Here is a 72089-nt window from a genome sequence, read left to right as displayed (position 1 = left end):
TTGAGTTCAGACCTTTCACTATGCTTTTGAAACCACCCCAATTATAATTTAGAAGCGCATTGATGACAAAATGGTTTGTCTAATATGCTAAATATAATTAGCATAATGGTACATTTTCATGATATCTTCATGGATCTCTGCCTTGTCGTGGCGGAGGGGCTTGCGAAACTCGATGAAGTCGTGCGCTCTGCTGTGTAGGGCCTCCCAACATAGACAGGTCACGGCAGAGAGTTCTGACAAAATGTGATTCACTGAGAAGGTAATGGCAACCTACTCCGGTATTTCCTGCCAAGAAAACCCTATGGCCAGTCACATTAGCATTAACGAAAGGGCGCCGGAAGAGGAGCCCCCCAGGTTGGTAGGTGTCCCACATGTTACTGGGGATGAACAAAGGGCGATTCCTATTAGCTACAGGACGAATGAAGCGGCTGGGCTAAAGCCAAAAGGACGCTCAGTTGTGGAGGTGTCGGGAAACGACCGGGAAGTCCGATGTTGCAAGGAGATATATTACATAGCAACATGGAATGTAGGATCTATGAGGCAAGGTAAATTGAATGTCGTGAATCGAGAAATGGACAGATTGAACATCTTGGGTATCAGCTAGCTCAAGTGGACCGGAATGGGAGAATTTAATTCCGGCGACGATTATGTTGGGCACGAATTCAAGAGAGGAAATGGGGTCGCTCTCATAGTAAACAGAAGAATAGGCAAAGCAGTGCTAGGGTACAACCCCAAAAACTACCGAATGATTTCACTTTGAATCCAAGGTCACCCTTTCAACATAACAGTTATCCAAGTCTATGCATCAACCACTACTGCTGAAGTAACTGACGTTGAGAGATTTTATGCTGACCTGCAATGCCTTTAGGCCGCACTCCATCATCAGACATCATATTTCTCATACGAGACTGGAATGCTAAGGTGAGGAGTAAAGCAATATCCGGAATTACAGGCAAGTTCGGTCTTGGTGAACCAAATGAAGCTGGGCAGAGGCTTGTAGAGTTTTGTCAAGAAAACAGCCTAGCCATAGCGAATACTCATTTCTAACAGCACTAGAGGCGCCTCTACACACGGATGTCACCGGAGTGTCCGTACAGTAATCAGATTGATTACATTCTTTGCCTCAAGATATGGAGAAGCGCTATACAAGCAGTAAAAAGAAGGCCTGGGACCGATTGTGGCACTGATCTTCAACTTCTTGTTGCCAAATTTAAGCTGATTGAAGAAAATGCAAAAAAAATACATGGCCTTCAGATATTATCTGGATCAAATTCCATCAGAATAGGCTGCCGAAGTGAGGAATCGATTTCATGAGTTCGATGTAGAAGACAGAGAGCATGAATTATTGTGGACTAATGATCGTGATATAATACAAGAAGTTGCTACTAAGGTATTCCAAAGCAAAAGAAAGGCAAGAAAGCAAACTGGTTATCTGAAGAGGCTTTGCAAATAGCTTAGAAAAGGAGGATGGCAAAAGTTATGATGGAAAGAGAAAGATACAAGGTTCTCAATGCGAATTTTCAGAAAATAGCAAGGAGAGAAAAGAATGCCTCCCTGAACATGCAGTGCCAAGCAGTTGAGGACAACAGCCAATTGAGGAACACAAGAGCTCGGTATAAGGAAATCAAAGATATCAAAGGAAGATAGATAGATGGATTTATTGGAAGGAAAAGGCAGAGAGTTTGGCCCGAATAATTCAAATCTGGCCTGCTAATCTGCACTGGGGAAGGGGAAGGAAAGAAGTAAGACGGTCATGATGGGTTACGATACGGGAAAAGGCATATGAAATATATATATACAGACACAGCAGCTTGCTTTACAAGCGCGAATCAAGTCCGCTGGCGCTCAAATAACGGCAAAGAGCACGCACTGCCTGGACGCCCTGCCCCTTGTCCTGCCAAGCGCCCAGCAGCAGTTCCTCCGACAGAGGCCTCTTGTCCAAACGCTTCAAGTAAGCAGCTAGCACATTTCTTTCGTTCGCATACGCTGGGCGCACCAATAATACATGGTCCACAGTCTCTGGGATGCCACAAGTTGAACATTCCGGTGAGTCCGTCTGTCCAATTAAATGTAAGTACTTGCGCTTGAAAGCCACCTTTACACGAAGTATATGTATCAAGCATGCCTGATGACGCTAAATATCACGCGGAACATTAAATTTAAATTTTCGATCGAGCCTTCTTAGACGGATGTGTCGGGTGTCTGGTTGAGCCCAGTAAGCTGCTGTAGCAATATTCATACAGCTCTATAGAAGATACGTCGTATCCGCTCTTGAAAAAGGCAAAGCTGTTTGGAAGCCATTGATGGGCGCGCTTTTCGCTTCAACATCGGCCTGCTCATTCCCATGGAGGCCGCAGTGGGCAGGGATCAATTGAAACAATATCATGTGGCCTTGCAGCTGGGCAGATGTGATGAGCTCCATAATATGTAGTGCCAGGAACTGATAGGCAGTGTGGCGTAAGAAGTTTTCCAAAATTTGTAATGCAGTCTTCGAGTCCGTGAATATACACCATTTTTGAGGTGGTTCCCCACATATGTAGCGAATAGATTCCCGAATGGCTACAAGTTCGGCAGCGGTTGATGTAGAGGTATGTCCCAAAAGGAAATGCAGAGCCGTTTTCTGAGCTGGTATGACCACAGCTGCAGCGGATGCCTGTGCTAACACAGATCCATCCACGGTGTATACGTGAATATAATTGGGATATTCTGACCAGATGTGTGCCAGAGTAAGTTGTTTGAGTCCACTAATTGGCACCATTGATTTCTTTAGTATTCCGGGAACACGAAGGTGCACCAAAGGTTTATCCATCGTCCATGGTGGTTGTGTGGGACAATATGGGAGGGCATATCCTGTCGGTACTTGCGACTGATGGCAGCGGAGTGCACTTGTAAAACTGCAGTCCGGCCTCTCATCCAGAATCTTGCTGAGTGAGTGAAAACGGTGTCTTGTAAGTGCTCGTAAATATACACGAAGTGGTTCTTGTTACAAGTATATGGACATTGGGCGAGCATGTGCCTCTTCAATTGTGCCTTTGTTAGAGGTGCATCTGGGCAGTCCAAGACATATTTTCAGTGCCTGCGCTTCCACGCTCTCTAAAGTCCGCAAGCAGGAAATGCTCATACTAGAGAGTACTGGGAGACTGCACCGGATGTAGCCAACAAACAGAGCCTCGTAAAGCCGTATTAAGGAGCGCTCAGTTGGACCCCATTTGATGCCAGCTATGTAACGAAGTACATGGCAAAAATTATTAATCCTTTTCGTCACCATAGCAATATATTTCGACCAAGATAGTCGGTGGTCAATAATTACTGCCAAGAATCTGGGCCTGGAGACGTATGGTATTACGACTCCATGAAGGGTAATCGGGTAGCGGCTGACACATTTTCCCGTAAACGCGATCACTGCACACTTTTCTGCCGCTAAAAACAAACGTTGACGCCGTAAGTACATCGATTTTGATGACACAGCTCGTTGCAGTCTCGCACGTAGTTGTGGGCGCGTCGAACCAGAAGCCCAGATGCAGATGTCGTCAGCATATGCACTTATGTGGATGTTAGTTGGCAGTTCACTCACCAGGCCAATTAGCGCTACGTTATAAAAAGTTGGGCTGAGAACTCCTCCCTGTGGAAATCCATGACCGACATGAAACCGGGTAGTATCTCCTTCAGGCGTAGTCATGTAAACAGAGCGGCCGCTGAGATAGCTTACAATCCACAAGTACAGCCGGCCACCAACTCCCACGTCGTCAAGTCTATCAAGAATAGCTTCATGGAGGACGTTGTCGTAAGCTCCCTTTATATCTAAAAATGCAGCAGCTACTAGCCGACGGTGACGCTATTTATGTTCTACTGCCGCCACAAGGTCGATGACGCTGTCAATGGAAGAGCGTCCGCGGCGAAATCCAGTCATCACATTCGGATAAAGATCATTACTGTCTAGATACCACTCAAGTCTTGCCAGCACCATGCGCTCCATAACGTTTCCAAAACAGCTTGCTAGGGCAACTGGCCGGTATGAGGTAAGTTCGAGAGGAGGCTTTCCAGGCTTCAAAAGAGCAACCAGGCGGCTAATTTTTCAGTCTTCAGGAGCAGCACTAGAAGCCCATATATCATTGAAATAATTAAGTAGTGCAGCTCTACCATCCTTGCCTAGGTTTGATAAGGTTGAATAAGTAATTCCGTCAGGACCAGTTGCAGATGAATGCCGACAAGAAGCAAGAGCGGCGTCTAATTCAGCTATTGTAAAGGGCACGTCGTATTGATCATTCGGCGAAAATGGGGCAAAAACCTCTGAAATGGGTAACTGTGCTTGGTTTGTGCCCACAACCATTTTACAAAAATCTTCAGCTACGTCAACTTCATTGCGGCGTTGATAAAGGGCCAGGGCACGAAAAGGGTGCCTTTCTCGCGGAGGTGTTCGCAAGCTTCTCGCAACATGCCAGATAAGCGACAGGAGCTTACGGGGATCCAGTGATGAGCAGAACTGTCTCCAAACTTTGTCGTCCTAACCTCTCCAGGTGGCGCAAAACTTGTCGTTTAGCTCGGCGAGAAAGTGCGAGATCTTGCGCGGATTTCGTTCTTTTGTACTTCCTTTCAGCCCGCCGACAGATCGCGCAAAGCCGTTCGAATTCCACGTCGATGCTGGACACTGACACCGGCACACAAACATAGCGGGTGTTCTCACTGAGGGAGGAAGTAATGAGTCCCTCTATTTGAGATGGTGACTGGAGGTCCACGCTGGAAGTCTCCACCGCTGCCCTAAAGGTGGGCCAGTCTGTGTAATGCACACGAGGTGAAGTGGCAGGTGCAAACCACTTGATGCATATGTACGTTGGTATGTGATCACTCCCATGTGTTTCCACATCACTACACCAAGAAACGGAGGAATGGTGGCTTCTGGAAACAAAAGCCACATCCTTGCATCTGCTGTAGGCTGTTCCGCGTAGAAACGTCGGTGAGCCGTCGTTTATATTGACGAGACCTTGCGTATGCATAAAGTCTGCCAGGTCTCTTCCTCTATTGCTCATTATGGCACAACTCCACTGAGGGTGGTGAGCATTAAACTCCACCACAATAATACGAGGAGCTGCATAACACTGGATTGTTAAAAATAGATATGATTTGTCCAAGCCATCCCTCGGTGGAATATGAGCGCCAATTACAGAACATACTCGTCCTTTCAGGGTTAACGTCAAACAAATGTAGTGATTCGTGTTGTGGGGCTGCAGAGCATGGCGGAAGTGCGCAATGTCTTGGCATACACATACCAGCACTTTGCCTGTTTCGTCTGCTTCTCTAGACCATAGCAGAACATATCCAGAAAGGCGAAAAGCAGCCGGGATGTTGGGCTCACAGATCACAATCACAGGGGAGCGGTACTTTTGTACCCGCTGTAAGAAGTCACGCAGCCGACCACGCAGGCCTCGGGCATTCCATTGCATCACTACACTGCGGCGCAAGTGCATCGTCACAGAGGTGGGGTTAGTTTGTTGCGCCATTGTGAATTATTGCAATGCCGCCAAGAGCGGCTCAAATGCGTCCAAAAACTGAACAGCAAACTTTGCTGTTTGCGTGTTGATGCTGGAGAGCATCACCCGCATTGAACGAACCAGCTGTTTCAGCATTTCTTTCACCTGATGGCTGTCGGGGTTGACGGAATTTTCAGTACGTGTGGCAACCAAACTGGGATGAGGCCTGGCGTTGGCCTTTGATGGTCGAGCAGGCCACTCAACAGCAGGACAATCAACTCAATATCAAAGAAAGCTTCTGTGCTAAGCTGGGCATGATAAAGGACAAACGATGCAGGGACCTCAGTGAAGCTTCAGAGATAAACTAAAGGTGGCAGGAATACACAGAACTGTACAAGAGGGACCCGAATGTGCAAACCCAACATAAGATGGTTGTGATGACTGATCTCGAGCCGGGCATCCTGAAGAGTGAAGTTTTGGCCAGCCTTGCTAAGAAAAAAGCTAGCGGAATTGATGGCATTCTAGCTGAGTGGCTTCAAAACCTCAACCATGACGCTGTTAACGTTCTGTATACATTATGTCAGCAAATTGGGACAACCCTGCAGTGGCCACAGGATTGGAAGATGTCAGTTTACACCCACAGTCCAAAGAAAGGCAGTGTCAAAGATTGTACCAACTACCGCACGATCGCTCTTATTTCACATGCTAGCAATGCTGAATATCCTCCAAGGTAGGCTGCAGCAGTATGTGGATCGGGAGCTACCGGACGTGCAAGCTGGGTTTCGCAAGGGCAGAGGAACTAGAGCCCAGATTGCCAACCTTCGCTGGATCATGGAAAAAGCAAGAGAGTTCCAGAGACCCACAGCAGTTGTGGAAAGCTCTCCAAGAGATGGGAGTTCCAACTCACCTCATCTGTCTCCTCAAGAACCTGTATGAAGGGCAAGAGGCCACAGTCAGAACTGGGCATCGTCTTACTAATTTTTTTCCGATTGAGAAAGGAGTGAGACAAGGCTGCATACTGTCGCCCTGCCTATTTAACCTATACGCTCAGTGCATCATGAGCAAAGCCAGTCTGAACGAGTCTTCAGCTGGAGTGAGGATTGCGGGAAAACGTATCAACTACATTAGATATGCGGATGATACCACTTTAATAGCAGGAAGTGAAGTGGAACTCAAGAGACTTCTGATGCACGTAAAAGAAGAGAGTGAGAAGTTTGGGCTTAAACTGAACATTGAAAAGACAATGTTCATGGCGTCTTGCCCTATCAAGTCCTGGAGCATCAAGGGTCAAGAAGTGGAATCTGTGACACATTTTCTCTTCTTGGGCTCCAAGGTTGTCCCGGAAGGAGTCTGCAGCCATGAAATTAGGAGACGCCTGCTTCTGGAAAAGAGATCCATGGCTAGCCTTGACCGCATAATAAAGGGCAGATACCATAGACCGCCAACCAAGATCCGTATAACTCGTGCTATGGCCTTTGTAGTTGTGATGTATGGATGCGAGAGTTGGACTGTGAAGAAGGCTGACCACCGAAGAATTGACGCGTTTGAATTGTGGTGCTGGCGGAGACTCTTGAGAGTTCCTTGGACTGCCAGAAGATCAAATCAGGCAATATTGTCGACCATAAACCCTGACTGCTCGTTGTAGGGTCAAATTCTAAAGTTAAAGCTCAGCTACTTTTGTTATCTGATGAAAAGAGAGGAGTCGCTGGAGAAAGAGTTGATGTTGGGAAAGGTTGAGGGTCACCGAAGACGGGGTAGGCAGCGAAAGCGATGGTTAGATAGCATCCTCGAGGCGCTGTAGATATTATGAAGACAGTGAGCGACCGGAAAGCGTGGCGTGATATGGTCCATAGGGTCACGAAGAGTTGGACACCACTGAATGGCTAAACTGAAATTGAAACATTTTCATGAGCGCATACTGGTTAAAAAATAGAGTAATTTTTTTACTTCAGCAATACTAAGAAAGCAATATCGTTAAAATGATTATGGCACAAGAGTAAACCTAATTCTATTAGTTTGCAAATATGCTGCTTATTAAAAGCGATGAAAAGGGCTTGGAGGCAAAGTTTTGAAGAAATAAAATCCTTGACCGAATAGCAGTACAAAATAATCTAGAGTAGATGACGGCCATCTTGTCAATGCCAGGTTCAGTGATGGGAAGCACACTTAGTAAGGTACCCTAATGAAGAGACGCCCCACATCTACAGAGAAGGCGAAACCGGGGTTGAGGCAGCAGTTAGTAAACATGTGATGTCTTAGAATTCTTCCCTACAAGTGGTAGCGAATGTCTTTATGAGATCTTCATAGGAATTAACTTACAAACATTTGCCATGAGCTATTTTCTCTGGCTACAGTCCAAAACAGTGAGCTGGGTGCTCTTTCCACTAAAAACGCTTTAAACGCTTTGCCTTCACATTTTCTCGTCTGTTGCACCTTTTTAAACGATAATTTTAAGGAGTATTCGTGAGAGAAAATCCGATTCCTTAATCAGGACGAAGTGCAGACGCGCACCGACGGTTTCATAATTTCTTTTTTTGTCATTCGGCAAGCATAGCCCTCTGCTTTGTGGTGCCATTAACTGTTAGCACAATTGCACTCAGTTTCATAACTGAATAAAAGGCCTTTACGCTAAAAGCCCAGATTAGAGTCTTTTCAAAATGGCTTCATTGCGTCTATTTAACATTCATTTCCCAAATTACCGATTCCATGTCTAAAATAAAACACGGTGCGCTTATTTCAAACTAAATTTGCCGGTTTCGTAGTCATATTTGTCTCAATGGCAGATGGCGTCTGCAAGCTCTAACATAATGGACATGATATAGAATTAGCACAGCAGCTATATGCAACACTATGGATACGAATACTGCCACCTCGTTTAGGTGGCTTGCATAAGCCACATTGATGATATAATCAACGAATATGCAAAAATTTTGCTTAAATTGTAACTAAGGTTGATACATTAGAAGAAAATAATGAAGAAATTGAATAAATAAAGCTATAATATACAGCGAAGATATTCTCGTCTTGTTGTTTTCCTTCGTCCCTGTCGTTTTTTCGCGCTGTTCTACACAATGGATTACCAACGTGCCCAAGCTTCTGTTTTAATGTACAGAGGATAGATCTTGCCTGCAGCGGCGCTGCCCACTGCAGCGCCGCAACAATTTTAATTGCGGTGTGGATTGCGTCATTTTCCAAAAAAGGCCTAAAATTGAAAGTAGCTGCACTCCACTGGAAGAAAAAACGTATGCTCCCTTAAGTTGATATTAGGAAAAACTTCCTTTAGGGCTCTCTGAATTGGCCAAGAATTTTAGTCAATTCGGGCGGTGTGGAAAGGATTGTTAGCCATATATAGAGGACTAAGCGATGCGGTGCCATCTGTTCACACCTATCTTTTTTTATCAATTTATAATATCAGCTCTTACCTAAACCAAGATTTCTGCCCTCATCACTGCCGCAGATTGATCAGATGTAACAAATAATACCAGTGTTTTATAGACAATAGAATGTCTCGTTAATAATTGAGGCTCTCAGTAACTTGGAGTTTTGATATTCAGATAGTATACGTATATACGAAGGTAGGTGAGACTGGCTTGCATTGGGACTATTAAACGCGCATGCATAAAACGATCTTTGATATGATTGTCCACATTAAAGGCTTATAAAAACAAGGTCATTAAACCTGTGTTTAGAAACTGCGCATGAAACATCATGAATGGATGAAATGTAAGACTGCATTATTAAACAGTAGTCGGGAGTTTGGCGTCGGGCCGGACGTTTTCCTATTTTTATAGTGCGGGAAAAACAAGGGCTAACACCAGTTGTCCATAAAGCCGTTTCACTTGCCCTCCAGAAAAATAGGAGCAGCAAGGAGTTGAAAAGAGCGTAACATCAGAACCTGTCCTCTAGGTGCAGAAAAAATATTTAAAGTTCTAGATATTTCGAGCAGGTTTGGGTACCTCTAATTTTTTGTGACTCGGTAAAGCTTCCTACTATTTATTCTCTTATTTTCTGCAAGAAGACCACAGAATGTCGACGAAGGAAGAGCGTTTGAACCTTACACGCAGTGCTAATCAAACATACTGAATGATGTAGAATTGTCGTGCGCAAAAAACAGTTAATCAAATTGGTAAATCTGAACACGATTTTTTATGGAGGGCAATCAAAAGTTTGAGGACGACGAATACGTGGGTTCGAATGAGCAACGCAAGTGCTGCAAGTAATGTCTGCTGAATTCTGAGCGTGCGAAGACTAAAACAAAGATCAAGCTTTACGCTAACATCTGAAAGTAGACCAAATAAACGAAGTGGTGAGACCTGCAATAGCAATACGTCAATATCCTTCTATAGTTGTAAATAGACGTTTTGTTTTGACAAAACGTAAGATATACTTTCAATGCGTCATTGGAACGTGTCTCGTTTTAGGTGTCTCTTTAGGTTCTGCCTTGGGAGAAATAATTAGGGAGCACGGCGATTGTCAACGTCTGTAGGCTTTCCTCAGTTTTTTGGCCAGGATCCTTGCGCTGCACTTTGCACTTACGTGTCGAGAACTGTTCAACTCCACTTTTGTCATCTAGTTTGCTTCGATTTCGCTAATATTTTTTTTAACTAATTGAAAACGAAACTGCCTTTGAAATACAACAAACTTCAAACTTCAAACTTCCAACATTTCTTCTGCATGTAATAGGACTCAATTTTTTGGCGTGCAAAACATATTTAATTGTGCATAAATATATATTATAGGAGATACTTTACTTATAATCTATGACGGACATTTCATCACATCTATGCACCAGCCTCTCGCTCACTGCTAATGTAAAGATGTTACATCCACCTTTTTGATGCTCATCTTCCTGTTCTCTGCCTCTAATGCGATGTCAATAAACAAGTCTGAGGCAATATAAGTGGGGTCGATTAATTATGAATTTTTTTTTACTAAGAGGAGAAACACGCCCACGCAAGGCATAACCCTTCCCGCTGGCATTTGAAGAATGTGAATATCCTACACATAAGAACCACTATTGGATGCTTCTAAACGAGCTGAACACAGTGACACGCTCAACAGGGCACGTAAGTATGGCAGCAGTCGAAACAATAATATTAAGTGTAATACGAGACCCCGACCGCTTGCTGTGTCAACAATGATACTTTTCTTTTTTCCCCCTTCTGTTATCCCGGGCGGTTCTGTTCAAAGGCAACTTCTGAAATACTAAAAAGGCTTCAGATACTTACTTCCGCTTTGATGACAGTTGGCGCAGGAGGAGGGCATGTTCGAGCTTCACTTTCATCTTTTCGTTGTTCGATGACGCCAGCATGAGCAATGCCTTCAATAGAAAGCCCAGAACGTCTACAGATTAGACGCCACACTTTTATTCTTTTTAGCGTTGACTCTTCTCACACAAATGTTTGCGCAGCTAAATTACAACCAAGCTCTAAATATTGTATTGTGAGCTAGTAAAGTTTAAATAATAATGAGAATCCCCTAAGGTGTTGAAGGTGTTTATAAAGGGAGTAGTTATTGATTAACAAATAAAAGAAAGGGGCCACACAGCCACAAAAAAGCTAAAGAGACTTTTTGAAAAACTTGGCGGTTAAAACGTTTTCCCAATAAGGAGTTCAAACCCAGCACCACAGCGCAACCTAGTCAGTCGCTCTACCAACTTAACTACCAGCACGGCTGGCAAACAGATGGTAGGACGAAAGCGAATATTTCTCGCTTTATGTTTCAAATTGCCGCCCCCTCTATCATTCTTCGTCACACCAGTTTAGTGCTTTATACGCTTGTTCACCTCGCAGTACTAATTTATCTTATCTATCCGCTCCAACTGACCAGGCTCTTGAAAAACTGTGGGAATTTCTTAAGAAATTTAAGAATGCATTGAATTTCCTCAATGCTTAGTTTACGGTAAATTAGAGGTATAGCATCTCCAGAAGGTAGACAGATAGCTGAGGTCCTTACCGAGCCTCACCTATCTATACCATACATCGCATTCATTGTCTGCTGTTCGTCGAAACTAGCGTTTAAAATGCTTTAAGCGCATGTGCATTCAACCTGTTGCAAAAGAATTTGTTATTTGCACACATCAACGACTTTTGCAAAGACATGACTTCAATTTTTGCTAAGATTTATACCATGGCAGGTGAATTGCCGTCTGTAGAGTACCCTAGAGATCATTGATCATTGTTTTTTCCCGTCCTGTGATACAAAGGAGATATTGAAGGAAACTCATAAGACATTGCAATAACACCATAGAATTCGTTTTTTACCTTTTGAGAAAAACTGGTCTGGGGCTTCTGATGTATGCATGTCGATGGTAATGTCGACGTTGTGAAAGAGCATTATGATGCTGAAATTCCGCCTTGCCGAATCACCGGAATCAACGAAGTCTCTATTTCGAGAGCAGTTCGCTTTAATGCGGTTATTATATGCTTTTCAGGAAGAGGTGTGTAGCTGACTTACGTATTTCAATACACAAGTATCTTTTGCAATCTTGACATTTGCAATGATAGAGAATTGCTGGAGTGTGGTAGGCGCTTAGTGTAGACTACTGATTGAAGGCATTCTCTATTGGTATTCTCCATATTGAAGCTTTTTCCATGCAATAATAAACTTCAGTGATGGCATAGTGCTCTCGCGCCTGTGCCAAGACGTTCGACTCACATATTTGACAAAGACGTTCGCGGTCGGATGATAATGGCTCATGCGCAGTACCTAGCTTGCGCAGGGGAATGGCCTGGGATGATGCAGGCGACGATGTTTGCGGTACAGCTGAACAGCGCCAGAAATCAAGGTGAAAAGTTCTGAGCTAGATGGTCTTGAGATTAGGAGCTGGAGATACAGAGCTTATCCTCTTTATCTTAGAACAAGATGTGACTATAAGTATTAAAATAATGCAGAGCGTTTTGAATATCAAACGAACATTAAAAGGATCTTGGCTTAATCCGGTCTGTTCACCTAACTTCTAGAAAAGCCCCGTCCTTCCAACATATTTTAAATTTATGGAGGTGTAAGTTTGAAAAATTTAAGAGCTCTGGTGATTAACCGACTTCGTCCGTGTGTCCTTAAGAATAATAGAGACCACGGTTGACGGATTGTTTAGATTGTACTACCAGCACTAAGTATCGCCCTTTGGTTTGGTTCGGTTCGGTTTGTTGGGTTTAACGTCCCATAGCGACTCAGGCTATGAGAGACGCCGTAGCGGAGGACGCCGGAAATTTCGGCCCTCAGGGGTTCTTTAACGTGCATTGGGATCGCAAAGCACACGGACGCCTTGCTTTTGCCTGCAGGGAAAAGCGGCCGCAGGGGCAGGGATTTTATCCCGCACCCTTATATCACTGCATATCACCCGCAGTAATATAAGGGTGATATTACTACATATCACTGCATACCACCAGTATATAACTGCATATCACCCGCACTGCATATCACCCGCACTGCGGGTGATATGCAGTGATATACTGGTGGCTTCACGGAGAGACTCAACAAAACCATCGCCGACATGATCGCAATGTACATAGACTCGCAGCACAAAAACTGGGATGAGATCCTCCGCTACATCACATATGCCTACAACATGGCCACCCAAGATACCACGTGTTTTAGACCATTTCGCCTAGTCTACGGACGTGACGCTCAACGATGTTGGATGCCATGCTTCCGAGCTGCACAGATCATCACCCACTCACGCCAGACACCAAGCATTTTGCTCAGTATGCTGAGGAAGCGCGTCAAATTGCCCGTATTCACATTCAGCAACCGCAGGGCACGAATGCAGGCCGCTACAACCTCCTCACGTCGCATACCATCCTGGAGAAAAAGTGTGGGTGTGGACCGCGCTGCGTCGGCCCGGCTTGTGTGACAAACTGATTTCTCGTTACTTCGGACCTTACGAGGTTCTGCGCCGTATCACGGAAGTGACATACGAAGTCGTTCCAGCGGGTACTGTGCAGCCCTCCCGTCAGTAAATACGCTCCGAGGTCGTACACGTTGTCCGCATGAAGCCCTATATCACGCTATAGTACGCTATGCGCTTGTTCCGTTGTCGCGTAGGACACCTTAACCCGCCTCCGTTATCTATTCTGTCCATGTGCTGATCTTTGTTTTCGCTTACAATGCCAATCGCTCACGCTCCGTCTCTGATATTTTTTTTTTAAGAGGGGGAGCAATGCCACCTGGTGTCCCTATGTTCTTGCTGCGCCTGGAAGAAGAGGACACTGAAGTCGGCTCGCGCGCTGTGTCCGGAACGCTGCCTGCTCCAACAGCTTAGCCCGGTCGTTCACATGTTGCCCTGTTATCCGCGATATGTATATAACACATATCGCCTCATTATGATGCAATTAATTAATTTAGTTCTTAATTAAGTAATGATGGTAATTTAGTTCTTACCTACTTTGACGCTTATGAGAATATGATGTCCAAATTTTGAATTTCTAGCATCCTTTGAAAACTCAAAACACAGAAGAAATAGGACGCTGTTTTTCACGATAGAAGCAATACAGAAATGGCGCCCGAGCTAAGCGATAAAAGCAGTTAAAAAGTAAACATACGCCAAGCATTTGTGCAGGTGGGTAAGAAGAAAGCGAAAAACCTGAAGATCACAAATGTAATATCCACGATGTTTTATGATCCTTGCAATAAGTTTTCAAATGTTGTTACACGAGCTGAAATCGAAGGGGCAAGGATATTGCATTGCTAGCCGCATTAAGCAATAAAGCGTCTTTTTTTTTTGCTCGTGCACTGAAACTCTGTGCCACACTGCGATGACATAATAATTGATGTCGCAAGATATAGACGCAATCATTCGCGGATGTAAATGTGCCACAGATTTGGGAATATTCGTGTCAAAACAGTGACACAGGTATTCTTTCTGCAATGTCTCAGGCGCAGCCGTACTATTTATCTTTAAAATACCATCTATTTCATAGTCATGTTACGGGCTAACTGGTAAGAGAGAGTACAACTGAAACATATGAGTTATCCCGTCAAGCTAGGCCCATTTGTTTGCTTCTCTGTTGATTAGCGGTGTTCTCAGTATATGCGGCCGTCCAGTACATCACCAGATAGAGGACACTAATTGGCTATATTATTGCGAGATTATAGTTGCTGAAGATAGAAAACGTGTAACGCTGAGTTACTCATAAACATACCCTTTCGGCGGTACACTACTGACGTTGTGTGTAAATCCAAACGTTAATATCTGAAGCATTTTCCCAGGTTCGGATCAAGACCGGTGGCAGCAGCTTTTCTCATAGAGCTTTACATGTGGTGCAACACGATTTCGCTTGCACATAGTACGCGTCTGTAAGTCAGCTTCCCGGAGAACAAAATTCTTGAAGAACAAAATTGAAAGAAGCACGTGGCCACACAAATAATAAATGTCTCCATATTCCTACACGCAACCTAGCATAATTCTGTAACCGATTTGTTTTTGTTTTTGTTTGTAATTCTGACCTTGTATCTTATCCAGCTAGACTGGATATGTGGCGCGCCTAATGAAGAAAGTAGTACTTTATACCTCCAACGCGGAGGCAGTAGAGAATTATTTATCTTGTTAAGATGAAAAGGCATAAAAATAGATCCATATAACCATATGACTATCAAAAGGCATTACAGTGATCAGTGGCTTATTATTTTATTGTTTATGTCTGGCTGAGTGGAGCCTGGTTTCAGGGTGCTGGCGTTTTGCATGGCGGACGTTGTGATGAACGAAAGGACAAGAAAGATAGAAAGTTTGGCTTGTTTTCACCGAATTTTTATTTTAGGCGCTAGGATTCTATGACAGCATGAAATGTAATTTTTTTCTCTTTGAGTGCTAAAATTGTATTGAGGTTACAATGTATTTTAGGCCTGATTCCCGGCATTGCGGAGAGCCTACATTAGTTTGTAGCTCATTGTTTTTCTGGTAGGAGAAAAAAAAAGGTATACCGAGAAAACCCTCAGAAACTGTGCCGTTCTTTTTTGTAAGAGCTATGTAAAATCTAGGCTAAAAATTTTGATCAATGCATCAACGTAGGTACCGCACCGTTTAGAAGCCGTGAGTGTGTACCTCTTATATATTCTGTACACACCACGTACTTGGTTTTTACAGTACAGTAATTTGGGCTAGTATAAAACAGCCATGATATAAATATAAAGGCTAATGCGTGTACAGTATGCAAAAAAGAAGGGTTGTTTAGCAGTTTCACTTAGCCGCGGCAAGAAGCATGCTGCAAAAAATTATTGACTCGAAAAGTTTGAGCAAACGCATTCTAAATCGGTTCTGTAAGACCACAGTGCTGAAAGACAATGAAGGCAACATAAGGCACTAAGGCTTGTGGCCAAACTTCTACAGGTAGCCTATAAGTATTCCGGCGAATATATGTCACATTATTACAGTATAATCTGACTAACAACATAGAGAATGTAGTTTTTTGTCTAGCAAGCCATTACTCTAGGGCTGTTCTCATATCCGTACATAAACTAGCCTTTGTCCAGAGACGCACAACGCTTGCCTGAATGCGAGTGAATGTATTTTCGAATTAAGTTTAATATTCGAACGAGTGAGCGCATATTTGCATTATTTTGCTATTGTGGAATGCAAAACATTGAATAACACATGTAGCCGACAGTTTCAGAAACAAAGCTTTTTTTCTTATTGAAGTGCGCGAGAAACCCTTTGACACTCATATGCTATGCTGGCATCTTGTCTATTTGAAATTTTTCACAACGTGCTGCGGTGTCGCATGATTATACATACTCAGGCCGGCATTCAGGACAAAATTTTTAAGTACTTCAACTTGTGGCACCTGAAAGCCAGACCAAGAGAAGAGCATTTCTTTTAACCATGGGCCGCTCTTAACTGGCTCTGGGGATGGTTGTATGCACCTTCAGCACAAATGAATGAGGCTGAAATGACAGTGATACTGTGGGCGTCTTTGTACCGAGGGCGTTAAGAAAAAAATCACATCCTTCGGGAGACTTGAATACGTCAGACTAGTTCTACTTGTAAGTACTATATAAACGAGCCGTACTGAGAAACGAAAAAATGTTGGGCCGTAACTTTAAAAATAAGGTAGCCTTAAAGCAGAAAGAGGTTTCATAAGCTGGTACGACTAAGAGGCCGGATATCTGCAATGTCAAAGAAGGCGGAATGAAGGTTAAATATTGAAATTTTCACTAGGCATATTAGCTACAATTCTGCGAGAAAAGTAAGTAGTCGCACGCGTCCTATTCCTTTGCTCGCAGTTTCTCGATAGTCTGCTCCCATCAGAATTCGTGCACGCGCATCGACCGGTCCCACTATCGAACACCTGCACACCGGGTGTTTCGAACATCGTACTAACCTATTTTCATACCACCCACTCTAGTTTAAAGCCATAGCGCTAAAGGCACCATTGCGATGCCGGTATGTGTCAGAGAATAATGATTAGAAAGCCCCTGGCAGGTACTAATTTGCCAGTTACATATGGGTGCAAAAACTTGCCATGTTCTGTGCCGCCGCGATTTGAACATTATACGTCCGACCCAGATTTCGCTTTTGAGGTTGGACGATGAACTTAGATTTTAGTTTTCATAAACTGCCTGCATAGGCGCGCTGCTCGTTGCGCACGCAGCCGCACTTGTACGGGTTGGATAAAATAACGCTATATATCCACTTCCGTTGGCATGCGTTAAAAACTGTTAGATTAAGATTGTAATAATTAGTGCAAATGTTGTTATACTTTTAAAAAGTAATTAAATGTTTATTGATATACGAGTTGCAGCGTACTGGTAAGTGAACCGAAATATCGAGGAGAGCAAGAAAACGGGAGGTAGGTAGGTAGCAACTTTAATGATTCAAAAAAGAACCAGGTGAGGGGGGGTAAAGGGAAGTGAGGGAGCAGGACGACGATGGGCCCTCAGGCCGCTCTAGATGGCCGGGCACTTTTGGGCTTCGGCGACCCCTCGGGCCCAGCTCACTGTCACAAGCTGTACCTCCGGCAGCGAGCTGCGCAGAGCAGCCTCCCATCGCTCCTGATGTCTTAGCCCTTGCCACGGGGGCTTGGGTTTGTTCGGGCAGTTCAGGAAGACGTGAGTAAAGTCGGCTCTGGTGCTAGGACACAAGTGGCAGTGAGGAGAGGTTTCGCCACGGTTTATAATAGAGAGAAGGAAAGGGGTCATGACTATGGCCGCCTGAAGTCTGCGCCAGAAAGCCTGGTCGCTTTTGGGAAGAGATTTATGCGGAGGGGGGTACAGAAGGCGGGAATTTCTATAAAATACGGTGAGGTCGTGGTAGTTAAGAAGCCGATCTCTGGCACTGCGAGACGAAGGCACCAGGTCGCTCTCAGCCCGGTTAACGAGTGCTCGGGCTTGGGAGTGAGCGGCCGTGTTGCCTGGGTGTTCGCTGTGCGCAGGGACCCAGAGGAGGGTGATGAGGTGATTCGGTGGAGGGGATTATGCTAGAATGTTTGCGGCCGGGGAGTGGATTTTGCGATGGGCATAATTTATAATTGCCGTTTTGGAGTCTGAGAAGATATACTCAGCGGAGGAGTTTGTGATTGCTAGGGTAATTGCTGCTTCTTCAGCTTGCAGGGAATCCTGCAAATTTGGAATGGACGCACTGACTATTGTGTTATGGAATCCATCCACGACGGCTAATGCGAAAGCTGATCGGTTTGAATATTCGGCCGCGTCTACGTAAACTGCCGGAGCGCCAGGAGGGTAGTGCTTGTGCAAAGTCTTGGCTCTAGCTTTCCGTCTCTCACGATTATGCGCCGGGTGGGTATTCTTGGGAAGAGGCGGAATGTAAAGATTGTTGCTAACAGCGATGGGAGGATTGAGCGTGGCCGAGGTATGACCGGGTAGGTTTATCCCGATTCGGCGCAGAAGAATTTGGCCGGTTTCGGTATGTGAGAGTCTGTGGTACTGACTAATGAGGTGAGCTTCTACCAGCTCTCCCAAGGTGTTGTGAACCCCTAGTTGAAGTAGTTTTTCAGTAGGCGTTCATTTAGAGAGGAGGAGAGCGCTTTTGTAAGCTGTGCGGATAGGTCTGTTGAGTTGCTCGGTCTCCGTGGGTGTGAGGTAGAGGTAAGGGATGGAGTAGGCGATCCTGCATAGGCAAAATGCTTGAATGAGGCGACGTGTGTCTGCTTCCCTCATGCCGCGATGGCGATTAGCGATACGCTTAATTAGTCAGGCTGTATTCAAAATGGCAGCACGAATTATTTTATGGTCTCGGCGTTGGAGCCGTTGTCAGAAATACTGAGACCTAAAATTTTGATTCTATTGATCCTGCGGATAAGGGTGTCGTTTATTGTAACTTGAATATTAGGGGGGTTTCGTTCTTTTAGGTCCATGACTATGAGCTCAGAATTAGCTGCCGAGCAGCTTAGACCAATGCTGCTTGCATGCGTAGCAGCAGTGTCAGCGGCCAGCTGAAATTTGGATTCTATTTCGCCATGGTTGCCGGTATTGACCCAGATGGTGATGTCATCCGCATACAAGGAGTGGTAGAAGGAAGGAATTTTGTCAAGATCCCTCGCTAACTGGATAAGAGTAATGTTAAATAGAAATGGGGACAAAACTGCTCCCTGGGGCGTTCCCTTACTGCCTAGCGTAAAAGGGCAAGTTTTTACTGTGCCTAATTGTAGGCAGACGGATCGGTTGCTGAGAAAGGCAGCAATATAGTCATGCGTGCGAGAGCCCACGTTTAGGTCGCTCAGTGATTGTAAAATAGAGGAGTGGGCAACATTATCAAAGGCCTTCGTCAGGTCCAATGCAAGGATAGCTCTGGTGATGTGAGGGAAAACAGGATTGAGCACATCCTCCTTAAGTTGTAACATGACGTCTTGAGTTGACAGGCCCGCGCGGAAGCCAAGCATGGTGGTGGGGAAGAGCTGGTTTTGCTCCATGTATCGGTTAAGTCGATTTAGGATTACGTGCTCCATGACTTTACCTGTGCAGGAGGTGAGAGAGATTGGTCTCAGATTGGTAAGGTCTAAATGTTTGTTAGGTTTTGGTATGAAAGTTACCTTGGCTGATTTTCATTCCGGGGGCAGCGTGCCCTGGTCCCAGTGTTGATTCATGTACCTAGTGAGAGAGGCTAATGATTTGGGGTCTAAATTTCGTAGCGCTTTGTTAGTTACTCATTAACGCTGTCGCACACATAGTTAAAGCCCGAAACTTAGGTGTCCCTCCTTAATTTTTTCTTAACAAGATAGAATTCGCGCTCTGATGCGCTTTGCTCAATAAGTGACACTGCACTGCCTTCCGCCTTCATCCCCAGCTATTGCTCTGTCTATTTTGATCCTTTCATTCTTTCCTCATATGCCCAGCCTGCAGTTCATATTTCCTCACAATTACTCCACCTACCGTTGAGCAAAGTCACCATGGACCCATTCGCTCCAGAATAGCAAAAGCCATGTCTAAATGGCGTCGACCAGCGTTCAACAATATATTTTTTCGGCGGCAGACGTTGCCATCGCAGTAAAGAAAGGAAGAAGCACTAGTGGCAGGTGCCGCGTCGTCGCGATCAAGGTAAGGCAGGAAGAAAAAGAAGAGTGCGCAGAGTAACAACCCAGCGGGAACTGTCCGAACCAGTGAGTAGTCAAACCGTATTGAAGAGACAAGGCAGTGGACTGCCAAGAAGGCAGAAAAAAACTTCCACCTCGAACTACAGGAAAGAAAAGCAGCTACCCGAAGCCTGCTTTGGCTGTGTCAAATTTTGATGAGGAGCGGGTAAATGACATATACGGTAGTTCTCGCGATGCGGACTCAGTATGCTGTGGCAGCCAATGTTGTCGCTGCCATAAATCCCAACAAACCGCAACCTGCTAGGCGAATGCTTGAATTCAGTGCTTCAGTGCTGAGTGAACACAAGTAGAGGGAGAGATGGAAACAGTTTGATTCTGCATAAATTTGCTCAGAGTACAGTTACACTGTGCGCTTAAAGGCATGATGCAACATATCTTTGACCCGCATGTGGTTGTGCAATTGCGGTTTCCCGCTTGGTTACAAAATTATGCCCACATAATTAGCAATCGTATAACTTGTATCCGAATTTCTCAAATATTCTTATAAGCATGCAGCCCATATATATTACTTTCTACAAGTGCCTGTTATACGCGACCGTTAAACATACATAAAACGCCTGCTGTAATCAAGAGTTAGGAAAATGTATACATTATCTAGGGGTGGCAGTTTTTACTCAGCGTCCAAAATTACTCCGTAAACATCCACTATGGCTCCTCGCTCTATCATTTCACCTTCACTTCCACCTTCCACCCTACCTATATTGTGTGTCAGGTATTCAAAGTGGGCCAGATTTTAGGCCTTTCCTTTTCTGTGAACCAATTATTATCATTTTTATCAAATAGCTTAGTAAGTTTCATTCGTATCCCAACTTACCACATTAAATCTGCTACGCATGTTGGCAAATGTGTATCGTTGTGTGCTGTAGACGAGGCAGCTGCTTCGAGCCAGGTTGGAAGATATGCCCCAAGTTTATTTTGTGACCGCGCATTTATACAGTCAAGCGGGAGAGGGTGTATTGCCTCTCCTCAAGTCCCATCTGCGATACAGATATCGGCTGCGTCACCAGCGCCGCACTAGATACGATACATCCCCTCTTCTTTCAAAGGAACATCAAACAACTGACAAACAAAATAAAAAAGCAGAACTTAGGAACGCCTTAGAGAGTTAACTGCTGAGATTGTTGTATGGCACCCTTAATTACATCGAATAGAACAAAACACAAATACACACAAAAATGAGGATACAAAAGGCACTTCAACTCTTTAATCAGGTAAAAACATCTCACATATATAGCCCTCTCAGCTAATGCGCACTGGTAAAAGGTATAAAATAGAAGGCATCAATCTTATCAAAGCAGGCGTGAAAGAAATGTTTACTCAGCTTTACAAAAGACAACAGCTGTGCCACTGACACAGTTTGAACCTTATTTTTATATTGAAGGATTCTAGAGTTTCACGGGCCGTTAGATGTCCGCCTCAACCCAGAATTCTCGCGTCGCGGAAACGTGATACAAAATTGGTGCAAAGCCCACACCAAGTCACTCAACCTGCTTGTTTTTAATGTCTTTACATGTTCGCTAAGTCGGTCATTTACCTAACGTCCCGTGTATCAAATATTGGAGTTTCCTCAAGAGTGGGCATGGAAGCAGCACGATAGAGCACATGGCTAACGATCGTCGTCTTCACGTTATCCAGGTTTTGGCTTGGCTTCTACCATGCCTGGCCAGAAGTGCACCGGACCCGTACGTCGCTACCTGCCTGCAGCCATGCCGTGTTCAGGTGTGCGACCTTCCTTCGAACCCAGGCGCTGCCTTCGTTGGATCGGAATCCTTGTTCATCGGCTCAGCCGCATCAACCGGAACATCATCCACGCCTGCCTTAAAAGCCAACAGCCAGCCGCGACACGTCAGTGGGCATGGAAGCAGCACGATAGAGCACATGGCTAACGATCGTCGTCTTCACGTTATCCAGGTTTTGGCTTGGCTTCTACCATGCCTGGCCAGAAGTGCACCGGACCCGTACGTCGCTACCTGCCTGCAGCCATGCCGTGTTCAGGTGTGCGACCTTTCTTCAAACCCAGGCGCTGCCTTCGTTGGATCGGAATCCTTGTTCATCGGTTCAGCCGCATCAACAGGAACATCATCCACGCCTGCCTTAAAAGCCAACAGCCAGCCGCGACACGTCAGTGGGCATGGAAGCAGCACGATAGAGCACATGGCTAACGATCGTCGTCTTCACGTTATCCAGGTTGGTCAATCGTGTTCTCTACATGCTAGGAAAGCATCAAATCGTTTTTTACTGCTGCTTCCGTGCCCACAAGTGCTCTATGACGTGTGTTGTGACTGCAAGGAGGTGTTGCTTATGTTGTTGCTATGTTCGGGTGACGTTGAGCTAAACCCCGGGCCTAATCGCAAGCAAACTACAGAGCGGCAGACCCAAGTAGCTGATGAAGACGGCACGTCGTGCGCCCATCGTCATAATGAAGGCATGGCTGCGTTGTCCTTTATTAAAACCGCCTGTGAGGCGTCAGCGGAGGCCCAAGCCATGTTGACGCAGGCTGTTAATGACGTAAAAGCCAATCAGGAATGTTTAGCAAAGCGGCTGTCTAATATTGATACTCGACTCGCTTCTGTTGAAACAAAAGTCAGCATTGTTAGTAGTCTCGAAGGAGAACTTCTGTTAACAAACGACACCATTAATGACTTGACGCAACAGAATAATGAGCTTTCCCGCATCAATGATCTGGAAGACAGATCTCGCAGAAATAATTTAATATTTTATGGCGTCCCCGATAGCAATGAAACGTGGAATGACACAGAAAAAAACGTTATTAGTTTGCTTTCATCCAGTTTTGGGTCAGAATTTAAACCAGACAAAATAGAACGAGCCCACCGCCTTGGTGGCCCTTTTGTTCAAGAAAAATTCCGACCAGTGATAATAAAATTTTCGCACTTTAAAGCGAAAGAAGAAGTGATGTCACATCGTGATGAGCTGAAAACAAATGACATTTCAGTTTCTGAAGACTACTGCGCAGCAACTAGGCTCGCTCGCCAAAGGTTAACTGCTTTCGCAAAATCTTTGCCTGGTTCACCATCCTTTAGGCTTCGCTACGACAAACTAACTGTAAATAAAAGGCAATATGTTTATGACCCTAGAACAGACAGTGTCATTGAGGTGCCCCGGCTGCGTTATCATTCTCCTTCTCGTAGCAGCCCATCCGATGATTCATCTGCACGCGCTCGACCCTCTACATCCAATGCTGCTCGCGCATGCGCGATGGGAGACATTTCGAATTCAAGTCCCACGCGTAATGTTTCATAACACTTAGCCAGGGGTAGTGGTCATCGGCGCCCTATATCAGTCCTTTATACTAATATCCGGAGCATTTTAGGCAAAAGAGATGATATCAGCGCAGCTATCAATTCGTGCGATGCCGACCTGGTGGCGCTCACTGAAACTTGGTTAAGTGCTCGTGTAAGCGACAGCGAAATTTTTACTCACACCAAGCCTTTCAATGTCTATCGTTGTGACAGAGATGGAAGACAAGGGGGTGGAACCCTGCTCGCAGTTTCTACTAACCTAACATCGTTCAGAATTAATGTTTCATGCAACATAGAATCTGTCTGGTGCGGCGTCATTTTAAACAACAGAGTACACATCATTGGCGTCTGTTATCGTCCACCTAATGCAGACATCACATTCGTGAATGAATTGCATGACGCGGTTAACACCGTCGTCCTTCGTTATCCAGCATCCCCGGTATTTCTTCTAGGCGATTTCAATTATCCATCAATAAACTGGACATCGACACCGCCTACCTGCACACCATATTCTTCGAATTGTCAAGCTTTTCTCGATATGTGCTCCCTTTTCAATTTTGATCAGGTTGTTGATGGCCCAACGCGTGTTATCGGCAGTTCTGCTAACATTCTTGACCTGATCCTCACCACTAACCTTGATATGATAGGCCCAATAATTTTCATGTCGGGACTCAGTGATCATTCTTTACTTCATTTCGACCTAAACTTTACCGCGTCTTCAGCTACGAAAAAACGCAAGATTATATTTGATTACAAAAATGCAAACTTTGAAGAGATAAATAGAGAACTTTCGCTCTTCCTTGACAACTATCTTAGTGGTTTTGAACATCGTTCTGTCCAAGAGAACTGGGACCTGTTCGTCAATAAAATTTCATATCTAACGGAGGCTTACATTCCCAAGAAAATACTAACAGTACATAGACATTCGCCATGGTATAATCCGTACTTAAATCGACTTTCGAACAGAAAAAAACGCTTATTTCGGGCAGCAAAACTGCAGCAGACTGCGTCACGCTGGCAAGCATACACTAATGCATCTCACACCTACTCTCAAGCTGTCGCTTCTGCAAAATCTACTTTTTTGAAATACACTCTACCATCCTTGCTCACTAATAACCCTAGCAAATTTTGGAACATCATAACTAACTCCCAGAGCAACTCAGAGATTTCTTTACTTGACCAGAACGACTTACCTGTGCCTAGCAAGGAGTGCGCATCGATTTTAAACAATATGCTCACACTGAACTTTTCATCTGCAACTAATCTTCAATTGCCTACACATTCGTTTTCGGGCTATACGATTATGCATCCAATATCAATAGATGCCGACGGGATTGCAAAGCTAATTGAAACACTAAAACCTTCATGTTCCTCTGGTGTTGACAATATAAATGCAAGATTCCTTAAAGAAACAAACATGTACTCCTCTGTCCTTTTGGCAAAAATATTTCAACAATCTTTAGATACTGGCGCTATTCCTGTACATTGGAAGCAGGCGAAGGTGATTCCACTTCATAAATCCGGTAACAAGCAATCTCCCCTTAATTATCGCCCCATATCTCTTACTAGCATACCATGTAAAATTCTTGGACATGTCATTTGCTCACACCTAGCTAGTTTTCTTGACTCGAACCTTTTTTTCAATCCAGCGCAAAATGGCTTCAGGAAATCATACTCATGCGAGACACAGCTACTTTGTTTCACAAACTCCATGCTAACCCTTATTGACAACCGTTCCTTGGCTGATTGTATCTTCTTGGATTTTTCTAAGGCCTTTGACAAAATAAACCACCATCTTTTACTACTTAAACTCAAGTGTCTTAATATTGACAGACATCTTCTTACCTGGGCCGAAGTTTTCCTCATCGGTCGATCACAGCATGTCTTTGCTAACAACAATAATTCACCGTCAACACCTGTTACGTCAGGTGTACCACAAGGGTCCGTTTTGGGCCCTCTTCTTTTTTTAGTTTATATTAATGACCTTCCTAACTGTGTGACTTCCCCTATTCACTTATTTGCCGATGACTGTGTTATTTATCGCGAGATTGCTGAACCAGCCGATGTTTCTGCTTTACAATCTGACCTCAATAATATAAATAAATGGTGCAGCACATGGTGTATGGACCTAAATGTTAAAAAATGTAAAGCTATGCGAGTGTCGCGCAGTAATTTCCCCCCTGCTTGCTATGTATTGAATAACACTCCTTTAGATACTATAACTTCGTACAAATATTTGGGTGTGCATATTACTAATGACCTCAGCTGGAAGCAACATATTGATTACATTATTAACAACAGTAACCGCATGCTTGGGTATTTGCGCCGTAACTTTTCGAAGGCACCTGTTTCGACTAAAATGACTATGTACAAAGCATTGGTACGTTCAAAGATTGAATATGCTTCTGCAATCTGGGATCCCGGTTTCACGAACTTGAAATCCTCACTTGAGATGGTTCAAAATAATTTAGCGCGTTTCATTCTTTCCAATTACAGTCGCACTAGCAGCATAACTTCAATGAAACTAACGTTATCTTTGCCATCTCTCGAGCTTAGAAGGAAAATTTCACGTCTTAGCCTTTTTCACAAAATTTATCATCATAACGAATTGAGGCATACTTTCATTTCGCAGCCATCGTATCGCTCCTCCCGCGTTGATCATGCTTACAAAGTAAATGTCCTAACTTGCAATACTAATGCCCTTTTTCATTCCTTTCTACCTCGTACGTCAGTAGAGTGGAATCGCCTTCCGCCCGATATCGCATTAATCCAAGATCACGATTCATTTCACTCATCACTGATGCAATATCTTGAAGCTGATCCGTGACACTTTTTCCCCCCCCGACTATTATCTTATTTCCGTTTTTGGTTTTTCATGCTTGTTTGCTCCCAGTGCTGTTGTTCTTTTCGCTGTATAATGCTGTTCTCTCACCGCTTATGATTGTTTTCAATTTATTCCGCTTGTATAACTTTCTTTATTGTAAGATTGTTTTCGTTGTTCTGTATTCCCCTGTTCGTTTAGCCTTTGTTATGTTTTGTTCATTTAGTGTTCTATGCTTTCTATCATATATGATGTACCACTCCCCTCTGTAATGCGTATGCGCTTGAGGGTAATAAAATGAAAAAAAAAAATGAAATGAAATGGTATTGCACAGACGATACTGGGGGCCCACTTAGCGAGCTGCAGGTAATGCTCTTCTGACAGCCGACCTTTTCGCTTTCACACGTTATCCGACAGCTAAGCTGGGTAAGTTTGGGGGTGCAGAAATTGCCACTAGTACATCAAACTGGCTTGCCACTTTTAAAGACCTTGACAAACTTTGTGGACGTATGAAACCACAGCAGGCCTTTCGTTTTCCACAAGTTGATTTATGCTTGCGCCAGCCTTCATCTTCTTTAGAAGTATTTCCGCCACTGGAACTAAGTCCTACTCAGGGAAGCCGGCTTCAACAAGCCAGTGCAATTGGTCCAATGATTTTGGACAACTTGGAAAAGGGCTAGATTTATCATTTAAACTACCAGATAATGACACAATGATGTTCGGTTAAAGGGGATGGTTGGGCACATATGGTGGGCTCCTACCCATTCTGTCTTATATAATTCTGCCCATTCAAATTTAATGAAAAGGGGCACCCCAATCCACTGGGCTGAGTCGTCACTCCGGAAGTCGTGCGTACATGAGAAGCAAGCCCACTTTAATAACCAATTGGACAGGCTCGTTGAAGCCGCCTTCCTTGAGGTGGTTTTAGTGCAAGTGGCAGAAACACCTCTGAAGAAGATGATGCCTGGCGCGAGAGGGAATCAACTGACAGGAAAAGAAAGGCCGGGTTTGGTTCCATACGTCCACAAAGTTTTTGAAGATCTGGAAATGTGAGAAACCTGCCTAATGTACCGGCTAAATTTTCTGCCCCTCGCAAACACTCCCAGCTAAGCCCTCAGAAAACTTGCAAAAGGCAAAAGGTCGGGTGTAAGAAGAACCATTATCCGCAGTTCGCTAAGTGGGCCACCATTGATGTCTGTGAAATATTATTGTCTTGTGAAAAATTCTATATTGGCCAAACGGGATGTTCTTCAAATAAGCGACTAAGGAAGCATGCTAAAGACCTTGAAAGCATTGAGGGTAAACGATGTGTTTGGCACTTTTAGAGCTTCCCCCTATTGTGCATCGCGGTTCCGTGAAGTGAGAATTCTAGGTAGAGGCAGACAGCAGACGTATCGTGAAACTCTAGAAGCCTTTTATATAAAAAGTAGGGGTCGAATTGTTTCAGTGACATGTAGGTTTTTATTTATGAGGCTAAGCAAACCTTTCTGTCACTCCTGCTTTGATAAGATTGATGCCTTCTCTTTGATACCTTTAAACGAGCGCATTAGCCGAAAAGGCTATATAGGTGAGCTGTTTTCACGTGATTAAACAGTTCAAAGTAAGCGCTCGTGCTTTCCTCTTTCTTTGTATGTTGTGTTGCGCTGAAGTCTCTGTAATTATGGCTTAAGAAATCTGAAAATTTTTGATATATGTATTACTTCGTGGTGTCTTCGGTTCTCAGGAAGACCTTCAGAATGCTGATTCTTGGTGCTGCTGCACGCTTGCATTAGCGTTGGCGGAGGCTAGAACGATGCAAGTTGTAGCCGTTAACTCTGCAGCGCTTTTTTTGCCGGATGCTAAAGAGAAGGTTTGATCTGCTACTTGGCTGAGGTTCTCTTCATGCCGATGAAAGCTGTTCTGACGGAAGGCCTTTCTTGTTGGCAGAAGAAGCCGCAGATTGCTTCGAAGTATTCTACCGTCTTCGGTGATTATGCTATACGACCTGAGATATTGTAAAGCCTGAACGACCAACGTTTTGGTGGCGCAATCCCAATTTTTGATGCGAAATATGTCTCCAGGGCTTAGCGGGCGTAGCTTTTTGGTTGAATGGTTGGTATGACAGCGCTTCCGTAACTGAAGGTGTTCGTACGGCGGGTATTGCTGTCCGCAGTCTTCTAGGAATCACCTCATGAGGTGAAGGTCCGGCTTCCATTGGCGTAGGTTTGGTTTAGTTTGTGGGGTTTAACGTCCCAAAGCAACTCAGACTAAGAGAGACGCCGTAGTGGAGGACTTCGAAAATTTCGACCACCTGTGGTTCTTTAACGTGCACTGACATCGCACAGCACACGGGCGCCTTGCTTTTTGCCTCCATCGAAGAGCTGCCACCGAGGCCGTGATTCGATCCCGCGTCCTTGGGAACAGTAGTCGAGCGCCGTAACCACTGCTTGCAGGAAGAAAACCAAAACAAAAATCTCGATTCATATCAGTGCTTTCCTTCAAAAGTATTTTAAACCCTTTTATTCCCCTTTCAGCCAGACAGTTTGACTCTGAGTAACTTGGGCTTGAAGTGATGTGGGTGAAGTCGGAAGTGCGAGCGAATCCAGCAAAAACAAAGGTAGAACATTGTGGGCCATTGTCTTAGCCAATTGTTACTGGTATGCTGTATCTTTTAAAACAGTGCTTGTTGTTTCAGTGACAGGCTCTGAGAAAGCGTCCTTGAGCAGCTCCACTTCAAGAAAATTTCATGATGTGTTGTAAACGCCCAAATATGGCTCTATAACATACTAACAATATCGCTGCAACATGATGCTACAGTTTATCAGGCGCTGGATGCCTCTTTGATGGCTGTTGTGGCTATCTGTAGGCACAAGTCTGCATGCTTGACAAGCTTCTTGAATTGTTTCTATGTCAGAATTGATTCGTGTCCAGAAGACAAGATACCTTGCTCTTGATTCGCATTTTATAATGCCATAAAAAAATTAAGTGTTACAACAAATGTTCTAATCCAAGCAGGTATTAAAATTTACATTTTAACTAACAAGCCCGCAGTCCAACTGTGAAGCATTGCCATTTGCATGCCCGCAGGCCTAGCACTCTTGAAGTTAGCACTCGGAAGATTCTAATTTTAGATTGCTACAAACGAGGACGCACTATAAAGTTTTGCTCATCAATGTCATTTATTTTAAACCTTTACTCATAGTGCATGCATTTTGATATAATATCTATACACATAAAACATCACTATAGTTCAATACATTATGTTATGCGAGACAATAGCGGCTTTCCAATATTGTCTTTTCTTGATAAATGACCGGTGCGGGTCCTTCTCCTCGCCCTCCTCCCTGCCCCGAGAAAATATAGAACGGACACCCTTTCTCATGCATTATTGCGTTTGCACCTACAAAGTATGTAGAAAAGATGCATATATGGTATCCTTGTATCATTTTCACTGAAGGGATAATACCTGGCTACAGGTATGTTCCCACGTTTAGAAGAAAATCAGTACTATTTAGAAAATATTATTACAAAAAGAATGTCCCTAATATATTCAGGTATTTAGATATTTTCCCAATCGCATTCTACAACAAATTCGCTTAATAATAAACTAAATATCTAATATAAAGTCTCCGCTCTGTGCTAGGAATGAAGTCAAATTCATGTTTTTGCATTCGAGTAAGTATTTGGATACGCATGAGCAATGGAAGAAACTACTGTTGATTGTTGGATGCAGGCTCACTGAGTTTGCATAGAGCCATGAATGCCAAATCTAAGGTGGCAATATGGCAGCCACCGGGGGCAGAAATCAAGGCGCCCATATACTGTGCGTTGTCAGTACGAAATAAAGAACCCCAGGGGTGTTGAATCATTCAGATCTCCGCTCTATGGCATAAGTGATTGTTTGTGTCGCTTTGGGATATTAAACACTACAATCCATACCTGAGCACAACATTCGAGCCGTAACACTTTCTGGTTTGGGAAATTCGATCCAAATGTTTAGCGAAATACTCGTACATAACAAAGAAAAAGTAATAGTGCGTGATTACAGTTTTTGCGCCATTGGTGAGACCTTTTTCGCAGCCTAATGACGCGTGGTTTTATAGCTGGTAGATGAAGCGCGCATTTTGTACCCCATGTTCTACCCACCGACGCAGAAATAACAGATAATCATATTGCGCTGTTGCTATCTCATTAAACTGCCAGATGTTCCAACGCACAAAACCGAACAAAACGCCCCTAGGGGAATATTGTGAGCATGTCACATTTAGTGCTATGACATACGTATGAAGCGAGCATGTAGATAACAATAATGCTTGGTTCGCTTGTTTTTTATGGACATTTTTTTACCTTGATCAGCGATATATTTTGTGAAATATGTAAATTATTTGCCACTCTAATCTTCGGGCTTCTAGTAGAACGCCGCATCAGCATTGAATCCGCTACTGGAGGTGCACATTTGAGCTGCCGTACATATTGGAGTTTTCTCGAACTCGACACATTTTCCGTACGCATTCTTTAAACACATGGGTTTATTACGCGCCATATGGAACAGATTAATGCCATAAATTGGGCTTAGACTTCCATTGCGGAAGCTGAGAAACCTTTGTGAGAAAATTCTTAGAAGGTTGCCTAAAGCGGAGCCTCTCGTTTCAAAGAGAACATCCCGCCACTAGTATGTGCAGAGCTTTTGGTTTGTGCAGTCTCCGCTAGCTTGTAGATTTCAAGCGAAGAATACATTTCGGCACAAATTACCTTGCTTAAGTAAAATACTTTGATGCGCTATATATATATATATATATATATATATATATATATATATATATATATATATATATTGTAGTGTGGTAATCTTCATCGATATAACCACTGACATGCGTCGCGTGCTGCCGCTCTCAAGGACGAAGAAGTTGTTCGCTGCCTTGCTCTTTCGCCACGCCTGACGCTTCGCTGCGAGTCTCCCCTGAGCGGCTGGAATCACCTGGGTTCACCGAATAAACACACCCCTACAATTGGTGCAGGTGCTGCTGGGTACGTTCCCATCCACCCTGGAACTTAGAAGCCGCACGTTGACCACTGCTTCCACCATGCCAGACGAGACCACCTCGACATCGGCGCCCCTACCAACCACGGTACTGTGTTCTGGCGTTCTACGGCAGCGTGATCCATGCCTCTTCAGTGGCACGGCTGACCAAGACGTCGACGACTGGTTGTCGGCGTATGAACGTGTCAGCAGTTATAACAGATGGGACGACACTATTAAGCTAGGTAACGTAATCTTTTACCTGACCGACGTGGCGAACCTCTGGTTTCGCAACCATGAGGCAGACCTGCCATCTTGGTCTGCATTTAAGAAGAATTTTTCGGAAGTGTTTGGCCGTCCTGCAGTTCGCAAACTCCGAGCAGAACAACGCTTGCGTGAGCGCACACAGCATGCCGAAGAGTCATTCACAAGTTACATAGAGGACATCGTTGACCTGTGCAAACGTGTCGACCCAGTAATGTCCGAAGCGGCTAAGATCGGACACATCTTGAAAGGTATCTCCGAGGACGCGTGTCAGATGCTCTGGCTGAAAAATCCTGCCTCCGTCAGTGAAGTGATTAAACTTTGCCAGAGCTACGACGAGCTTCGAAAGCAGCGCGCTTCTACCCGGCGGTCCGGTTTTAGAGACGACACCATTTCTACACTAGCACTGGGTGGTTCTACTTCATCTGAGGACAGCCCTTTGATTCAACAGATAAAAGCCTTCGTTCGCGAAGAGGTCGCCCGCCAGCTATCCCTGGTCCCTCAATTACAAGACACTGGTCGCCTTGTTCCTGACATGGCTCCGTCTTTGGCCCCTACCATACGGCGTGCCATGCAAGACCATATCGCTGATGACCTTTCGCCCAGTTCCGTGCTCTCGCCCAGCCCAGTGCTTCCGACCAGCCCCGTGCCACCGCAAGTAACGGCACCACTAACGTACGCCCAAGTTGCGGCCAGGCCGCTAATGCCAACCGCACCTGTTTCCTACCAGGCCGCCCCTTCCAACCATCCTTCACCATCGCCTGGGTCGGCGTTCCATGTCCGTATTCCAAGGGTACGCCAACGCCCTACGAACCCTTGGCGCACCGCAGACAACCGGCCAATTTGCTACTCTTGTGGGCTGCCGGGCCATGTAGCCCGTCTTTGCCGCCAACGCCTTCCACCTTCTTGCCCTGACCCCTGGAACTACACGTACGACGCCGACCAGCCCTCGCCGAGAACTCAACCCGGTTCCGAGTTCGTTCCTCGGGACAATCAAACGTATACCTCTCGCCGATCATCTTCCCCTCGTCGCCGTTCACCATCACCGCTTCCCCGACGTTCTACCGGCGCTGTTGAGGGAAACTAACAGTCGCAGTTCCCGGGGCAAGAACTGCGCTTGGTTCGAACTCTTCAAGTCCTCCTTCTTCTCCCGCAAACGTAATACAAGTGTTCGTCGACGGTGTCGCAATACTCGCTCTTGTTGACACGGGCGCTGCCGTATCCGTCATCAGTGAATCTCTTTGCCGTCGTCTTCGCAAGGTGACCACCGCACTACCCGACTTTTCGCTTCGCACCGCTTCATCCCAGCGCATTCATCCCTCAGCAGCGTGCACGGTCCGTGTTCTCATCGAAGACGTCTTATACACCATCGAGTTTATTGTACTGGCTCACTGCTCACACGACATCATCCTGGGCTACGATTTCCTTTCCGCTCATCATGCCGTTATTGACTGCGCCCGCGCGGAAGTTTCCTTTTTACCTCTTTGTGATACCGTCTTGTGTGACGTCCCTACCCGGCCTGCAAAACTCCTCGTCGCCAGTGACACAGACATTCCTCCATTTTCTGCTGCCCTCATTCCACTCTCCTGTGAAAGCGTTATTAGTTCGACTGTCTTCTTCACACCTTCCGACGCCGCTTCACGCCATCCCTGCCTCCTGCTTCCATTTGCTGTCCTCAAGTTCGAAGATGGCCTTAGTGCAATGTACGTCTCAAATCCATCTTCGTGCCCGTCCGTCCTGCTACGCGGCGAGTGTCTCGGTCGTATTGAAGAACTTGATCCCGAGCTTGTAAATACTCTTCCTGCAACGCCTACTTCATTAGACGTTAATGTGCTCAGCTCTTGCGATACAGCGACCGCTTCGACACCACCCGATGTTCTTCAACAAGCTATTGACGCAGATCTCCCACCCGCACAACGCGATCAACTCGCTGCTCTTCTGCAGAACTTCACTTCTGCCTTCGACCTTCCTCACACTGCTCTGGGTCGCACGTCTGTCGTTACGCACGCAATCGACACTGGTACAAACGCACCTTTACGACAACGTCCTTATCGCGTGTCGGCCTCTGAGCGCCAAGTCATTGCTGACAACGTGGACGACATGCTTCGCCGGGGCGTCATACAGCCATCTAACAGTCCATGGGCTTCTCCGGTTGTTTTGGTCACCAAGAAAGATGGTTCCATCCGGTTTTGCGTCGATTACCGTAGGCTTAACAAAATCACGCGCAAAGATGTCTATCCTTTGCCGCGAATCGACGACGCCTTGGACTGTTTACAGGGAGCCGAGTATTTCTCCTCTTTGGATTTGCGCTCCGGCTACTGGCAAGTACCGATGGCTGATAATGACCGCTCGAAAACTGCCTTTATAACACCGGATGGATTATACGAGTTCAACGTTATGCCCTTTGGCCTCTGCAATGCCCCGGCTACTTTCGAGCGCCTGATGGACACTGTTCTTCGTGGACTCAAGTGGCAGACCTGTCTTTGTTATCTGGACGACATCGTAGTTTTTTCTGCCGACTTTTCTTCTCACCTTCTCCGCCTAAAGGATGTCCTCACGTGTCTCGCCGGCGCTGGGCTTCAGTTGAATTTGAAGAAGTGCCACTTTGCCGCCCGAAAACTCACAATTTTAGGCCACGTAGTTTCTAAGGACGGCATTCTTCCCGACCCCACCAAACTTCGCGCAGTTGCAGAGTTCCCGAAGCCAACCTCCCTGAAGCAGCTTCGGAGCTTTATCGGCCTCTGCTCCTACTTTCGACGTTTCATCTTGAACTTCGCCTCTATCATCGCTCCTCTGACCCAGCTCCTTGCCGGCAGCTCCGGCCTTTCCGCCTGGACTCCAGCCTGCGATAAAGCCTTCGACACTTTACGCCGCCTTTTGGTTTCGCCGCCCATTCTACGCCACTTTGATCCGGCTGCGCCTACGGAGATCCACACTGATGCCAGCGGTATTGGGCTTGGTGCCGTCCTTACCCAACGTAAGCCTGGTTACAGCGAGTATGTTGTGGCATACGCCAGCCGAACATTGACAAAGGCAGAATCTAATTATTCAGTCACAGAAAGGGAATGTTTGGCCATTATTTGGGCTATCGGAAAATTTCGTCCTTATGTGTATGGTCGACCGTTTTACGTTGTGACCGATCACCACGCTTTGTGCTGGCTTGCCTCTCTGAAAGACCCATCCGGTCGCCTTGCTCGCTGGGCTCTTCGTCTCCAGGAGTTTGACATTCATGTCATTTATCGATCAGGCCTAAAGCATACGGACGCGGATGCTCTTTCCCGCTCGCCATTGCCTAGAGATAATTCGTCTGACCACGTCTGTGCCTACGATTTGTCGACTCTTACAACTATCGACATGGCTACCGAGCAGCGGAATGACCCTTGGATCAATGCACTTTTGGATTTTCTCTCAAGTCCTACTCCCGGTCATTCATCCAAAGCGCTCGTCCGCCAAGCCCACCACTTCTCCATTCGTGACGGTCTTCTCTATCGCCGCAATTATTTGCTTGATGGACGGAAGTGGCTTCTAGTCATCCCGCGTCATCTCCGTGCCGACATTTGTGCTGCGTACCATGGTGACCCACAATGTGCTCACGGTGGCGTATTGAAAACCTACACGCGCCTACGTCTGCGATTTTACTGGCGTGGAATGTACCGCTTCGTAAGACATTTCGTGCGCGCTTGCGAATCTTGTCAACGCCGAAAAACTCCTCAGAAGTCCTCTGTTTCGTTGCAGCCGTTACCCTGCCCTGCTCGTCCGTTTGACCGCGTTGGCATAGATCTCTATGGCCCTCTTCCGACTACTCCTGCTGGAAACCGGTGGATTATTGTGGCAGTAGACCATCTGACTCGCTACACTGAAACATCACCGTTACCCTCTGCCTCTGCAAGAGACGTTGCTTTGTTCATTCTCCACAACTTGATTCTTCGCCACGGGACTCCGAAGGAACTGCTCAGTGACCGCGGACGCGTTTTCTTGTGCGACGCTCTCGAGGCCCTACTGAAAGAATGTCGCATCATTCATCGCACCGCTACTTCTTACCACCCTCAGACGAATGGCCTGACAGAACGCTTCAACCGTACTCTGAGTGACATGCTGGCCATGTACGTCAACGACGCTCATTCCAACTGGGACCATGTTCTTCCCTTCGTAACCTACGCGTACAACACTGCGATACAGACCACCACCGGATTTTCTCCCTTTTTTCTTCTTTACGGGCGCGAGCCAACCTGCACAATGGACGCGCTTTTTCCCTACCGCCCTGATGTTTCTGAATCGACGCCACTCTCGGACGCCGCCCAGTACGCAGAAGAATGCCGTCAGCTCGCTCGTTCGCTTACAAAGGAAAATCAGTGGCAACAAAAACACCATCGTGACACTGGTGAGGCGCCTTCATATGCGCCCAACTCCCTGGTGTGGCTCTGGGTTCCTGCCACAACCGCCGGCCTGTCAAAGAAGCTTCTTGCTCGGTATCACGGTCCATACCGAGTCCTTCAAAAAACATCTCCTGTGAACTACGTAGTTGAGCCGGTTACGCCATCTGCGGAATTGCGTCGCCGTGGACGCGAAATAGTTCATGTGGACCGAATCAAGCCTTACTACGATCCGTCTGTCCTTTCGGCACCATGAGTCGCCAGGATGGCTCCTTCTCTGCCCGGGGGGAAACTGTAGTGTGGTAATCTTCATCGATATAACCACTGACATGCGTCGCGTGCTGCCGCTCTCAAGGACGAAGAAGTTGTTCGCTGCCTTGCTCTTTCGCCACGCCTGACGCTTCGCTGCGAGTCTCCCCTGAGCGGCTGGAATCACCTGGGTTCACCGAATAAACACACCCCTACAATATATATATATATATATATATATATATATATATATATATATATATATATATATATATATATATATATATTCAATTGCAGCTATCGTGGTGCACATCCATTGCGTAAGTTTCAATAAATGCAATGCGACATGAGGTGTTACAGCCCGCGAAATGCTGCTTTTCCGAGCACAGAATGTTCACGCGCTATAATAAAAATATCTATTTGCTCTTACAGCATGAGCCATAAAAAATGTGATTAGTGAATTGCATAATGAGTTCTCTCGTAATGTACCTAAACAACATTTGTAGGCTCCACTAATGCTTGCTAAATGACAGAGCATGCATTCTAGAAGGTGATCTTTCAGTTGTTCGCGCTTTCTTGGTCTGTGGTTGCGTTGATATCGACATGAAAGGTTGTCATACATAAAACTACTCTACCCACAACATAATTGGTGTTTTCGTTTTTAAAATGGTGCTTGCGTATTATCACCCATAGACACTCACCACCCCCCAAATACAATGCAACTCCCTTAAGACAGAACTACACCCACATGCTCATACATTCTGAGGATCCAATCACTCCCGGACTACATCTGTTGCCGAAAATAGACCGTTCACATGCTAAAACTAATTAATAAAAGCCTAAAACAATTAGACTACTTCTCCCATTTCAAAAAATACCCACAACTTCATGTATAGACGTATGAACCTCAAGTCATATTGCCCACAATCATGAACATATTGCACCTTGGTACACCTTCCCCTCTATATGAAACCTGACACTAATACAAATTGAAATAACAAAGAAGTACAGCAGAACGCATACAAGAGTTTAAAGTAAATGTGAAAATAACATTCCATTCTATACCGATGATTCTAAAATGGCTACATATGTAATTAGCGCTGTAGTGGGAAACATGCACGAACGAAGAAACAGGTTACCTCACTCTGCATCTGATTTTACTGCCGAATGCAACACCCTCTTCTTAGTTGTAGAAAAGAAGTAAACAACAACGAGGGAAAGCGTATATTCTGCAGCGAATCTTTCATTTTAGTTACAGTTGCACTCACAAATGGAACAGAACCATTAGTCGGAACAATAATACATTGGTAACTGCAGCCTAAACACAAAGTCATGAAATTAAATACCGTAGGGTACAATTGTAATCAGTCCTAGACATCTGATCAATACTCTGCAGCGGCACTCTATGCTGAAGAAAAAAGTAATCACGCTGACTAAAGATATGTATGTATGTATGTATGTATGTATGTATGTATGTATGTATGTATGTATGTATGTATGTATGTATGTATGTATGTATGTATGTATGTATGTATGTATGTATGTATGTATGTATGTATGTATGTATGTATGTATGTATGTATGTATGTATGTATGTATGTATGTATGTATGTATGTATGTATGTATGTATGTATGTATGTATGTATGACTTTACTAGGGAGCCGGCAAACGACGGGTTAAAGCGTCGTGACGCTGGCCAAGCGTCTACCCGGGGTTGAGCCCTACTCTGCACTACCTCATTTGGCCCGTTTTTGGTGGGTTGTGAGGCTTGTGCTTTTCGAGCGCACCCCGGGCCTGCTGGACTGCCCATAGTAGATATGTATAGATTTGTCAATGAAATTCAGAGAAAAATAGCAAACGTTTCAGGAGAATTGAATGAACAGCAAACGATTTTTTGTGAAGCCAATCATCAATTATGCAAATCCTGCAGTCATCAGAAACGAGCCATCGAAGCAATTTTGGGTCGCAACTGCATCCGACACGCAACTTCATTTTAAAGAAAGAGTAACACCAACATGTGCAGGCAGTGGACGTGAGCCCAAGATAAGCCACATTTTATTCTCCTACCATATCTTGAAGAACAAAGGAAGAAAAACATATCTTATTCATTCCCACATTGCTTCTTGGGTAGAATGCTTGGCTATCATGCTTGGCCAATCCTAGCCTGAGCTGCTTATGCGCCATAAATCACAACACAAAATTAGATAAAGGCGCGTGGCTTTGCACTGAGTACGGTCATGTGTTTGTCGTATGCTTGAACAGCCTGTTTAATTTTTTTGGCAGGCTTTCCAGAGAATTCGCGCTTTTAAACGCAAGAAAAAATATTAACAAGTGACTGAAGCTCTGGGTCTCGTGGTTCTCTCTGTGCCAGAATTAAGGTATGCATATTGTAATTTACAGCACTTAGAATGTGAAAACATAATTTTCGTAGGTATGATACAAGCACAAGCTAAAAGCTAGATAGATATTGTTAGTTCCACCAGAAAGCGCGTGTCTTGCACTAGAGCAGTTACGTGATGAGGTTACGCCTCAGAATTTTCTGGCAGCGTCAAATACCCAAAAACTTTTCACCGTATTCAACCGGTGAATATCTGTCCGCCTAGGATCCAAATAGCCAGTCATGAGAGTGATGCACTGGCGATCACATTTTTTCGCATGTAAATATAATGCACGTAGTGTTTCGCATATTGATTAAGCCGCTGATTTTAAAGTTGATGCTCACATCGCATGTCAAAGCGTTTATTTTGAGAAGGAAGAGTTCTGTAAATATTTTCGTCTCCTGTAAAAACTTTGCCTTTCTACTGAAATATGGGAAAGAGCGTGTCGAGGGGATCTAGCTGCTTTCTAATTAAGATACTTTTGCACTAGTGCGCTACAATTACGCTACGTCAAAAATGAACTTTATTCAGCTACGCTCCTTTTACATAAATTATGGACTGCCTCTGCTTTATTTCAATGTAGCAATTTAGAAACAATGGCTGTAAAAACCTTCTTTTCATAAGCATAATCGCCCAGAGACTGTATTAAGCGCCGGGAACACTTTACTATGTTTATATTAATGTGAAAGCGTTGTTACTTTTCTGGAGAAGTTTCTCTCCAGAAGTTTCTCCGGGCCTCTTCATGGCATTTATAACATATCGAATAGCTTTGAATACCGAACCTGGCGAACAGCGAAGAGGAGAATGCGATGTACTTGCGCACGTATAGATTGCACACGCATACTTCTCACTGCGATCACATGCCTTGGTTTGGTGCCGCGATTCTCAAGTACGCTCATATTCTGCGTCATGGACTCCAGTCTCTCACAATGAAGGAGCAGGAAGCAAGCTGTTTTGCTTCATCAGCATTCGGCCGCAGTGCTAGCTTTTAACCTTGTCTTCACTTTCATCCTCATGAGCCTGACTATACCCACTGCAGGGTGAAGGCCTCTCCCATATTTCTCCACTTAATCCGGTTCTATGCAAGCTGCATCCACTTGACCCCTGCGAACTTCTTAACCTCATCCGCCTACCTAACTTTCTGCCGCCCCCTGCTACGCTTTCCTTCCCTTGGAATCCCTACTGAAAATATTGTGCGAGGCTCTGCGTGATTATCTGTGCGTGGTTATTGACCCGCACAGCGCGAGTTTGTGCGTGCGAGGATGTGCGATTCGAGAATTTGCGATTCGAGGATGTGCGAGCGAGAATGTGCGAGCGAGAATGTGCGAGCGAGGATGTGCGACGTGTGCACGGTGGGAGAACGTGCAACGTGTTCACGGCGCGAAGGCGTGCACACTGTGAAGATTTTTGTACCCGTGTGTGTGTGGCAAAATTTGTGCATAGCTATCAACATTCAGAGTGCATGGATGTGGGCACTCACTTAAGGCCCCAATATAGTCCGACGTAACGCGCGCGCGCACGTCGCCCTCCGCGACGTTACGTCGGCGAAAAACCGAGGTCTATAGTCCAACGTCACGGCGTGATGGACGTAGCGAGCGCGAGCCGACGCGGCCCAACGTCGCTGACGCGCAAACAGAATCTCGCCTATTTCTCGCCGACCGCCTCAGCCGCGTCGGCCATCCATCCCAGCATTCCTCACGTGCAGTGAAGATGGCGGCTTGCATGTAGACAGAGACTGCGCTATAACCACGCGCGCATTTCAGACACTGTTGCGGAAAAGCTGCTAGAAGGAATTCGAGGGCAGCCCTGCGTTAATGATACCAAGCGGATTGACTATACACAGACGTTCAAAGGAAAGAAAAATGCCTGGGATGCAAACTGTCAGTAGTGCGGCTGGGCACAGCTGTGAGTTCTTCGCTGCGGTGTGTGTATCATGCTCGTTTTAATGCATTGCTCTAGAAGGTGTAACGATGGTGTTGTTTCACTTATCTGCAGTACATTCATTGGAAGAATACCAAAAACTGCGGAAGCGGCTTCGCATAGAGTTGTGACCGGTACACGCCGGAATCGAAGGCCGTACTCGATTTGGCCTCACGGAACGTCAGCGGCTCAACAACCAGGGAATTCGCGAAATTTATGGAATTCTACAGGAGCTGCAGCCAGCCGAGGATGTGATCCTCATTACTGTGTAATCTCTAACTCCTCTGTAATCGTACATACACTTAAATTTTGATTAGTTTTCAGTAAAACACGCACGTACACAATCATCGTTCCGTCTGTAGCCGTCGTCGACGCGGGCTCAGGCCGTTGCTGGGCTGGACGTCTCCACGGCTGCCTGTAAATGCTTTGTGCCATTTGAACATTCGCAGTAAACACATCGCGTCATTGCCTTCATCACAATAGTAATTAGTGCCTTGATAGGCTGCAGCCAGGCCCCTGTAGGTGCCCTATCATCTGCTCGAAAATGCACCCCAAAAATGTACCAGCCCTCGAGGGCGTCTTGTGCGCATGCGCGCCGCGGCATCGGGCACGCCAGCCGCGCCATCCTGTATAAGCGGCAGTTTTTTGACGCGCCCGTCATGGCCGACGTGCCGTGGCTGACGTCGCAGACTTAGCCAGTTGCGTCGAAAACGTCGGACTATATTAGGGCCTTTAGTGCAAGGAATGAGTGCACTCTGAAGGTGCAAGACATTAGTCTGATCTCAAACGATGAGACATTCGGCATGGGAATGCTACCATGCTATGGTGATACTCTGCATGGTTGCAAGGCTCCTACATCACACCTCATGTTTGTGTTGTGCATAATACTAATATGCCAGCTTTAGGCCTTGTGCAAGGCCTCAATCAGTTTCTGCTACAGTTATGACACAAAATGTTTTGCAGAAATGATGCTCTCCATGAGATGAGTCTCAAGTGCAAAGAATGCAAGCTTCCAAAAGATACATGTGGTCACCTGGATTGGCTTTATTGGCTGATACAGTGTGGTCACAAAACATCTGCTTTCGGTCCACCAGGTTCGAGCTTGGATGCAGGTTTCCTTCTTCAGCTGCTCTTGGCCTGTTGGATTCGAGCTTGGATACAGGTTTTCGCTGTGCGACATCTGCAAAATGCAAAAAAAAAGCAGGACTATATTCCAAAATCCGAAAATTCAGCTGTCTTTACAAAACATTCTGAGAAAGGGGTAATTAGGTGCTCTATTTTTAATTGATAACAATTAAAAAAGTTTCGATCCTGAACTACAGAAATATGACGAACTGACACAAGAATACAGGCGTTCAGCATCAGTCCATCACAAAATCTAATACCTTAGTCGAACAGATATTTCAAGGGTCTTTGAACCATATCCTATCAATCAAAGACATCTGAGCACTGCTTCATGGAAAGCTACAATAACTAGAGTGAACAGAGCAGTCCAGAACTGGAGACTGGACTTTGAGAAATAAAAGTGTGCATTCTAGATATGGCTTAGCACACAGAGCTAGGAATAAAACCAAACCTGAAATGAAAGATTATGCAATTCTACATATATGGTCATAGAAGAAAAACAAAATTGCACACAGAACAGTACGGAAAGTATATCATCATTGCAACTTGTACAAAAACAGTTGATAACACATCTTCAAAAGTGCACGAGTATTACTTGAGCCCAGCAGCGAATTATCAATGGCAATAGCGGGGTACAAGAGCTTAGTGAGATGATGGAATCTTTGAATGGTGATCGAGAATGCCATGTAGAAGTGGCACAACTCTCCCCAAGTTTACTAAAAGCTTGGTTAGGATTCATGACGGCCGCTCAGCCTTCCTTCCAATAAGGTCGAGAAATACCCTAACCACCCGAGGCAGTGGAAACAGTGCATAGGGATCAGGTTAACTGATATTCACAAACATGCCTTGACTAACACCTTTACTCCAAGCGGTCCTCGAGGCCCTTTTTTTTTTTTTGAAATGAAGCTCCACTTGAATTGCTCCTCGAGTGCATGAGAAAACAGAGCATCTATAAGTGGCAATGACACTACTATGGGGACACCTAGACTTCCACTTGCAAACATGGGGCATCGCAGCTTTCACACACTGTGCAGACTTCGTTCTACTGCATACCAAGCCTTTCATGAAAGTGGATAAAATAAGGATTCACAGACCCACTCTCTGAAGCATTGGCTCCGAGAACCTCAATCTGACGCGAAAATACTGAAACATCGTTTCAAGTATGACCAAGAAAAGCCTCCTAAGTTTCTGCGGCTGACGTTGAGCATGGATAACTATCGTCAGTTGCAGATTTCAATGCTGTAGTTGATCATCGCATTATGCTACTGTGGTGTAAACACATTTCAAGTCATCACCAGATACCTTAGCAACATTTCAGAGCACGCCGAGTGCCAAGTTGCAGAAAGCATTTGATGGCTAACAGCAAATGAAACATGTGCAGTGGTTTCTGTGAACCACTGTGGACAGTGGTGCAATCGTGGGGAATGTCATATTGTAAATAGGAAGACAGCGAGGTACCGGAGGTGCAGTTGTGCCATGGAACACCTCTGCTGCACACATCAATGGATTTCTGATTGCCTCAAATATACTTGTATGTCTAGATGCAGTACTGAAGGGGGGGGGGGGGTCAATTCTGTCTTTTTAGCTGTGGAGAGATATTTGCAGTTGGTGGAAGGCATGGCTTTTCAAGTGCGCTTAAAATTAAAGCTCCTAGCTTGCTTGGAAACAGAAGCGGCATTTGCTTCTGGAAAGACAAATTTGTTGGCTTGGGTGCATGCGCTATAACATGCTTCTTTGAACCTCACATGTGCGCAACGCTCGCCGCTGAGCACTCAGAGGGCAAATATGCAACTAGGTCACTAGAGTTCACAGCCGTTCGAGCAGTTCTCAATGCCTAAATCCTGTTCTACATCAGCCATATGTCACTGGCAGTGAATGTTGATAGATGTGAATTGTTTTCAGCCATTTTTCACAGCTGACTTGTTCATGCAGTCTGCAAAACATATTTTACTAGGCTGTGACTTTTTTTTTTAACGTCCAAAAGCGACTCAGGCTATGAGAAATGCTGTAGTGGAGGACTGCAGAAATTTCAACCACCTGGAGTTCTTTAACGTGCACTGATGTCGCACCGCACATGGGCGCCTTGCTTTTAGTCTCCATCGAAAAGCGGCCGCCACAGCCTACTAGCCTGTGACTCTTGAGGCAGCTTGTGGATGCTGTTCACAAGGACTTGGCATTAGAAAATGAGCATGTTACACGTAGTGGCATGCACTTTCCAGGCCAAATTTTGGCCTTATGGCCCATTCGGTTGAGGGGACGAGAGCAGAGGTGCAGTACAGAGAAGTACAGGAGCACGCCGAGCGAGGGTGTAATTTTCCTCCCACGGGAACGCTCTCTGCGTGTCGAGAGCAGTACGCCACGACCATTGTGACCGCACTTCCCTCCCCAGCATTCTCCGCCTACCCGCAGTAGCAGCAGTTGCAACCCGAGGAGAAGCAAACACTCCATGTAGAACTGCTTTGCATGCCTTTGTTCTCACAGCGCGGCGATCTACCTCCTTTGGCCCTTTCGATGCCAGCAGTGACTCTCAAACCTGAGCAATGCTTTGCAGCCACCATTTAGAGCGTCACCGACTTGAGAAAAGAAAAAAGATGGTGCGGATACACCGCTTTATGTCATGTGACTTCCTCTACACTCGCTTTAGATGAGGGAGCAGCCGGGAGTGCATTCAGGTGCTCTCAGCAAAGGAAAAGACCTCCTCTTCTACCATTGGAAGCCAGCGATTCTACTCCTGCTCTACCACTGGAGGGCACCCACTTGTCTGAGAGCACTTTCGATGTGCTCTCGAGGGCGCCTGCTCTCCCGCTCGAATTCGCCATTAGTCTTGCCCCGTATGCCACTTGTGCTGTCTGGAGTGGAGAAATATTTCTGAAGGGTAAGTCGGAAGAAATGCTGAAAAGCATTCAAGAATCTGAACTGAACCTTAAGTAGAGAAAAGACTGTTTTCTGCACTTTATGGAGCTGAGGTAGCGTCGAGTGGAGACATGTTTTTGAATTTGGCCACAAGGGTAAAATTTGAATTAACTATTCCACACGCAAAACACTCATGTCCTAATGTCAAGTCCTCTGAACATTCAGAAGCAAACTCGATATTCACAGGCTAACAGAACGTTTCCCAGGCTGCATGAAAAGGCAGCTGTGAAAAACAGCTGAAAACGCTTAATGTTAGGCAAAATGTCGCTGCTGCTGTGATATTGTTCATGTAGAACATGACATATGCATTGAGAAATGCTGTGAAATTCAGTGACCAAATTTGTTTATTAAGATTTGATTTGAAGTTGCTGCTACACTTGATCTTTAAGCTTGCAGGGCTCAGGGGAGAGGGAAGAAAATATGCGTGCTTCTTCGCTACATATACACCCAAACCAACAAATTCAACTCGCTGATTTCAGTTTCCAAACAAAGCTTGGAGCCACAATGGTCACTGCACTTGAAAAGCCATGCCTTCTGCCTACCGTGAATATGTCTCTACAGAACAAGTGAACCAACCGCTTTGACAGCACCGTGTGTCCGTAGAGTACATAGTACCCTGATGTGACAAGCAAGCCATTGATGCCTGTAGCACAGATGTTGACATTGTTCACAAGGCTCAATCGCGCTACTAGTGGCCCCAGCTTCCTTTACACGTACTTCTTCATCATCATCATCAGCCTGATTATATCCACTGCAGGGCGAAGGCCTCTCCCATATTTCTCCACTTAACCCGTGTCTGTGCTAGCTGCGTCCACTTGACCCCTGCGAACTTCTTAATCTCATCCGCCCACCTAACTTTCTGCCGCCCCCTGCTACGCTTTCCTTCCCTTGGAATCCAGTTTGTTACCCTCAGCGACCATCAGTTATCCTCTCTTCGCACTACATGTCCTGCCCATGTCAATTTCTTCTTCTTAATTTCTACTAGAATGTCGGTAACTTGAGTTATTTCTCTGACCCACTCTGCACGCTTTCTATCTCTTAATGTTACCCCTACCATTTTTCGTTCCATAGCCCTCTGGGTTGTCCTCAACTTAAGTAGAACTCTCTTGGTTAGCCTCCACATTTCAGCCCCATAGGTGAGTACAGGCAAGATGCAACTGTAGTATACTTTCCTCTTGAGCGATACCGGTAAGCTGCTAGTCATAATCTGAGAGTGCTTGTCAAATGCGCTCCATCCCAATCTTATTCTTCTTATTATTTCCTTTTCGTGGTCCGGATCTGCGGTTACTACCTGTCCTAAGTAGACATATTCGCCTACTACTTCCAGTATTTCGCTACCTAATGTAAACTGCTGTTCCTTCCCGAGGCTGTTGAACATTACCTTAGTCTTCTGCATACTGATTTTCAACACATACTTGCTAAGGCCAAAAATGGGAAGACTGCAAAAATGGGGGGGGGGGGGGGGGAGGAGGCAGCATTTGTGTACAAAACGGGGAGGCGGCTGCTACTTTCAGGCAGTGTCTGATGCGTCCTAATCTGAACATCCTAAGCATAAAAACATGCAGCAGCAAGCATGCAATGCATGTCTAAAGGTGTGCGTCCGTCGAGATATCTGCAGGCCGCCACCAAATGTTCTCACTACGTCTCTATAGCCAGCGCAAAACTGATCTGCATGCCCACCACCAGTTTTCTCTCAGTACCATCGGGGCGCTGTTTAAATTTTTTAATGCAAAACCATAACTAGCCCATTTACACGTAATTTCATCCGTGACCGTCGTTGGCAGCGTTGGTTCCGAAAAAAAAGAGCAATCACGCCATTGCTGAGCATAGAGCAGCTTAGTAACATAAGGCATGCGGCTGAGCTCAATCAGAAGGATCAGATAACATGACATTTGGGCAAAGCCTTTAAACTCAAGTACACTGAGTGGCTGCCCTTAGCTGAGATCGAAAGCAAAGCCAGCACAGCATCTATATCTACTGTGGCTGCATTAGCTGTGCATCACTGCCTACAAGAAGCGCAGTACACCAACTGTTTTCGCAGCCAGCGACACCTACTCTTGCTCGGCTAAAGTCTGTTTTGATTGATTTCCTGCTTAGCCAATGATGCCGATGGTGCTAGTGTGGCCTCTGATGGAGATGCTTGAAATTATAATGCGGCTGCTGATTCCTCTGTGCTGGTTCCGCAAAAGCCATTCTTTGCAGGCAGAAGCCCCTTATCGGAAGATTTAGGGCAGTGATCGTGCAATCAGAAAGTTTGGTCAAACATCTGAAGTCTTCTAAAAAGTCGGAAGGGTTGGCTGCAGGTATGTATGCAACATGCCTTCCCCACAAGTGTGTCCTTGTCTGTGGAAGCCACCAAGCAGAGCAAACTTACTATTAGTCCTCAAATTTGTACCGTAGCTCTGCACTAAGTAGGTTCTGAAACACTGCTCATATACAGCGACAACTTAAAATGTGCAGCACCGCAGAAGTATGTGATGATCAACTACAGCACTGGAGTTAGTGATAGACAATGATTATGCCTACTAGGTGTCAGAAGCTGGGATGTCAGGAGGAATACCAAAGCCATACCCAGAAAAAATAATGTGCTAGAAGTTCTAAGTTAACCAGGTTTGACCTGGGCTGTCACTCAGCCAATGCTTCAGAGAACCGATCTGTGCATACTCACTGTATCCACTTTAGTAAAAAGCTTGTAAACCCGCAGAACAAAGCCCACAGAGAGAACAAATGATAAGATGTCAAGTGTTTACAAGTTGAGTGCCAGTCTATGAACCCTCAAGGTCACATAACTGCCAATAAATGAAAAGCAGGCATTCAGGGCTACGTGGAGTTGAAGTCAATGTATTCTTATGAAGTCAAGATTTCCTGTCACTATACTCAATCTCACAAGCTGTCTGCTGCACCTGGCCCATTCGAGATCATATAGATTATAGTAGGTAATTGTGCTCTTAGGTGCCTCTCACCCCTTGAATTGGCCAGGGAGAAAGTAGGAGCACAATGACCTACTTGGACCCTTTGCAAAACTCAATGCGTCACCTATATTATATAGCAAAATCCTTGTGGGAGAATATTTTTGCACATCTTGGGTGCACAGTCACGTGATACATGGGTGATGTAGCCTATATGTCACATACACATATCTCCTAGATTTTTTTTTTTTACAGAGGCATGCTGCTTAGTCAAAAGACGCGATGCGCAGGAGTGTAGTGCGCACCGATTCTGTGCGTTTGCAATTTTTTGTTTTCGTTCTGTTTCTTCCGATAGTTTGGTGGAACAGCTGGTATGCAATGCGATGCGGGATTCTGGAGTCGTGAGTCTGTTTTTTCACAGCATGTCACCGGGATGGTGCGTTTGTGTTCTGCAGTCTAAAAAAAATGTGCAAGAGTACTTGCCGTGTGCGGGGCTGCATATATATTGAGTACCAGAGTGAGAGTTATTTGCACACACGCATGCCCATACGTGCCCATACACATGCAGTTTTGTAGTGGCGCAAAAAAAAAGTAATTCTGTCAAGACAGAGCATCTTCTAAAGGGCACGTAAACTTTGACGTTTGGATTAAGCAATGGAATTATACAAGATGTTTCACATAAGGTTTGCTTTATGGGGTTTAACGCCCCAAAGCGACTCAGGCTTGTATCACATGGGGGGCTTAACTCAAGGTACAAAACCAGCCCATGTGCGGACACAGAAGCAGTCAAACCTTCGGTGCTACAAAAAAAAAAGCAAGCATGCACACTGCTCTGTGCTTTGCCGAGGCAGCTCCAAGCCATCACTCACTTGAAACCGTGCTGCCTGCGTTGGCCAGCCTGCCCCCCCCCCCCTCGATTCATTCATTTTTTCCGCACTGCTAAATAAAAAAAAAGAAAGCATGCATACTGCTGTGCGTTTAGCTCGCAGGACAGCTAGACTCCCCTCCCATTACCTCCACTCCCCCTTCCCACCCGCCACTCATTTTAAAGGACCAACATCCCAGCACCCTTGCGTCCTTCACGCACAGACCAGGCAACCCTTTTCTCACTCTCTCCCAGTAGAATGAAAAAAAAAGCCCATGCAGGACATGCAGGAGTGACATAGCCACGTCACTTTTGTTTCAATGAGGTTTGGGTTGCTTTGACCTGAGCAGCAGTATAGGGAGCGCTCAAGATTTGATTGCTTCTGTGCGCAGCACGTTAGAGCACAGGGCTCGATCGGCCACCCTTGTACCTTAAGTTAAACCCGTTGTGTGAAACGATAGTGCCGCAAAATTGTTGGTTCATAAGCTAAGCCACATCTTTTATGAATTTACAACTTAACTTCAAACACCAACGTTTATGTGCCCTTAGAAGATGCTCTCAGTCTTGACAGTTATTTCTTTTCTGCCATTGCAAAACAGCATGTGTGTGGTGTGCGTGTGTGCAAGTAACTCATGCACTAGCCTTGCACGTTTTCATTACAATGAGGAAAACAAATGCACAATCCCTGCAGCCCACTGTGAAGAAGAACACTCTTGACTCCGTGTCCTTGCATTGCTCGAATACCACCAACGCCACTAAACCACCGGAAGAAAAAGAATGAAAGCTAAGCAAAAGATAGCAAATGCACAGAATCGGCGCTCACTCTAAATTCCCTTGCATCATGCTTTTTGACTGAGCAGCGCTTCTCTCTCAAGGAAAAAAAGAATACAAACTCCACAAGATATGTGTACGTAACACATAGGCTATGTCACTGATGTATCACATGATTGTGCACTGAAGACATGCAAAAATATCCTCCCAATTCCCTTTGGGGCAGAAGTTGGGTGCAATGCTGAATATTTCTGCATCAAACCTCATGTTATGCACGAATCTGACGAGAAGCATGCCTTCACTATTGAAAACCAGAAGGGCGGAAGTGGGGGGGGGGGGGTTATGAATTTTGTTACTGAGTGGAGCAGGTAACGGATGTGGTCATTGTCACAAGAAATGTCTCCTGGCAGCCACCTATTTCTGCCCCCAAAACAGGTTTGGCCGCCACAGTGAAGGGGTTTGCGCTGAGCAGAGAAGCATTGCAGAAATATTCTGCCAGAAAAACCCCATACTTCAATCATGGTCTATGATTACATATGGCATAGTATTATCAATAACACTCCCCTGTTTTCTCTTTTCACTTTACATACAAATTATATTCGCACTCAGTTTAGCTACCAAAAAAGTGCAGGGGGGCCTTTTAGAGAGGAAATTTGTCAGAGCTGATTTATAAGAAAGCAGCCATCAACGGGTCTAGTTGAAGACAGGAAGACCAGAAAAATAACCCTCCAGAAAGGTCTTCAAGGAGTTCCAATTTGAGAAAAATTTATTCACAGTAGTTCTGCATAAATGTGTGAAATTTAGGAAAACAAAGACAAACATGCTGAAAAAAAGAAAAATTAAATAGGGACAAGAGAGGTGGCAACTGCGAAAAAGAGAGCCACCTGTAACCATGGTCTAGACGCATGCCAGGCTGTCACTTTGGGTTTATATTATATAGGCTCATGCTCTCTTCGATTGTTCCCTCTGAAGTGCACTTTTAGTTTTCATGTAGGCTTGCGTTTAGAGAAAAACCATGCAATTTTTTTTGAGAATTTTAAGCAGCAAATAATTTCAGGAGTTCCAAAGCTCCTTGAAATAGTTCCTGAAAACCAAGCGTACTCAATGATATCAAAGGCCTGTGTAAACCACACTCCATGATCATCATATTGAAGGGAATGGCTTACCAGCCCAGCCTCTGGGGCCTGTGCCCAATAAAGTATGGATGCATCACGTAGAACTTATGAAATCAGCTGGTAATGACATCTGTTTCAAAACTTCTGGCTTTTCCTATCTTAAAGTAAGCTCGCATTTTCAGTAAGTAGCACTTTAGTGGATAGAATGCAGTAATTTATAATAAAAGACAGCTTCAGCTTGTCCTCAATGTCCTTTTATTACTCTAAAGCTGAACATGAGCTATGAGAGACATCAAGAAGGAGGGCTCTGGGTTAATTTCCAGAGCCCTCTTCCACAAAAGTTCTTCAAGCTATGCAGTGGCACCAAATGTGGGCAGGCAAATTTGCATTTTGCCTATATCAACAGGCCACAGGCACCATTCCACTCCGCATTCTCAAACTCAACAGCCAAATGTCATAGCCAATAAGCAACGGCAGCAAGCAAAGAAAACACTGAATAAACCTAAATGTCAAAATAAACATGAGGGGTCACAAATGCAGTAGTGGGTTAGGCAAATAAAAAACTACACATACTGAAAGATGTCTTCAGTACTTACATCAATGTCCTGCTTCTTGCCCACCACAGCACAGCACAATTCCGGCAAAGGGTATAGAGCTTGAAGGAGCCATTGCTTACGAAGCCACATGGAACTTGCTGCAAGGTAAAAAGTACCATGACCCAAGAAATTAGTGAAAACGTAATATGGTGCAACACGTACATGCAGAGGCTTTGTGAGCAAGAAATAAAGGCACAGAGTAGGAACACCACAATACTGTTTTTTTTTCTTGAAATGATGCACGACATGCTGGTGCAGGTCACTGCATGAAATTTGCCTCTGCCTGCTAAATAATCTTAAATTATTATTTTTTTTATTCAAAATTTCACTTTGGGATTCAATTAGTTGAAGGGCGATTGCCTACAATGCCAGAGAAGAAACAATGTTGACATCACCCGAGACATACCAACAGTGAAATAAAATAACCCCTTTCACTCCATCTCGTCGCCAGCCTGGCAAAAGAGCAAGTCAGGCATCACAGTGCCCCTAGTTACAAATAAAAAGCATTTACTTGACCTTAACTGCAAGTGCATTTTAACAGCCTATCCATAATCCACCAGTTCCCACTAGGTTCGAGATCAGACAAGCCCTCCCTTTCTTTATGCTTTACATCGAGCGAGCACCTTAATTGGTACTGCAGCGCCTAATACATGCCTGCAACTACAATACTACTTTTCTAAGAGATGTGGAACTTCATTAAAATTCATTTTATGACCGAAGTAGCAAAGATTGTATTTTATCTTGAAAGAAGCAGCAAGAAAAAACAAGGGTATGAAAGGAGACAATACGGGCACTAGCTTACAACTAATGTTTATTGAAGCACACATGAAATATATAGAGAATACGAGCAACAACGCAAACCACTCAATCACTGATAAGCAAAAAGCAAGACATGAGTAACTAAAATTTAAGAACAGTTCCCTATCTAGATAACCCAACTCACTGCATGGTAACATGATGGATGGCTCACTAACACATTCATTACCTAGTTGTAAAATATGTCTAGCTTCAATGATTTCTCAGCTGATTTGCAATGGATGACAGCCAGAATGTGCACAGCAGAAAGAAACTGAAAGCAACCAGTGCATTCTTACAATGCACAGCCAAGTTGACCTCTACCTATATCTACTCAAATGGAACCGTTCGGAAGTTTTAGTGATTCATGTTTTGCTGTCTGCTTATTGGTGACTGAGCGGTTTGCAGTGTTGCTTGGCATTATATATTTCTTATTTGCATCAATAAACATTAGTTGCGAGTTAGCATCTGCTTGCTTCTTTTCACGTCCTTGTTTTTTCGTGCTGCTACTTTCAAGATGACACCTTACCAACTCACCCAAATTACATCCTTATGATTGTATTTTAGTCAGTGAAATTTTACTTCATGTGACACTAATCAACACACATGACCACGTTTCATGGAACTTAAAGCCAATCAATGAGAGCCTCATCATAAAGCATGAAAGTTGGCTCAGATATGCAGCTCTCCATGCCAACACAGCTTGCACAGACATGATTTTCTGTGGTAAACAAAACACTGGGCTGCTGCAAGGGCGGTACAGAGCAAGCAGAGGGTGCTCTGACACTGAGAAGAAATGTGGCATTGAATCTTGCTGTACATGGAGGCAATGTTTTGGGGCTATGCAGCCGAGTCTAGGTACGAAAGAAAAGGAGAAAAGTTTCTGTCCCCTTGCCGTGAAGAGTGGTTTGCTCACTATTTGGGCTAGGAGTGTACTGGGCTGAAGTGAAGGGAGGAAGTTGGAGAGTTAATGCAAGGTCACTAGGGCTGAAGTAACCCACTCTACATGGCAAGGGGAAAGAGGTATGTTGCCTCTTCCTTTCTGCCTAACTTCAGCTGCATAGCCACAGTTATCCCCGAGTATAGTGATGAGCTACCGTGATCAAGACTTGTAGAACCGAAAACTGAAAGTAACAAAGGGGTATGGCATGATTAAAATATCTATGGTGTCCAGGTGAATAGCACGCTGCACTCCAGGGTTGCTGACTGCGCATTTACTTATTTTATATTTAAAAAAAAAAACAGTAGTTAGTGAACCATAAATATAATACTTCTGCTATTATCAAGATTCCACAGCTCTGTAAACTGCATGAAGAAAGGGAAACTCAATAGCTTGCACTGACAACTCACCAGGCACCCACTGGTGAAATAAAAGTGGAGCAAAATGTCATCTGCATTCACCACATTCATCATGAAGGTATTGCAGACACTAAGCATAGCTCACCATCATAGCACTTCTGATATCATATCCAAGCCATCTATAAAGCTACCTAGCTTGTTACATGAACATATCAACAGATGACTTTTCAATGGTCATATGACTGACCAAATTCTCATGAAAAAATGTTTATGACTAAATCAGCACTTTTCTCAGAGTTCACTGCATGGGAGTGAGTTCGTCAACTGCTAGTGTTTCAGAAAAAGGGGTCATCAAACTGCAAGTAACCTGAGTTGAGTTGCAAACAACAAAATTTCGGAGAGTGGTGAGGAGCAGACTTTGTGGCATTACGAAGGTCATCTACTAACGCTAACAGTAGGCAACCTTGATTTGATGGCAGGGTTCAACATGCCAAAGAAACTTAGACAATGAGGGTCAGCAATAGTAGGTAGCTCTGGATAATTTTGACTATCTGCACTTCTTCAATGTGCACTGACACTGTACAGCACATGGGGACTTAGCGTTTTGCTACCACCGAAATGTAACCACCCCGGCTCAGACCGAGCCCGCGTCACCCAGCTCACTAGTCAAATGCCCTAAACACTGAAACCACCACAGTAGGGTGCAGGCAGCCTTGAAGAGGGTTACATTTGCAGGCATGTTTTGTACAAGCCAAGCTTATATAAGCTGGGTATGGCCAAGCTGCGGCTAATGAGTAGCATGAGGCTCCTTGCAAAGTGCAAATACCGACAGCTTGGCACCTGTCCACCACCCACCATTTGCAGTACTTCCGCCTCTACAGCCAACTTCTCTGTTCTTTCTCCTTTAAGTTCCAAACCACCTATTGTTTAGAATTCTTTTGAACAATGAAACAATATGCCACCCTTATAGACATACATCTAACAGAGCTGCTCACGACTGTAACCATGCTCATTCGAGAATTTCAATATGCTTGCTTTACAAATGGGGCAGTAGAGGCATATTAACAATCGTGGCATGAGTTCTTCACTGTGACCACCAGCTTTGTTAAATGAAAAAAAAAGTCATTATCATTTACTTTGCTCTTTGTAAAATGTTGCCTTTTTAGTCAAGAGTTCTCATTAAAGGTATGGCAGCAGTTGCGTAGGCCCATAGCTAAAGAGCTCTCTGACATATGCCCGCATTGTATTAGCTTGCTTGTACATTGAACTGAGCCTTAGCAAGCTTCGCGGTGATGCAAAGAGATGTTTGCCCATGCTAACATCTCGGCATTTCCATAATGGCGCAGATCAGTGTCTTCACTCTACTTGTGCTATGAGCATTCCTGTCATTAGCACATATTGAAAGTAAAAAGGATGACAGCAGGCAATGCGACATTTGCCAGCAGAGGCACGTTCACCTGCTTTTCCTCTGCACATACAGTGAATTACAATCCCAGAAGTGAAGTGGTCTGCCTGCTCCGCAAAAGAGCACCTGCATCCAGTACAGATTGTGTCCCCATTGCGTTTGGAACTCATGCCAGCGCAAGTAGGTGGTGCCCATGAACTGACAGAAGAATTGCCTGTTATTCTGTGTGCTAGCCCGTGCTTCGTCTACACGTGCCAGCTGTTTTTAAACCTGTAATAGGTCTGCATTTCTCCCGCTGCTTCTTGGGATGACATTTACATCAACAGTTTATGCCATTCTTTCGTATAGCCGAGTGCGGGCAAGCAGGGTAAAATTTCTTTGGCACTATTCTCAAATAAAAGGAAGTCGCAGTTCACCATTTTCACTGTTTCAGAGTTCAGGAATGGCTTTAAGATCATGAATAGCACATAAAGATGATTTCCGCACAAAATCTTCTAGTCACACTCCGAGCTGAGGTCTTTAAAAAAGATTATTGCATAATACTGCTACTCTTAGACTTGCTGTCCTCAAGAGTAAGCACTAGTTCATGACAGCAATTTGCATTCATAGCAGTGGCAAGTAATAATCATCTATTATGGAGCACAGAGGGCACAGTCAGCACAGCAGAGCATGCTACTGGAAATAGAAGGTGCAGCTGAACAAATACTCAAGCAAACTTCTAGCCGGTTCTGTTGATTTCGGAAGAGCAATCCACTGCTCCAGGGACCGATCTTGGCTCAGCAATCGCTCCCCATCTGCATTGGGAGATGGGACCTGTGTTCCGGATCTGCATTTGGAATACAGTTACTCCAAAAAGAGCAGAAAATAATGTTCTGTAAGTCACTAAACCCTGTGATTGGAATTGACTATTAGTAAAGTCTTGTCATCTATCACCTCGATCTGCTCATAATTTAAGTAGCATTATAAAAGTCTGCGATTCTGCAGGAACCTCTGATCTCACACCAAGAATTCAGTGCCCATAGCAGGCACAACGCGCATCTAGAGATGCCAGGTAATGTAACTCGAAAGAAATGTTATGCTAACTCTTCTTTACCTACTAAGAGAGCAAACAGTATTTCTGTCATCGAACCTTCTTTTAAACACTATTTCATGGCAATGGCAGAAGGCATTTCGAGTCAACTGGAGGTCTAACCTAGTACAGTGGCGATGAACGAGCCCCTGAGCCTGCCATGTGCCAAGGCGTAAATGCACTTCACTGCAATGTACGAGTAAACAAGTGGAAGGCTGGAAGCTTGAACAATCTGTTTCCAGTAAACAGTGACGTTTGGGTGGTTAGGTTGGAATACCAAGCAAGCACTCTGCCCATAGCTTTATCTACTAGATTTCCTCTCAAAGGTATAACCAGCAAACAATGTCTGCAACTTAAGCCAGGAGTACAATCCCAGCATGTTCTGAATGTTCTGAAGACTTCGATCATCACATTTACTTTTTAATCATGCCAGTCACATCAACATCAAATCAAAGCAATATATGTGGCAGCTTATGGAACCCTCGCACATACAAAACACACCGAGAAATGCAAGCCAGTCAGTCTAAAGGCAGCCTATCATCAGCATATTGTTCATGGCCTTCACAGGGCCACCAAGTTTGCTCCCTGACCACTCTATGAAAATGCAGTGTTTGCACCCCAAATCGGGTTACAGAAAATGTGGCGGCTCTTTAAATGAAATAGGAGCAGTGCACCAAGAAAGGCAAAAGTTCGTCCCTAGCTCCCATTATGTCAACTGAAGAATGTGCAGAGTCAGACAAGAAATATGGATTTCTGAAAACATGTATTCTGTATAGAAATATGAGTGATATCTAGGAATCTAGGAAGATAGTGGTACCAGTGCAGTAAGCAGTCTGCCCCTTGTGCATCATGAAGGGCCAATGCTCTCGAACTTCCAAACCTTTTATCATGCCAAAACATGCTCACCCAATCAATTATGAATTGTGGAAGGCTACACACTCTAAAGTGGAAACAGTTCCATGCAAAAAAGTAAAAAGAAGCCAAATGCAGAATGTGATGTGACTGTTCAAACAATGTCTGGAAGTGCATGTGGCAACCAAGCAATTCATAAATGTGGTAGCCATTCATAATCTAGATCCAGACACAACACTAATTCCATATCAACATCTACCGTTGCTTCTACAAAACATGCATAAATTTAAACAAAAACACCACAACTGAATGATACTTTAAGCAAAGGCTTGCTTTGCTTGGAATTCTGCATGCACTCATTTTGAAACTTGCATGAATTTCATATTCTCACATCTGTGATGAATCAGTGGTATACTGAGTACAGAAAAACTGCACATTTTGATTCACATTTCATATTAGAGAAGATGAAAATGGGGCATCTCAGCACTAAGATTTTTTTTCGCTTCATTTGTAAATAATTAAACAAGAAAATCAATACTATTGGTACTGTTGAATGCATAATTACCTTTACACCTTACTGACATTTCTGGACTGAAGGTCTGAGTTTGGTGTCTGTCATTTATATGCGCTTAGTAGTTTTTGGGGATTACTTCAGTCACGACCAAAGTATGAAAAAGAAAATATCAAGCCCAATACAGGCGAAAAAATTCAAAATAGCTCAAAACTTCTTTTTTCCCCTTCTGCTACCCAAGGCTCGACAATGGAGTTTAAGTACGGTTGCTGCTGAATCATACTGCCGTCGCATGTTCGCCGGCTCCATATCTCGTTATCCGCAATATTTATGGAACATAAGAATAATGATCTAGCCGTGTTGTAACGCAGGTAGGTTTTACCACTTATTCAATCCGTGTAGTTGCAACTGCACAAGCGCCGGATCTTCAACTGCAGCGCAACATAAGGCCCGGGTCGAGGAACTTGGAACTGGCCCATTCTAAATTCTTGCCGAAGGCTGAATTGCAGTAGGCGCCAGCATCGTGCACCCCGCAATGGTCTTACGAGTGATGATTTGTACGGCATATTCTACTCTGAGCGTGCAGCTCCTGGCACTAACTGTCTCTTTTCCTAGACACTGCAAACGCATTCACCCTTCCCTCGTCAAAAACAAACTACCGTATGTTATAATGACATGCGCGTCTTGATGTTTACGAACTAGCGCTGTGTTGGCATGCATCATCAGTTCTGCGCAAAGTTTTTAGGAGAATGTACAGGGAAGATGGAAATTAACGTACCTCCGAGATGTCAAATGTATGCCGAGTGGTGGCCGCCCTCCAATAGTCCCGTCGTCAGCGTAGTGTTTGCAGTGAGAGCGCACAAAGGAAACGCACTACCTGTCGGGCACGCGAGCACACTTTTTGCACAGGTATGCACACAACCTTACCACGCTTCTGCACATCGCACGAGCTATTTTGTTGCGCTCTGTGCCTCGTATATCTCGAAATAAAGAGCCGCCAGCAGCAAGGCCCCCAACAACACACAAGAGAAAAAGGCGTGACGCCACCAACTCATAATGGCTACGGCTAGCACTTCGATCCGCTTCGGCTGCCTCGTCTGGTTTCGACTTGTTTCGGTTTCGGAAGTCGCTGACCTAACGACTTTGCTGCTCGCCGAACAGTGGCAAGCACGATGTCGGGCGTCTACGCGCTAACGCTGCATGTTTGTCGTGTATACGCGCCTGTAGTTTGTACATTCAAAAATTAGCAGTGCTAGCGAAAGACCACCGTGAGTTTCGCTTCTTTTCTCGCGATGCTGGACAAACTGCGTGCTTTGCTTGTCATGGACGTTAGGTTGACCGCGGTCTGTGGTTCGGCGAACCGGAGCTTTGGCCCAAATTCATTGCCAAGTTCCTTGCGAAAACTCCTGTTCATAAACAGTTACCGTGGCAATTGTTTGTTTGTTAATATTGAAAGACTATACGGCGTTTTACAGATCAAGTGATTTGTTTGGAAACAGAAGATGCTGAATTAATTGTGCTCGCTCATAAAAAACAGTGGGCGAGCCCAATTCGGCTCGCCCGCTATTCCTTTATGGGCGCCACATCTATGGCTGTCAGCTCGAACTGGTCACCTGAGAGCGATAATTTCTTGTGTGATATGTGCCTCACTACTTCAGTGTTTAACTCTTAATGGTGACGAAATTTTTGAATGCCTGTAGCTTATAGCAAAAGCAAGGACAGTGGGGTGAAAGCCTGAACTCTCAATCAGGAAAGATATGCGATATGCAAAAATAGCTTACCGGTCAAGCTTCAAGTGAAGGCAGTGTGGGGTGTTTGCACGCTCTTTACTTCAATTAAGAAACTGACCATACAAATATTTCAACTTATCTCTGTGGCCTACAGCATACAGTAAAGAAGCTAAAGCAATCAAGCTGCTCTTTCCATGCAGCATAATGATTATGACTGCTGGTGGAAACTGCACAACATATATTCGTGGAGTTGCACATGCAGCTTTCCTCAATGCCTCTCGCGTGACGCAGCCTACAGTTACACTGAAAAATATGCCAAATAAAATACATTTCCTTGCAATATGATGATTCAGCATATATGTGTATAGTGTGCATAGCTTCAAGATGCAACACATACTGTTGGTATCGCCTCTCATAAAGTACTAGGATTTGTGTATCTCTTCATTACTCTAAGATCACCGATTCAATCCTTTCTTTTTATTTGACATTGAGACGGACAACATTTGCAAGTGTCATTACGCAGCAGAAAGCTTCAATTCAGAGTAGTGCAGTTCAGCAAATTTTTGCTATAGTCTCAGGAAACTTAAAAATGGTATATATAGGTGTAGATGTCCAAGTCAAAACTCAAAAGGCTGTAGGAGCTGTTTTGCTCAGCCTATCCTTGTGCTGAAAAAGAGAGTCAGGCTGGTTGGTTATAATGAGTCGATTGAGTGAACAGTGCTCTAAGATAGTAAGGGAGATAAAGAAGCAGAATTGTTGTCATCTTCTCTCCCATCCCATCTGTTAGTGCTGTTCAGTCGTTTGAGAATTGTCTTTCTGTGGTCTTTACAAGTGAATATGAGCTCGTGAAGTTTAGTACTGGAGTTGGCTTTCACATTTCTGCTATCACATTTACTTTTCCTTCTACAGATGAAACTACAAGCCAGTTCTTCATACAAACTTGTGATGCCTAATGGTGGTAATAGTGTGCAGTTATAGTGAGTTGTCTCCATTCATATGCAAAACACAATGTAAGGGAGATTTTGATCGCCAGTTTGACCGTCATCTGCTTGGCAGGCAACACATCAATGTTGTGCACACAGCCTTTGTCCTGCATCTATGGCTGCGTCCAACTTTCAGAAACGAACGGTTGAAAGAGAAGCAAATGATGCTATTAGATCAAGTTGAAGTATCTCGCTTTTGACATTGCTTTACAGTAAGCTTGATATGTCGAGTAGTTGTTGCTCAGCGTGCATGTTGTCATATAAAGATTTCTGCATAATGAATGGAAGCAAGCACTTTTCTACTAATGTTGAAAATGTGCTGCAAGCCAAGACCAAAATTGTGAAATATGAAAAAGTGTACCTGTCGCAAATAATCATGAAGTAATCATTATATGAAAGCTCTAACTTTGACCTCTTTCATATTGGAAGGACCTACACAGTCTCAACGACTAATTTTTTAGCATGCAAGCATGTACATGGCCACGTAGTTTGCATGCTCTCTTAGAGCATCTGTTCACGCACTGGCTCCATGTGCTTCTACAAGCTCGTACAAATACGTGACCAGCTCATTCTCATTCAATCTTGCACAGTGGCTGTGCGTGCTTCTGTGAGCTCGCTCATGGGCCCATTCAAACTCACAAGAACTTGTACAATCTCATGCGTTCCTGCACAGAGGCTCTACGTGCTCTCATAAATCCACGTTTAATCTACCAAGAACTCACATATTCTTATACATTCTCATTCCCTCTCACACTTTCTTGTACAGCTGACATACAATTTTTTCAGTAGGGATCCAGTTTGTTACCCTCAGCGACCATCGGTTATCCTCTCTTCGCACTACATGTCTTGTCCATGTCCATTTCTTCTTCTTAATTTCCGCTAGAATGCCGGTAACGAGTTATTTCTCTGACCCACTCTGCACGCTTCCTATCTCCTAATGCTACCCCTACAATGTTTCGTTCCATAGCTCTCTGAGTTGTCCACAACCTAAGTAGAACCCTCTTGATTAGCCTCCACGTTTCAGCCCCATAGGTGAGTACAGGCAAGATGCAACTGTTTAATACTTTCCTCTTGAGCGATACCGGTAAGCTGCTAGTCATAATCTGCGAGTGCTTACCAAATGCGCTCCATCGCAATCTTATTCTTCTTGCTATTTCCTTTTCATGGTCCAGATCTGCGGTTACTACCTGTCCTAATAGACATATTCGCTTTATACTTCCAGTACTTCGCTACCTAATTCAAACTGCTGTTCCTTCCCGAGGCTGTTGAATATTGCCTTAGTCTTCTGCATATTGATTTTCAAGCCTAACTTCCTATTTTTCCTGTCTAGGTCATCAATTATTATTTGCAGTTCATCCCCCGAGTTGCTAAGCAGGGCAATGTCATCAGCAAATCGCAGATTACTGAGGTATTCTCTATCTACCCTTATGCATAACTGCTCTTATTCGAAGTCTCTGAATACTTCCTCTAAGCAAGCTGTGAATAGTACTGGGGAGATTGTGTCTCCTTGACTAACACCTTTCTTTATGGGAATTTTGTTACTTTCTTTATGCAGAACTATGGTTGCTGTGCAGCCACTAATATATCTTCCAGCACTTTCACGTATGGCTTGTCTACCCCCTGAGTTCGCAATGCCTTCATCACCACGGAAGTTTCAACTGAGTCAAATGCTTTTTCGTAATCAATGAATGCTATGCATAAAGGCTGGTTATATTCTGAGCATTTTTCTATCACCTGAGCATTTTTCTATCAATCTTTTCTTACTGAGGAAAAAATATTTCAGCGCCCCAAGAATATAATAGCAGCATGAAAGAAAAGAAAGATTCTGACACTGAACACCGATCTTCTATTGCACACAAATTACAGGAATTTCTTTGAAAAATGTATGTTGGTGACAATTTCACTAAATAAATAAGCGGCAGCACGAAAATCATATAGAAAAAATCCAGCCATGTACTGCAGCGTTACTGCAATTCGGTCTTAAGCAACTGACGCGTCGAGCTAAACAGATGGGTAAAGAATTTGTCGGCGTTATAAATGTGATTTTGCAATCAAACGTGCTGGAATGGCCAAGCTACGTAACTAACTTTTGCGCACGTAGATGCGCCAGCATTGACATGCACTCTTATCCATGCATTTCCGGCTTTATTCGGCATGTATTGTGTAGTTGGTGTGACAGGTAAACATAGCCAACATTTCAAAAAAATGACGCTGTATCCTACCCTAGCAGAGAGCCCCGAAATTTATCACACAGTATTATTCATAAGTTGATTTTATCGGTTCGCAAAGACTGATAGCAAATGTGTTCTTTATGAGACTTTGGAACAAAATATTCAGCATGAAAATCGCTGATCATGTTGAAGAGCAAATGTTGCCGGAGTCTACTGCACACTAAGCTGTAGTACTCTTTCTAAAACCATTACTAAATTATTAAAATAAACAAACAGCATCCAGCGGTCTCCCTTTTACTACCGACAGGCATCTAACAGAACAAGATCCGTTTTAAACTGGATCGCGCTTATAGTCGAAGCTTTATGTCTCTACTTCGCGATAGATATGAACGTGTTGCTGTTCGGACAATGCGTGTGGCGAACGCTGAATAGTACAGCTATGCAAATAGTGGAATATTTCAAACAGCCAAATGAACGTTTTTTTGGGACAATCAAAAACTTTTGTATTACAATTGCATTTTTAATTGAAATTATGATTAAGTCTTTACTGAAAGATTTGTTTGAGAAAATAGAAATTTATATTTCAATGGCATTGTGAGACCCGGCTCTGCTATGAGACAAGGGAATTACTTCAAATGAACGATGGGACTATTCTTGGCACACGGCTCATCAACGCCAGACTGAAAACCTGTAACGATAGTTCGCGCATAATAAATTAGGAAATGCAGCATTAAGAGTCAATCGCGTCTGTCCCTAAGCCAAAATGGCTGTACAAGAGTATGAGTAAACGACCACACAAACGATGACGCTCCTCCGCCACTAGATCCAGAGCCTTCGGGTGCCTACTTCTGCTGTCGAGAGCCGTCATTTTATGACGACCGCAGGTGTACACGAAATGACAGCAATAGTGCCATAGCAGGAACATTGTCGCCCGCTTCTTCCCGAAGAAAACAAAATGCCCGCGAAGCACAGTGCAGTGAGTGAGAAGCGCAGGTAAAGTGCAACAACGTGAAGTTGGTTCATACTGACCGTCCAGAACGACGTGCAGGTCCCGGCGAGTACTGCGTAGAATGTTAGCGGCGTTGATCCTGATGTGTGAGCAGTTGAGGCAGATTGGGATGAGCAATATCTAGCTCCCACTATGCACGCGAGCCCCGCTAGCGTAGGAGATGATATTCAGGACGTCAGGGTGATTGAGGTTGACGCAACACATGATGGTATGGAAGATGTTCGCGACGAATCTCGTGCGTATCACGAAATGGGTAATTCAAAAGTCGCGAAGACCCAGTGCGAACACTCGAAGCCCTTTGAGGCGGAAACAGTTAGGCAGGTTCGCTTTAACGATGGCGGTGACCGAGACTTTGTCTGTCGCCTTAACAAAAACAAAGAATCGTCGGCATAGTTGACGCCGCATAACGATTCATTCGGTGATCCCGGCGCGTATATGCATAGGAAGGGCCCCGACCAATCGATAGCACAAACTAAGCTGTTCCAGCTGGCGATGTCAAGCACGAAGTTGCTCCCCGATGTAATGTTTGTGCCGCCTGCGGCATTGTGCGGTCGAACTGCACTACCGGCTTGCAAACAGAAAGCGCACGGTGTTATCGCGACGCTTATTCCGGGCAGATGGATTGAGTTGCAGGTGATGACTTTCTCAAACGAGAAGCGCAAGTAGTCGATCCTGAAGAAAGCTCTGATTTGGTGGCCGCTCTTAAAGGATGTGAACAGATTCAGGAGAGCGAGCGGCACTTTATTTTGTGTTTTTTTTATGTGAGTGACATCGTGCTAATAACTATGAGATGAAGTATGTGATTGTGTATTGCAACATTTTTGAAATCAAGGCTGTGCATCTAAAACTTTGTGTTGCAGCTGTGATTTTCTAGCGTTCAACTCAACAAGGGGAAAGCCTATTATGCTTACAGCGAAGGGGAGCGAGGCCACAACAAGGCCTTTATGCCGGAGAGCTGGGTTCGAACAAGCAGATGTCGTCTAAGGAGCGGAGTGAATCATTTCTCTCAGAGTACACCAGGAGAATTGCTGCTCTGGTCCTCGCCAAACAGAACCGGAACCCATGAACATCATCCAACATTGATGAGGGTTCCATGGCTAAGGCGCCACAAGCAGATCAGTTTATATCTTAACATAGTTACAACAATCAGCATGACGCAAAACTGAAGCCGATTCTGGACCAGCACAATACACTTCCGGTCTAGATCGTTTAAGACAGCTTCTTGGACATCATTCATTAGCCGTAGGTCATTGTGATGATGGTGATCGTGTGTGGGAGTGCGTGGCCTGCCAGGGAAACCACCCAACAGGAGACAAGGCCTGCAAGCAGCGCCTCAGGGCACATATCGGACGTTACAACAACAAAGCTAAACAAAGCAATAACAATCAGCAACAGAAGTCCCCCAAGCAGCACGTCAGCCGGAGAGATCAGCAGATCAAGCCGATGGAGCGCCGCTGGTTTTCATCGGAGGAGGAGGAACAGCAGCTGGCAGAGAAACAGAGACCCCAATCCCGATCGAGATCCAAGGGACGGGACTTGACAGGCTACTATTCCCAACAGAAGACACAACAGATCAGGCCCAACCAGCAGGGACCACCAGAAGCGATAGGGGCGACGCCAGACAAGCTAGAGCACGACAGCAAAAGGGTAAGCTGGGCTCAGGTTGCCTCTCCCACTGCTCTAAATGGGTATGGTCCATGCCAGGATTGCACTAGGCTCGAGGAGCAAAATAGACAACTGAAAATAAAACTATCAGAACAACAGAAACGCCTTAATAAGGTGGAACAACAACTACAACAACTGCTACAAATGGGTCAGAAGCAAACTGCCCCCCAACCCTCATCAATAGTATCGATACAGCCACAACCGGGACAAAATGCTGTAAACACTTCCGCATCTCAACCTCAACAGGCGAGTGTACTCCAAACGCAACGGCAGAAAACGCTTACGCAAACTCTCGGACTTCACACTCAAGAAAACGCACCAAGCATTCTTACTCAAATGCAACAAATGATTATTCAAATGCAGCAGACCATGACACAACTAAGCAAACAACTCCAAGACCAACAAATTGCCACGCAAACTCAATTTGCGGCAGTTCAAGAAGAATTCAATTCGAAAATCCAAATAATAACTCAGGGGGTGCGAAAACGCACGGGAATCCCCGATGACCCTCGACTAAAAACCCACCGAAGGTCCGCTGGCATGACAGATCTCAGCGACTGCGAGTCAGTGGCGAGTAACGCTGATGGCTGCCTCCCCTAACCGGCAACCAAACCACCTAGAGCTCTGGCAGTGGAACTGTCGCTCCTTCAAGAGGAAACGCAGCTCCCTGCAGATGTTTATTCAAAATCAACCGATACCTCCGGACGTCATCTGTCTCCAAGAAACAGGATGCACAACATACCTCAAAGGATACCTCACATACACCCATGACACGGCACCTAAAATAGCTACACTAGTGGCCCCCACACTAACAGTCATACCGCACGACCTTCCCTTCAGTGAAATCAAGTTCTCATCGAGATCATCTCTCAAAAAAGAAGAAAGCAGAGTGTGTTTGTTCTAAACCTTTACAGTCCTCCAAGCAACACGCACGAAGATTTCAAGCCACTTTTACTGGAATGCACACGCATAGCGGGAACGAACCCCCTTATTATTATGGGGGACCTAAACGCTTTACATACGGCATGGGGCTACCACAAGGACACCCCGAAGGGAACCAAGTTGTTGGAAGCTGCTGAGCAGCTGGACCTCTGTCTTATGACGGACACCATGTCCCCCACTAGAATAGGAAACAGTGTAAGCAGAGACACCTGCCCAGACCTAGCTTTCACCAAAAACATAAGACATTGCACCTGGACCAATCTAGAAGAAACACTTGGCAGCGATCACAAAATCCTTAGCTTATCCCTAATGACAACCCGTATGAAAAGGAACATTGGCTCTACTAAAATAACAGACTGGGATAAGTTCAGACAAATTAGACGGCCACACGACGGCATCACAACAATTGAAGATTGGGTTCAAAGCCTGAAGGATGCTCATGCAAAAACGACCAAGACTATCAACACAACGACAAAAACCCCAGAAGTAGACAGACATCTCCTACATTTATGGGAAGCCCGAAAAAGTCTATTAAAACGGTGGAAATTGCAAAAATTAAATAGAAAACTTAAAATGAAGATAGCACAGGTTACGGCTGAAGCACAAGAGTATGCTATAAAGCTCGCCAAGCAAAACTGGGCAGATTTCTGCAATTCACTGAAAGGTACCCTAAGCACGGCTAAAGCATGGTCAATATTAAGAAGCATGATAGACACATCAAAAACCAAAACGGCCACAAGAAGAACCCTCCACACCATAGCCCATAAATACCCGGGCACAAATGCAGAGTTGATCACCGCCATGCACAAGAAATACATAGGAGACCCTACTCCGGCTTGCCAAACTTCATATGCTGGTCAACCAAACCCCTCCCTTGACTCCCCCATAACACTAGCGGAGGTCTACTCAGCCGCCCGTACATTTACAAGAAACACTGCCCCTGGAGGAGACAAAGTCACCTACGCTATGATTAGGAACTTAAGCACCGAACATCTGCAAGACCTAACGAGGTACATCAATGAAGAACTGTGGGAGAAGGGACAGGTCCCATCAGCTTGGAGACACGCGGATATCATCACCATACCAAAGGCTGGAAAGCCACCCGCTGTGGAGAGTCTCCATCCTATCTCCCTCACTTCTTGCCTGGGAAAACTCTATGAAAATGTAGTCCACCTAAGGCTCCAAAAATACATCGACGAAAACAACATCTTTCCTTCCTGCATGCTGGGCTTCCGCAAGGGACTCTGCACGCAAGATGCTTTCCTCCGGATTAGGGAAGAGGTAATCAACACCATACCCCGAAAAGGCGAAAATTTCATTCTGGCACTAGGTCTCAAAGGAGCATTCGACAACATTGGCCACCAAACCATATTGCAAGAATTAGACAATATCAACTGCGGAGAGAAAATTTTCAAATACGTGAAGGCTTTCCTCTCAGATCGCACAGCCATCATAGGAATTGGAGAGATCCGATCACCAAAAGTACCCATGCCGAACAAAGGTACACCGCAGGGTTCAATAATCTCTCCAATGCTATTTAACATAGCAATGATAAATTTAGCAAAAAAACTGTTGACCCGCACTGATATTGGTTTCACTTTATAGGCGGACGACATCACCATCTGGGCTACTCAGGGATCCTTGGCGCAAAAAGAAGAAGCTCTGCAAGCCGCTATAGACCTAGTCGAGGAATTTGCCGGGGAGAGTGGTCTTCAATGCTCCCCAGAAAAATCCGAACTTATCAGGCTACACAGAAGAAATTACAAGTCCCCAGGAGAAATTCAGCTCTCTCTAGGAGACCAGATAATTCAAGAGAAGGACAAGATCAGAGTTTTGGGGCTGTGGTTGCAAAGCAATTTGAGAGTGGATTATACAATCAAAACACTCAAAACCACAGTCAACCAAATTTCCAGAATGATTAGAAGGGTGACCTGCCACCGGAAAGGGATGAGGGAGGAGGACACCCTACGCCTTGTACAGGCCCTAGTCGTTAGCAGAATTACCTACGGGCTCCCATATCACGAAATTAGATTCACTGATAAAAGGGCCATTGACACTATCATAAGAGGAGCCTATAAAACGGCCCTAAACCTCCCGCCAACAACATCAACGGAACGTCTTTGGGCACTCGGAGTGCACAACAACTTCGAGGAGCTCAAGGAGGCGGTTCTAGACAGTCAGAAACAAAGCCTAACAACAACGCAGGCGGGTAGGGAAATCCTGTCAAAACTAGGGCTATGGCAGGCACTAAGAACTTCTGAGATCAAATCACAAATTCCGACATCCACAAGAAACAACATCTATGTGAACCCGATACCCAGGCACATGCACCATGAGTTACAGAAGGGTCGAAGGAAAGCCAGAGTCAAATCATTGGAAAAACAATTGTCTAAAGACGCTGAAGTTGTCTACGTGGACATAGGGGCTTACGGCGAACCTGGCAAGTTCACAATAGCTGCAGTTGACCACAAGAAGAGGCCAATTATTCAGGCTTCGATCTATGCCAAGGATCCTGCGGAAGCGGAATCACTGGCAATAGCCATCACCATAAAAACACAAGACAACCAAAATAAGTCATCACACGTAGTGACGGACTCCCAACCAGCCTGCAGGGACTACCTGGCCGGAAAACCTCACAAAAGAGCGTGTGCAATATTACGTTCCATCTCCCAGACGCACACAATTACATGGACACCTGGACACGAAGGCCTAGAAGGAAATGAGGTAGCGAATGATCTAGCCCGAGCTCTTACAAACCGGGCGGATCCCCATCCCTACCTCACCCCTCTCCTAGGACCCTACGGCGACAGGCTGGAACACCTACGGTTAGAAAGAAGAATTTTCTCACCACCACACAAACACCTTCCTTCCTCGAACGCTATAGACTGGAGAAAAATACAAACAAACACATTCCCTAATCTTCAAATTTTAAATAAGATAAGCCCAACAAAATACACGAGTTACTGTTCTTGGTGCGGTGCAAGCCCCACACTCTTTCACATCTCTTGGGAATGCCAGGACAAACCTGACCCAACGGTAATAGTGCCATGCCCGACACACGAGCAGTGGGAGGCGGCCCTGACCAGCGACAACCTGGACCAGCAAGCCTGGATTATCCAGCTAGTCCGCAAGTCAGCTGCTGCCAGCGGAGCCCTGGACTAGGGGCACCGACCACCCAGCTCCTGCGAATATTTACTGATTATATGCTCATTAAAAGTTTTCTCTCTCTCTCTCTCTCGAGAAGTGAAGTGCGTCCGCGTGCGGGGCGAGCCAATGCGCGTGAGCTTGTTCGGGCAAGAGAACGGGACGGACGTTCCTGGGCGTCGCTGGCAGCTGAGTTCATCTTCCTGGGCCTGGCGTACAAGGCCGGCTCGCCAGCACCTGCCAAACACCTGGTCCGGGCTCTGGTGCCGCCCAGCGCTTCGCCAGCCTGCGAACGACTTCCGGAGGCAGCTCGACTGCTCCATCGTGCCTGGCCGCCGCACTTGTGCTGCCGCTCTGGTGCCTTTGCAGTACCCGGGCGTGACCACCGCAGCACCCCGGACTGCGAAGCAGACGCCGGACACAGACGCCGGAGCATGGCCTGCCGCGCTACCGAGTCCTCGGGCGACTGGGTGTGAACAGAGCCCGCATCACAGCCCGGCCGCTGGTCTTGCCTCAACCAGACGCCGAGCACCGGCGGACTCGCCTGCACCGGCAACGAGTGCACGAGCGGACAAACAGAAGTAGGACGGTTTTGTGTTTGGATATGTCCCACTAGGTAGCAAGCTAGGCTGCATGCATGTGTGTTGCCCGTGATACGTTGGTCAAGAAAAGAAAAACGTGCGTGTGTCTGTGAGCCTGCTCTGTTACCTGCCGGAGCTCCTGAACGGACCTGGGCCCATAACATAACATCACAATTTTGCGAGCCTGCCAGGATTCCTAGAATTCATTGGATTCGAGGAATTAATCTGTCAGAGAGAGGGCAGAGTATCGGGAAAGATTCGGGCAAGCGTCATTTGTTGCCGTGGCAGATTTGTGCCGTCGTGAGGGGTGAAGATGGAGCTCGAGGCATTGGTGCTGATGAGCGAGCAGCTAGGGATGACACTTAAAGAATTTCGCGGCTGGTACGAAGAACAGCTTAGCATTGACAAAGAGGAATTAGAAGTGGACTGGGCAGAAACGCGAATGGATGGGCGGCTGGCGCCTTATACCGAACCCAAGCATTTGCACGAGGTTATAGAACTCCGTGAGAGAAGACAGTGGTTGAAGGCGATCGAAAAAACACTAGAGAGTTTCAGTTTCACGTACGTGGGAGCTTCAAGTACGTGAAGCGCCTACGTGTGACCAGTGCGCATGCGCAGAACGTGAAGAGTCCGCGGGAGTTTCACGGACTGTACGTGAGATTCGGATTTTCACGTTGGCGTCTACACGTTGCTGGCGTGCGTAGAGTTGACAACATGACGACGCCCTGCCCGCCCGCTGCACAGCAATAACAGCTTCGCCGCTAATTCCTCGGCGCGATATCGTGTTCTAAACTGTTGCATTCGCTTTAAGCTTACCCAATCTTACCGTCGCGTAAAGTTTCAAGTGACAAATAGCCTTCTTTTATAGATAGAAGGGCGATTTTTCAGTTGTTAGGCCTTAGGCAGAAGCGTTTGTCATCGTCATAGCAACGATCTCGCGAGGTCACGCCAGACCAGGGTTGAGCGAGAAGTGGCTAGAGTGCCAGATGCAAGCCGGCAGCCAGCCAGAACCAATTAGTTGTAGGGGGAAGGTTGTGAAGTTGTAAGCATGAGTTCTGTTGGTTCTGTTGCCCAGCGAATTCGCTTTTCCAAAAGCGACGATCTGGATAGGCTTCGCGATTTGAGAGAATGCAATCCATTCGAAGACTGCATGCAACACGCTGTGCGGTGGACGCATATAAGTATGCGTCTTGCTAATTGTTCACTGTAGAGCAACGACGTTGAGAACAGCAATTTCCAATTAGACCGAATCTTGGCTACGGCCACAGCGTGGCTCGGCTCAAGGCAGCTCGACTAAACAAAATTAGTTTGGTTCGTCTGTAGTAGGTGGCGCGACATGACACGTACCCACAGTTTTTCGAGGCTTGTATGAAAGGTCCATACATTTTGCTTCACGTACAACAGTACGTGAAACTAAAAGTAGTCCTGGCGAAATGCGCGCCGGGCACGTAGACTTCTCACGTTTGTGTATGTAACTCTGTGCGCACGGGAAACTAAAACTGTCTACTATTGGAGCTTCGAAGGCACGTGACAGCGGAGGAGAAAAACACCTCGTTTCATGGTGTTGGACGTTACATAGATAGATCTATTTGGTTGGATCAGAGCCCTAACAAAGTGACCCACTGTTTAATGAAGCACATGGGGCATTACAGGCCGCAGCACCTGCTAGTAGGGTGAGATCACCTCTAGAACATGTGTACAAAGCTGTCAAATACCTTACGAAGCCTTCAGTGCTACATGTGCTCTGTTTAGACATAGATACAGTTGAACACTGTCCTCTTATGTTCACGTCAGTTCTTAACGAGACTAAGAGCTCCATAAGAACATATGTCTGCATGGGAAGGTGCGTTGCTGACTGTCACAGTTCAGTTCAGTTCAGTTCAGGCGTTCAGTCGTGTCCGACTCTTCGTGACCCTATGGACCATGTCACGCCACGCTTTCCGGTCTCTCACTTTCTTCTTAACATCACATAGCTTCATCTGCAATGCCTCGAGAATGCCATATAACCATCGCGTTCGCTGCCTACCCCTTCTCCGGCGACCCTCAACCTTTCCCAACATCAAATCATTCTCCAGCGACTCCTCTCTTCTCATCAGATGACCAAAGTAGCTGAGCTTTAACTTTAGAATTTGACCCTCCAATGAGCAGTCAGGGTTTATGGTCGACAATATCGACTGATGTGATCTTCTGGCAGTCCAAGGAACTCTTAAGAGTCTTCGCCAGCACCACAATTCAAACGCGTCAATTCTTCGGCGGTCAGCCTTTTTCACAGTCCAACTCTCGCATCCATACATCACAACTGGAAAGACCATAGCACGGGTTATACGGATCTTGGTTGGCAGACTAAAGTCTCTGCTCTTTACTACTCGGTCAAGGCTAACCATTGCTCTCTTTCCCAGAAGCAGGCGTCTCCTAATTTCATGGCTGCAGTCTCCTTCCGAGGTAATCTTGGCGCCCAAGAACACAAAATCTGTCACAGCTTCCACTTCTTGTCCATTGATGCTCCAGGACTTGATAGGGCAAGGCGCCATGATCTTCGTCTTTTTAATGTTCAGTTTAAGCCCAAACTTCTCACTCTCTTCTTGTACGCGCATCAGAAGTCTCTTGAGTTCCACTTCACTTTCTGCCATTAAAGTGGTATCATCCGCATATCTAAGGTTGTTGATATGTTTTCCAGCAATCTTCACTCCAGCTGAAGACTGTAGTACTGTCACAGTAATACTGAAAACGTAAACACCTTAATAAAGGATCACAGGGAAGGACTGTGCGCCTATGAGAAGGTTGAGAATAAAGTCGTTGAGAGCAGAAATGTGAGCATGCGTGAAGGTGAGAAAATGCATAACGAGAGTTTAAGAGTCAAGACTGTGGCTGGCCTAGGTTATATAAGGCTGCTACGAAATGTTGAGCGTGAGAAGCTCGCAAATCGACTGTTGAGCAGCACTGAAAATGGTCCGGAATGTCGAGATGACTATCTTGCGTTAGATACAACTGCAGCGACTCGCACACCTGGTGAGGATCGCCGCCGGAAAGGCGGGCGACCGAGGCATACCAAGAAAAGTACATATTCTGATAATGTTTCTAGACTATCTGGAGAACAAGCGGAGGCGAAAGACTGGTCGCAGCTCTGCTATGTTCCCAAAGCCGTAAAATCAGTGATGGTTCATCTCAAGAATGATGTTGGTGGCCGAAAAGAACACCCCCCACGAGAAGAAGCTGTGCGAGAAAGTGCACAAGTGCGCGAAGAACCTCGACGTGCAAAGCTCGTTTCCGCAAGCACATTCGGTTTAAGCCGAGGACGGAAATGAAACCACATGCCATAAAACAATGGCATCGTACTCTCTGCCGGAAAAAAGCAGCTTA

General features: G+C 45.3%; 1 protein-coding gene and 1 pseudogene across 2 annotated transcripts; both read right to left on the bottom strand.

Annotated features, from left to right (window-relative positions):
* Positions 1–17351: 17351 nt before the first annotated feature.
* Positions 17352–18778, bottom strand: LOC146193279 (uncharacterized; annotated as a pseudogene).
* A 22191-nt stretch (positions 18779–40969) lies between these two features.
* On the bottom strand, positions 40970–57536 carry LOC146193278 (uncharacterized). Of its 2 annotated transcripts, XM_084602635.1 has the most exons (4): positions 57283–57536; positions 54779–54866; positions 50574–50671; positions 40973–41459 (listed from the first exon to the last, which is right to left on the bottom strand). In XM_084602635.1, the coding sequence occupies exons 3-4, from the start codon at positions 50661–50663 to the stop codon at positions 41220–41222; spliced, it is 330 nt and encodes a 109-aa protein (XP_084458761.1). In that variant the 5' UTR covers positions 50664–50671; positions 54779–54866; positions 57283–57536; the 3' UTR covers positions 40973–41219. The 2 variants fall into 2 exon arrangements, with proteins under 2 accessions (XP_084458762.1, XP_084458761.1); XM_084602636.1 differs by lacking the exon at positions 54779–54866 and having other exon boundaries at positions 40970–41459.
* Between the last annotated feature and the right edge of the window lie 14553 nt (positions 57537–72089).

The sequence above is a fragment of the Amblyomma maculatum genome, chromosome 4 (assembly GCF_055883805.1).
Source record: "Amblyomma maculatum isolate TAMU_Amacu chromosome 4, ASM5588380v1, whole genome shotgun sequence".
Lineage (NCBI taxonomy): Eukaryota > Metazoa > Arthropoda > Arachnida > Ixodida > Ixodidae > Amblyomma > Amblyomma maculatum.
This window is presented reverse-complemented; position numbering and strand designations above follow the sequence as displayed.

Bases quoted from the DNA above. Each gene is read 5' to 3' on its own strand.
- LOC146193278 (XM_084602636.1), bottom strand. From the start codon at position 50,663: ATGTGGCTTCGTAAGCAATGGCTCCTTCAAGCTCTATACCCTTTGCCG. The intron at 41,460-50,573 runs GTAAGTACTGAA...TGCATTTTGCAG, and splicing joins GCAAGAAGCAGGACATTGAT to ATGTCGCACAGCGAAAACCT.